General features: G+C 44.6%; 1 long non-coding RNA gene across 1 annotated transcript; it reads right to left on the bottom strand.

Annotated features, from left to right (window-relative positions):
- Positions 1-30,484: 30,484 nt before the first annotated feature.
- LOC117030681 (uncharacterized) lies at positions 30,485-46,227 on the bottom strand. The gene is made up of 3 exons (XR_004424440.1): positions 45,980-46,227; positions 37,526-37,602; positions 30,485-32,019 (listed from the first exon to the last, which is right to left on the bottom strand). It is a non-coding gene; the product is annotated as an uncharacterized LOC117030681 (long non-coding RNA).
- Between the last annotated feature and the right edge of the window lie 25,862 nt (positions 46,228-72,089).

Genomic DNA, 72,089 nt, shown 5'->3' with positions numbered 1-72,089 from the left:
TCTCAGGCCTTCAGACTCAGACTGAATTACACCACCCATTTTCCCGGGTCTCCAGCTTGCAAACGACAGATCGTGAGACTTCTCAGTCTCTATAACTACACGAGCCAATTCCTATAATAAATCTATTTTTATATATACATATATATATATATATATACCGTACTGCTTCGGTCTCTCTGGAGAACGCTGACTAATAACGTAGGTCCACATACTTACATGGCAGCCATCTGCCAGAGCTGGGTCACAGCAGCTGCCCACTCTGCCAGCTTCACTTGTTCACTCACACCATGGCCCCGTGGACACTGGGGTTTGAGATGCTGGTCAAGAGACTACAGTCCAAACTCTTTAGCCTCCTTTTCTTAATCCTGCCCTAAGATGTCCTTGTGGCCTCATTTCTCACTATAGATGGAGTGAGCACATGATGGACACGTTTGAAAGTAATTAATAGGTGTTCATTGATCCACAACTGGTATAAACTGGAACTTTTTCTGGCACCCCTGCATGTATGGTCACCCAAACTATTGGCCCCAACTTGGGCATCACACACCCCAATCTCCAACCAACCCACATCGCTCATGTTTCCTTAATATGGCTGCCATGTGCAGGTCAGTGCTTCTGTCCCTGTTGTCTCTGCTTGTGGGAATATCTTCCCTCTCATCTCAGCCTGTCAAGATTCAACTATCCCTTCAAAGCCCAGACCAAATGTAAGCACCTCCATGAAGCATTCCTCATGCTTCCTGGCCAGAACTCCTCTCCCCACTTTTGAATTTCCAGAGCACTTTGTAACTCCTTGGGTCTTGCATTAGAATCATGGCATTCATTCAGTCAACAAATATTTGTGAGGCACTGGGAATACAGCAGTGAACAAAATAGCCAAAGTTCTTCCCCTCATTGAGGTTCTGTTTTACTGCACATGTCAGTCTTACTCATTAGCTTATAAAATTCTCAAGGACAAGATTTGCAGATGGAAGGTGTAATACTCTGAGCACAACAGATGATGAAGAATATTGCTAAATTAAGCTGTAAAAACCTCTCTGTGCCTTACTCTACTCATCTGCTAAAGGGGAATAATACTCACCCTTCTTCCCTTATAGCATCACACTGAGGATTAGTGAGAAGCAAAATGATAGTATTTATAAAGTTAAAAATATGTTAGCCATGTAGACTTCTATAAATAGTAGCTACTAATCATGTACTGGTCAGCACATCCTTTATCACCTTCTTTAAAAATTTTTAGGGCCGGCCCGGTGGCTCAGGCGGTTAGAGCTCCGTGCTCCTAACTCCGAAGGCTGCCGGTTCGATTCCCACATGGGCCAGTGGGCTCTCAACTACAAGGTTGCCAGTTCAATTCGAGTCCCGCAGGGATGGTGGGAAGTGCTCCCTGCAACTAAGATTGAACATGGCACCTTGAGCTGAGCTGCCGCTGAGCTCCCGGATGGCTCAGTTGGTTGGAGCGCATCCTCTCAACCACAAAGTTGCCAGTTCGACTCCCGCTGCGCCCTCCACAACTAAGACTGAAAGGACAACAACTTGAAGCTGAACAGCACCCTCCACAACTAAGATTGAACACAGCACCTTGAGATGAGCTGCCTCCCGGATGGCTCAGTTGGTTGGAGCATGGGCTCTCAACCACAAGGTTGCTAGTTCGATTCCTCGACTCCCACAAGGGATGGTGGGCTCCACCCCCTGCAACTAAGATTGAACACGGCACCTTGAGCTGAGCTGCCGTTGAGCTCCCAGATGGCTCAGTTGGTTGGAGCGCGTCCTCTCAACCACAAGATTGCCAGTTCTACTCCCGCAAGGGATGGTGGGCTGCGCCCCCTGCAACTAGCAACGGCAACTGGACCTGGAACCAAGCTGCCCTCTACAACTAAGACTGAAAGGACAACAACTTGAAGCTGAACGGCACCCTCCACAACTAAGATTGAAAGGACAACAACTTGACTTGGAAAAAAGTCCTGGAAGTACACACTGAAGTCTTGTTTCCCTTCCCCAATAAATCTTTAAAAGAAAAAAAATTTAACACTTGGCAAGAGGTATGATTATTATTCCTTTTAACAGAGGAGAAAACTGAGGCTCAGAGAAGTTAAGTGATTGATTGGTGAGGCCAACAGGTTAATGGAGGGAAAGCCATGTTCAAGCCAGGTGTCCGGCTCTGAACTCTGTATGTTTTCCACCACACCACACTGAAAACTAACTGGATTCCAGTGTGACCCATTTTTTCCCTCTTAGAAACAAGACTAGGAGTGCCTGGAGAGGAATCTAACTTTAGCAACTCCTGGTTTGTTCCTTAGCACAGACTGACTTGGCCCTAAATGACAGTGGAAGAAGTAAATCAGCAACTGGCATGGAGGTCAGCCCTGGGCCTGAACCTGTCTCCTCCCATCCCCCACCCTGCCTTCAGCCTCCATGGACATTGTCCACTTGGCCTCTCTGGGCAGCAAACACCTTCAGAAGCTACAGCAGTACCGTCGATGGCTATGACAGGGGACTGATCTCCCTGGGGAGGAGGGCAACACCCGCTGAGGCCCCCTGATCCCCCACAGGCCTCCATTCCGCAAGGAGGGGGGCGGGAAGGAGGAGAGAGGTGGTGGGCTGCACGGTGCTCTTGATTCACCTGGTGAAGGTGTGAGTGTCTCTCACCTGGGGGTGCTTCCCAGGCCTGAGGTTAGTGCGCAGCTCTCTGTAGGCGTCCGTTCATTACCAGGCAGGGGCACAAATCGGGTTTAAAAGCCCCACTGCCATGATTCCCCACTGCCAGAACCCCCAGTCTATGATGCTGTGCTTCCCATGTCAGTAAACAGCCAACTCCCTCTAAATGTCTGCTGGCTTCTCTAATTACGTGAAGGAAATATCTTGTTTGCCACTGTGTATTAGAGTAGCACACAGGCTAGGCTACAAACAACTCCACACCAACATAAATGTTTTTAATGGCATCGTCCCAACTATTTGGTGCTGTGCTTCTGCTTGATCACAGAAGAAAGTCAAGGAGAGGGACACTCTGTTATGAAATGCAGTCACTAAAGAGACTGCATCTGAAGACAGACAGTCTGGTGTGAAATCGGTCTGATCGCTGCATTTGAAGCTACATTTATTCTCTCTTGCTTGAGACTCTGTCACTATCTGATTTGATTACAAAATGAAAAGCTGGATCTTTAAATAGTTTTCACAGAAACACTTAGCAAAGGTACCACAGGGCCTGGAAAAGGAAAGAAGCAGACTGACCTTGGGCAAGTCACTGAACTTCACTGGGTCTCGATTGCCCCGTCTATAAAATGGAGGTAACGCAATAATTATCCTAAGTGAGGTTGACTTTGTAACGCTGTCCTCAGGCTCTGAAATCCATGATAAATTGGGGCCTATGATTCCATGCCGAAGTAATATGCAAATCAATGCCAGATGCCTATGTTTCTGCTGACCCTATGAGATGTGATCAGACCTGCCCTGACATTTTCAGGACACAGAGCAAGTGGCTAGGGCAATATTACAAATAGAGGCCCACATAACATATGTTATAATACTTCAAAGTTATAAATCAAGCTAATAAACTTAAATAAAGTATGTTGTGTTCTCCTATCTTGAAAAATATGCCTTCAAAATGACCCAGAAGGCCATGTTGGACTTTAGAAATCGAACTCCTCAGAGTTCCAGGCCACAACGTGGCAGTAGGAGAGCTAACCCCAGCCTCCCCCCATTCTCTTCCCACCGCTGGCTCCATCTCATACTGCAGGGGCCTTGCACTCAGGCTCATGAGCAGCCCAGCCTGCATGGTAATGCTCTGTGTACACACACACACACACACACACACACACACACACGTGCGCGTGCACACACACGCGACCTGGAATTTAAGAAGAGCTCAATTGATGCTTGTTGAATGGATGAATGAATGAATGAATGAGTGAATGAATAAATGAATGATGGACCTGCCACATTCACAGTCATCTTGCACACACATCGTACTTCTAAGTCATGTGCATCCTGTTCCCAGATCCGGGGAGAGGTGGAGAAGAACAGGCCTCCTTATAAATAGCCATAGGCTTCCTTTCCCCACTGCTGTCTGGAGGGAAATATCATATAAAAAAGGAACTTGACCAGCTAAGGAAGCTGAAGAGTCAGGTCGTTTCACATAAGGAAGGATGTGTTTTAAGCAAAGGTGCTAGACTTTAGATAAGAGCCTGAGGGCCTATTCTGTCACGTCTGCATGAAGCATGGCTGGCTCCTCCAAGCTCGGAAATGTCAGCACTCTGGGTACACAATCCTTGGCCACACAGAGCCCATGGGCCCTTCTAACGGCAGGTCAGCTTGCACCCGGGTCCTCCTGCAGTCTGAGGGCAGAGCAGCAGTGAACCCCACAGGAGAGGTACTGTGTAAGAGAAGAAACAGAGGTTGCTGATACCCCTCCCCCAACATAACTGATATGTTTGTGCATCTATTTGTTTCCATACTGAAAACAAAGCCTACTTGGGGTTTCCATAAAGCCTACGACCCTCACACAGAATTCTGTCTCCTCATCTCGTATGATTTATATGGGGTTTAAATAATACATTACACGGGTGCTGTAGAATTTATAGTGCTCCAAGTAGGTCATTATATAAATCACTGTATAATTTATATAAATGAAACTAAATCATGCAGTAGGAGGATTTCATTAGAAAAATCAATCCTGTGAGTGGATAAACATGAAGCACCAGCAGGAGCATGGTTGTTTGGTACAGTCCCTGTGTCTGGGAGCGAATGGAAAGGTGCTCTGTGCTGAGGCACTTCATTCCTGACCTTCCGCTCAGCATGTGGGCTCCCAAAAAGCTGGGTTCTGGAGCTCATTTTCTCAGAATACCTGCCTCCACCTCTGAGTTCTCTGGCTCTTCTAGTGAAAAGTCAACACACCACAGGGCCTCGGGTCACCTCAAAGCCAGCTGGTCTTTTATTGCCTCCATAGCAGAGCCAGCATGAAAGAGAAGGCTGGGTGTGTTTTGAGTAAGGAAACCCACAGGGAGCTCCTGCCAGCCACAAGCCAGGTTTGGGCTTGAACACAGGCCAAAAGACAAGCCCTAGTGTGCAGTTGGCAGGAGCGTTCACCTTGCCACGGGCAGATGTCTGCCTGATGCTGAAGCCTGCGTGCTGGTGCTTCCCCGGCCTCCTGTGCAGAATCCATCCCAGCCTCCATCAGGAGCCTATTCTTGACCAGACAAAATGGGCAGATTGATCCAGGGGGCAAATCCAGCTGGGGCAGATTCAACCCCTCAGGATCTTCTCCAGGGCCCTTCCAGGAGAGGAGTGGGAAGGAGCAGCAGAGCCCTGGAACCTCCTTCCTGGCACAGACAGGAACATCATTAACAGCAGCCTGTGGCAGTGCTGCCAATTTGGGGTGGGAGGCCGGAGGCCAGCTCTGCTCATGGCAGAAATGTTTTCGGAGAAGCGAATTGTAAGCAAGAGGCGGTCCTGTGTATTTAAAACCACTGCTTAAGAAAGATCCAGCAAGATGAGGTTAAATAAGATGCAAGATGAAAACAGTGCTCTGATGAGCTCTCCAAGGAGACATTACAGGCTCTGGGAGGCTCCCCAGAACGCTCTGGGAAGCTAAAGGAGTCATGAGGTGACAGGGCATAGCACAGGGTAACCAGTACTGTTTAGTCATTCTAAGAGTGGGACTTTAAAGACTCTCATCGCTCAACACCCGAGCTCCCTAATTTCTTGGCTTGCGCACCTGAAGTAGGTAAGTCCAGGGGTCAAGGTGGCTCTTTGCTCTTGATTGGGATGGTGGCCAGGGACAGGGCCTCAGGAAGCATGCTCAATCTCCCAGTCTTAACGGTCTGAGGCCAACAGCTATAGAAGAAGAAAAAATTCCCTTACCTGAATAGCCCACCGCTCACCAAATTTCCCCACTAAACTATCACGATCACCAGGGAGCATGGCAGAGAGGACCAGCTAACTCTGTGCTTCCAAGACCTGCATTAGGATCACAACTGAGACCTTCCCATTCTTAAAGGTGAAAGGGCTGGAGGATGTCTTCGTCTATTTGGACTGCTATAAGAAAAATACCACAGATTGGGTAACTCAAACAACAGATACTTATTTCTTACAGCTCCGGAAGTCCAAGAGCATGGTACCAACAGATTCAGTGTCTGATGAGAGCCCTCTTCATGGTTCATGTATGGCCACCTTCTTGCTGTGTCCTCACATGGCAGAGGGGACGGGGAGCTCTTTGGGGTCTCTTTTATAAGGACACTAATCACCTTCCAAAGGCACCACCTCCAAATACCATCACATTGAGGGTTAGGATTTCAACGTAAGAATTTTGGAAGGACACAAACGTTCAGTCTAGAGCAGAGGGAGAGCAAGAAAGGGAAGGAGCTTTGAAAGGAGGAAGGGAGAGATATTTCTCTTGAGTCCACTGACTCCATTGGTCCCTCAAGCTATTATCCTCTTTTTATTTTCTTGCCTTCATTGCCCAATTCATTTTTTCAAACATAGGCTGTCTTTTCTGCCTCAGCGGCTACTTATTCCTAAACCCCTTGCCATTGGGCAGCCACGCCCACCACTCTCTGAGAAGTCGCCAGTGCTGGCCTCCTGTCGGCTCTTATTTCTCACACATTTGGGTAGCCCCACTTCATCTGGCACAGCTGACCCCCCTCCCACCCGCACATCTCAAGTGGCTCTTCCTCTCTCTTTAACTCCCAGTTATCTTTGACTTCTTCCCCTGCCCGCCTTTTTTCCCCCTCAACATCCATCAGCATCTCCTTTGGTTTCAAATACCATGCCTAAAAGAGTGACTCTCGAATCTACATATCTAAATCTGACCACAGGTTTTTGATAAGGGACGACTATCTCTGGGTATTACCAGGTCTCTCAAATTGGACGCCCCACCACCTAAAACTGGACTTGCCATTTTTCTCTCAGCAAATGGGTCTTCTTTCCTGGGGTCATTGTCACCATGAGGAAAATCACCATCCTCCAGCTTCTAAGTCCTTTTGAATCCTCTTTTTACTTTATGCTCCACAACCAGTCTTTCACCAGCTCCCGCCAATTGCTCCTGTGATATTTCTTTCATAGCCACTTCATTCCCACGGCCTTCACCCCAAACCAGGTCCTCATCATCTCATACACACATAAGAGAAAGATACTTGCAGAGTTGGGAAGAATTACTTAACCCAACCATTCATGTGACAGATGAGGAAACAAAGGCTCAGAGTGGAGGGACATGTGCCTAAGGTCACAGCTATTTAGAGTCAGGACTTGAACCCTGGCCTCCTGGTTCTCTGCCTCTTGCCTTTCTAGTATACCTCAGGCACACTCCACTACAGCAGCCTACTTCCCTTCATTTTCCCTTGCAATCACTTACTAAGATACTTCATAGGGTGTTTGCCCAGCTCACAGTGCCCGTCTTCCTGCCCATCTCATCCACAAGGATGGACCCGAAGTCATGCTGTACCTTGTGACCATGCTCCCCTGGTATAAATTTACTGAATTAGGGATAGCCATCTGACTTGTCAGGCCAATCAGATTTTTTCCTCCCAATATTTGGAATTAAGGATAAGAAAATTTCAATTTAGTCTGAATTAGTCTCTTTCAGGTGGCCTGCCATCTACCCTTAGTCTAAGGTGAAAAAGAAGGTAGGCTACAGATTAACACAAACATAAGGAAGGAGCAGAGATGACACAGGGAGAAAAAGAGGCCCAACGACTTTCTGTTACTGGTTCCAGGCCCTCCCTGAAGCCCCAGCCCTTGCTGGGGGCGGTCAAAGGGTAACTTTTTTTTTTTTTTTGAAGGGGGAGGGTAAGATGGCTTTATCTCTGCCATTATTCCCATCAATGTCCCTAATCCATGCCAAAGAAACATATAATCTGAGTAAAAACTGGGCTTGCAATGCAAACAGCTTTAAAAGTCTTCTAAATTTTGCTTTAAGCTACCTCAATTTGGTTTGTTGTCTGCAAAGAGTTCTAAATAATTCACTGCCCTCCCCAACCAAACCAAACACACACAGGCATACACACACACACACACACACACACACACACACACACACACACCACGAACCTACACAGGGGAGGAATACTTTCTCTTCAGGTCCTGTAGAGGTTTGCCTCCGCCAGAAGACGTACACGAAGGGACATCTGTCCACCTATCATTACACTTGCTCTCACAGCTCCCCTGCCCACCACTGTTCCCCAAGATAATTTCACAGACATCATCTCTTCTATTGCCTCAAAGATGCCCTGCACCGACCACACTGATAGGCTTACCTTTTGTCTATGTTTCCTGCTTTTACACCTTTGCAAATGTCATTGTCCCTTTTACAATGCCCTAGGCCCATCCTCCCCAGCATTCTGTGTCCCTGGCTCTAAACCCTGCTTGAATTAATTTTCCCTGGAAAGCCTTTTCTGAGAAGGCTCATCCAACTCTAAACCATAGTTCTAGCCTCAGCCCCAGTCAGGCTTCCCTTCTCTGTAGCTCATAAAAATACACCGAGTAACATGAATCCTCTTTTTTCCGGTGTGTGTCCTAACTTCCTGATGGTCTGAAAGCTCTTCTGCAAGGCAGACTGAACAGTTTCTATTTCCCGTCTCTCCCTACAGCATCTGGTGCAGTACTTTCCACACTATAGACACTTAATAAATGTAACTGCCTGACTGACTGAAACAGGAAAAGTAATAAAGCAATGTCCAAACTTGCTCCCTGCAGTCCTCTAACTGCCTCCCTGAAAGTGGCAGGAGTCAGGAGCGTGGGGGCCTTCCACTCACTTCCAACCCCAAATTAAAATGTGTATGAGTGACTATAAGTCCTTTGGAAATGTCTGAGCAGGGATCAGGTGGAAGGCAGAGCTGAAGGCTGCAGGGCCGGATCTTGGAAAGTGAGACCTGTCAAGGGACTCATGGGTGTGAATTCACACAACCAGATCCCAAACCAGGATGGGAGCTACCGCGGGATCAGTGCCGGGCATGCGGTGGGACTGAGGACCACCAGCCCACTCCAGAACCTCTCCCCACAGCTTTCCTCTTCCAAAGCCCACTGTTCGTATCAGTAATGGGTTAATCCAGGGCTTTTCCCCATTTCATACATTACATCCCATCCACCACTCTTTGCAGATAAGGAAACAAGAAAAACCTAAGTGACTTTTTAGTATAAACCCTTCCAAAAGTATCTTCACTGACTGAGCTCCTACTATATGCCAGGCACTTTATACCTCTTATCTCATTTAATTTTCATAACACAAGGTGTGATCAAAAACTACGGTGATTGTTTAAATAAAAATTTATTACAGTGAAAGACACGTTGCCATTAATCCCTCTCAAAATACTCCCCCTCACTTTGAGCACACTTATCCCATCATTCTTGCCACTTTCTGAAGCAGTTCTGGAAGTCCTCTTTCATGAGTGTCTTTACGTCATCCCCTCCATCATGACAACACTCCATGTCACACATCGCTTCTGGTATGGCAATTTTGAGACAGGTTAATTAGCATGTTGTTATGTAGACAGGAAAGTCCCTGGTGAAATAAACAGAAGACACACATATCCTAAAACTCAGGTTCTGAAGTAACTCCTTCACTCCAGGACAAACTGTAACAGTGCCTTGAGGCTAATAAATTATCCCATAAATCCCCTTTGGACAGACAAACGGAGCAGATCTGGTAGACAGGAATGGGTTATTTTGCTAATCCCTTCAGGATGGGCAAAGAGAACAAACCTGGTAGAAGAATTCCATTAGAAGGTGCCAGCTCCCCTTCCCCAAACAGGCAAGGGAAGGTGTAAAAGTAAGAGCTTTTGCCTCAGTCAGGGGGCATCCCATTTGGGAACCCCCTCCTGCTCAGGAGCTCTGATCCTTTGCTTTCAATGAACTATCCTCTTTTGCCACTCCTTGCCTCTCCCTGGTCCATGCTTCCATTCTTCTGCTTCACGAGACACGATCCTGGCACCCACTCACAGAAAAATCTCCTACATCAATTTCTGTCAAGTAAAAACATTACAGCGTGTCCTCATCCACCTTATTTACTGGATCTGGCACCGTGCAACATCTGGCTCTTCCCCAAAGTTAAAATGACCACGAAAGAAAAACGTTTCGAATCAATTCAGGCCATCGAGGCAGCCACAACAGCACAACTAAAGATGCTCATGAAAGGGGACTTCCAGAGCTGCTTCACAAAGTGGCATCAACAATGGGATAAGGGTGTTCGAAGCAAGGGGGAGTATTTTGAGGGGGATTAACAGCAATGTGTCTTTTAGTCTAATAATTCTTTTAAATTTAAACATTCACCATATTTTATAATCACACCTCGGAGCTCTATTAGGTATCACCACTATTATTCCTACTTTACAACAAGACCCTGTGCTAAGGAAAGTTTACCCAAACTTAGGTTTTTCCAGACCAACAGGAGGTCAGGGAGGTCAGCAGGGGAAAGCACGTCACACTGAACGTCAAATTGAACACTGAGGGAGTGTAAGATCTTAGTGACCATTATGAGACCCTGCGCCTACCCAGAGAAAGAGCGTTAATGGAGAGCAGTGGGTTAGACAACAAAGCTCCAGAAATGAGCTTTGAAAGTTATTTGTTTTCTGCAAGAAAGGGGAGAAAGATCCAGCAGATCTCGTCTTCTTTCCCACTATTACACAATGTATTTGGTTTACCATCCTCATCACCTAACATTCATTAAGTGCTTCTTTTATGCTACCTAGTTGATTACATTACCTCATTGAACCCTCCTAACAACCCAATGAGATGGGTGTTACCACCCCCTCTTCAACAGATGAGGAGAACCAAATCCATGAGTGTCCACCTCCAGAAACGGAACCATCAGCCCTGACCACAGCAGGGGCTTTGCTGGCCAACACTCTGAGAAGCATGGGATATGATGGGCTTTGAGGTCCAGGATGTTGGGGTGTGCGTATGCAGTGGAGGAGCGGGGTGGCATCCCCCGAGGGAGGCTAGAAGAGCAGGCGTATGTGAACAGGAGGAATGGCCAGCTATCAGCCTGGACAGCCTAAGAGAAGCAGCGCAGGAGGAAGAAAGCAGTCCCCAGGCCTCACCTGTAGCTTTGAGGCATCTGAAGAACCAGCACCTCCTGTGGACAGAACCCTAGGGTCCTTTTACCACATATCTGCAGCATCCTAGCTTCGTGAGGCTTAAAAGCTGTTCATCCCACTTTCTATCAGGAAACTCCCCTGGAGCAGTTGCTATCATGTGAAAGCTATGGCTCTCTCAGGACCAAAAAAAGCCTGTTTGGGATTCCATCCTGATGCGTATGAAATACTTCACCTCCACTGTTTTTTGTTTTGGGGGTTATTTGGTAGGGAATCTGAAAACATACAAAGGGAAAGGTGTAAGATTTACACTTTTTTCATTCCTTAAGAAGAATTGCTATTTGGGTAAAGAAGGCCTGCAGCAGTATTGATTGCAGCGCTGGGGGCCGCCGGTTTGATGGCTGCATTAATACAGTTCTTCTGCTTTAGGAGACAAGGCTGTTAACCAGAATAGGTGCTAGTGACTGCAGAGAAATCACAGAGTGAAATTTCCGTCTAGAACATTGAGATTGCAATTGATCTCCATTTTCATAATCCATTGGCTGTTGATATAACATAATTATCATAAAAAAGCCCGTGAATACATACGGGTAATTTGTGTATCAAATAATAGTGCTAGTGTCTTCAAAACAAATGAACCAGGTTTGTGATATTAAGTAAGTCACTGAGTCCATACAGAGAGGCAGCACGGTGCAAAGGACATGTGCAGACCTGGGACCTAGGAAACGGGGGTTCATGTCTCAGCTCAGCCAGTTCCTGGTGTGATACCTTGGAAATGTCTCAGTCTCTGCTCCACACTGCACCTCCCTCATAGATTATAACGAGCTAACTACCTGTACTGTGTATAAGAGGCTTATGAACAGGTTTCCTTCTTATCGGCCAGGATTGTTGTGACAGTCTTGAATTTCACCTGAGCTCTGCACTCCTGGAAAACAGTGAAGGTTAACCCACTACCACACCCCCAACCCTTTTGTGTTCTAGAAATGGCATGCCGCAGAGAACCTCCCTTCTCCATACAACTTAGATAAGACTTACAGCCAGCTTTGCTTATCTATGACAAGGCCAGAGGCAGCCCCTCCAAATTCCCATTCTTGGTCTCATAAATGATTAGCTGAACTGCTTTGTCCCTAACTGTTCCATTGGAACAAAATGCTTGTTAACAAAATCTGTTAAGTTTGTCTCTTGTTCCCCCAGGTGCCTGATCTTTGCTGCCTCCTTCCCCCCCACTCAGCCTGAGCCCGGCTGGCCTCAGGGTATATGATGGTCTAATCTACTGTCCTGATCACCTTATTCCACTTTCTCACGCAAGGTTCTTTCCAGCATTATTTTTTCCTCTTTATAAAAGAAAAACCCTTTTTGCCTAACCTTTGAGACACGTGTAGATATTATAGTCAGAGCTCCTTACTGCAATAGTCCCTACTCCCCTAACCCCTTGGAATAATCCTTTCAAATAAAATCTCTTCTTACTAAATCCACATTTGTTTGTTATTGGACAATTGCAAACAACAGTGACGGACGCTGGCCATGGGAAGACTCATAGGAGCTCTCAGACTCAACAGTTGTCCTCTAAAACTGATCTCGTCTTAGAAGTTGCCCAAGAACCCAGCAGTTAAGAACAGGTAATACATTCATGTTGCAGTAAAACCTTTTGTCAGGACCCCATTGTTCCTCCAGGTCACCACCGCTGCTGGGGACCCCTGCAGCCACGGCTAAATGGATGGATTCCGATTTTCCCTTCCCTCCCCTTTTCACTGTCACCTCTGTGGCCTTGGTGACAGACAGATTCCAAGTCCTGGGTGGGAGTGTCCGTTTGGCCCAAGTCGGGCGCTGGTGTCCTGTGGTCAGGAGACTCTCCCATGTAGGTTTCTGAGGAGAGAGGCAGGGCCCTGCACCCCACCAATATTACATAGAATGAAGAAGAGAACTCAATGTTCAGCAGTCAGGAAAAAATGATAAATGTCTACTACATCCTTCTTTCCAAACTCCAGACTTTTTTGTTTTAGTTGGGGGTGGGTGGCTTTGATGTTAAATGAGATTCTAAAACTTGTTCTATCAATTAATCCAGTTGGTATAAAACCCCAACTCAGGGCTTCACAAAGCAAGGTATGGATTCAAGGATGGTAGGTCTCACAATCTCCTTCCTTCACACTGTCCCCTGCCCACCCCTTTTGCTTTGAGTAATGGGCCCAGATGCTGAGGCAAGGACGGTACCTGCCAGCCGCCAGTGGCAGACCCACTCCTGACTCTGCTCCTAAGCCTGAGCCACTTATCACTGAAGAGGAACCTGGGCCCCACTGACTTGAGGAAGAGAAGGTGTCAGCATTAACCTGCTACCTGCTTCTGCTGGGACCTCTGCCAAATGCCAGTGGGAGCTGCAGTCAACTGTCATACAACATGCCAACATAACAGCTGGTGACCAGCCATTAGGGTAATCCACAAAGCATGGGAATTTCAAGACTCCCTCAGCACACACAGAAAATGAGAATTATTGCAAAACCAGGTGTTGTGGTCTAATTGCATGAACCAGTTTGAAATGTTAATCTGCTCCCTCAAACTGCATTTTGCATGAGGCACTGAAAGACAGACTCCCCAGCCAAGCTTAATAGGGGAGAGCAAATATTTTGTTCCCTCATTTATTTATTCCTTGAGGTTGTTTTCAAGTGTTTGAACAATAGAAGCATAAAGAAATGTGGCTAGAATTGACCTTGAGAGCATTGTTTCAGTGTCCTGCTGGAGCACAGCAGCAGTCACCCTGTTACCAAGAAAACGACATTAATAACCTCGGCTCCTGTCTTCTTGAAGGAAAGACTTCAATCAAGAGACAGAAATTTGTGCAGCATGAACAGCAGAAGTTTATTAGCGAAAGAAAGTACACTCTGAGACATGGAGCAGCCTGACCCAGGAGAGGGAAGCAGCCTGGCTTTACATGGCATGAAGGCTTTTATTTCTACGGGTAGAATTGCTGACCCCTCTCCCCTCTCTTATCTCTTTCTTCCCCTGAGGTGCCTAGTCCTCTGGCATTTAGCTATGCATTTCTTTGATTTAGGGGCATGTGTAAACACATCCCCTTGCTTTGGGGGGATGTGTAAACACATGCCTTTGGTGTATGTGAAAACCTGGGGTCCTGTTGGGCTAGTAAAGAATTGGTGACAAACAGGATGCGTTGGTAAGCTGGATGTCTTCTTCTCTTAACAATTCATTTCTTTGATTTAGGAGCATGTGTAAACACATCCCCTTGGGGTAAATGAAAACCTGGAGTCCTGTTGGGCTAATAAGGTATTGATGGTCCTGACAAACAGGATGTGTTCCCCCTCCCGCCTCACTGTCCCCCCGCCCCCCACTTCTAACAACACATCTCTTTGATTTAAAGGTATGTGTAAGCCTGGAGTCTTGCTGGGCAGCTGCCAGGGGTCTTGACCCAAATAGGAGCTGCAGCAAGTGGATTTCTAACCGGGCTACATTTCTCGTTCTCCTGCTCATTTCTATCTATCTGTCTATCTATGTACTCCATCAAAACTGTGCCAGCCTGGCCCTCTGCAAGGCGAGCGAGCCCACATTTCCCACAAGCCAACCCAGTTCTGCCTCTCAGATGACACAGCAGAGAGAGCTGCTTCCAGCTCACCCAGGGACTCCCACTGTTGCAGCGTGAGCCAACCGCACCTGTTCTGGGAGGCAGTAAAAGCTGGCCACTAACAGAAGCTCAGAGGCAGACATTCGTTGCTTCAAGCCCCTGCTCTCCCTGGCCAGCTTTGTGACCTGGGGCAAGCTTCTCACCTCTCTGAGTTTCTTGGAGCACGTCTTTCCTCCTCTCTAGAAGTAGAGATAATGGTATCTACTTCACAAACTGAGATGAGGATTAGCTCAGTTAATGGACATAAAGCACTTAGCGAAATCTATGGCTCACGGTGGAGACTCAATAAAATAACTATTATTATTACTTCATCAGATTAGATCGTTTTATTCATCTTCAGGAATCTCAGAAATGTTCCTCACAGCTCATATTTAAAGACAGCACAACTTTCCCATCAATCCATTTCTTTGTCCCTTTCCCTCCAGTCTCTGATGTTTAGGCCTTGCTATAATCTGGCTTTTGCTGCTTCTTCAAGTCGACCTGCCACACGTCTGCAACCCTGATTCTTTGCCCCCATGTTCACGATCCTCTCAATCCTGTCCCTCACGCCCCAGAAAGCTCCTCACCCTCCCAGACCTAACACTCCTTCAAACCCCATCTCAAATCTTGCCTTCTCCACAAAACTTCTTCTGGCTGCTCCAGCTCACTCATTCAGCTGCAAACACTGACTGAGCGCCAGCGCTGTGTCTCACTGAGGCTGGGATGGACCGTGGACAGGACAGACTCCCCACACTTCAGATAGCCCCTCCCTGAACCCAGTGGCACATTACAGTGTATTACCACCAGTGTTCATGGCTGAGCAGTGTGTCCTGCTTGCCCTTTATCTTGTTATTGCAAAGCTAGGTTACTATAACTCTGACGTCTGCAGGGGGAAGAATCTAGGAGAGAGGGAAATAGACTCTGGATGCCCTTTCAAACAAATTTTGCCAATTCTGCACAATATTATTTGACTATCCTCAGCCCAGAGAGAAAGTAACAGGGCCCAGCAAATCTCCTGGGCCACAGGTGTGTTCCCATGAGGTCTGCCATTTACCACTGGTAAATGCAAAAGAGCATTGTTTGTCATTGGCTCTTTATCTCATGTTCTCTGTCTCTTTGCAGCTTGGAGGATACTTTGGAGTGATGGCTATAAAGTATAGGATTGAATTGATTTGCCTTTGGTGATACAATTTTTGTTCTGACTACCTCAGTCCAAAGTCTAACTAACAAAAAAAAAATTTTTTGAGTCCATTAAAAGGTGGTAGAAAAAGCAGACCACTCCAAAATCCAACCAAAATGACAATTAAAAAAGTAAAAAGTCAATCAAATTATAAAAATACTCAGAAAGGAAAACCAGGTAGGAAAAGAACTAAAGAAGCCACAAGGTGAATTAAATCATACTCATTGCAAACAACATTGACAGAGGGCTACAATAAGACAAGAGCCATTCTTCAAGGCATCCCCCACTCAAAAATCTGCAGCTGGAGACCTCGTATGGGAGGAAAAGCTGCTGTGGAGATCACCGACTGAAGGGAGGTATTCAAGGGTCAGCATCTCAGCATTTTGCCCCCAGGATTAAACTGAAAAATCAGAAGAAATTGGGAGTTCTTCCTGGAAATGGGTAGGATTTCACAGTGGAAATGGCATCCCAAAGTAGGGCCGTCCCAATTTTGCCTACTGCTCCCCACTCGTACATCCTAAATTGAAGCCGGCCTATACAATGGCCCACCCACATGCATTCAGCCCTTTCCTTCAGGGGAAGGGTAATAGCAAGGAAATTTATAGGCTGTGGTAATCAACTGGGTCCTCCCCTCATAAATATACAGGAACAATCAAGGATCAGCAGACCCTTAAGAAGAGCACAAAGGAACAAACCGCTTGAGGTAACAAACAGGCCCCTGAAGAAACTGCATAGAGGAAATACTCAGGACTCAAATAATTCAATTTAGTAATCCCAAAAGTATGTGAGAAGAAACTGCATGCATATAGAATAGGGTGTCATGAAAACATAATTGTTGAAACAGAAATATAAAAAAAACTCCAACACGGAAAGCAAAGACAAAGACAAAGAGATAGATATAAGATGAGAGGAAAACGGAGAGACATAAAAGATTAATCAGGGCCAGTATCTATCTCATTGAAGTTCAGAGAGAGAATCAAGAAAAAGAAAAGGAGAAAAGAATGAAATAAGTATTTCTGATATCTTTATTACTGAAAGGACCACCAAGTACCGAGCAAGATGATTCTAAAAGACCAATTCCATGATATATCCTCATGTACTTTCAGAACATGGACTAAGAGAAGTTTCTAAAACCACTTGGGGAAAAAGTTTATCTACAAAGGACTGATAATCCTCTCAACAACTCTGCATGATAGAAGACAGTTGGGTAATTCCTCTCATTTTTGAGTAAAGTTATTTTGAACCCAGAAGCCAGCCAAGTGAGAGGACAAAATAAAGACATTTGCAGACCTGCAAAGAGCCATTTTACTTGGAAAAAAATTACCTGAGGATATTCTCCAGAAAAGCAAACAAACAGGAAGAAACCTGTGGAAATAAACAAAGACCAACCAAATGAGAACAAGCAAAGTTTATTTATTCAGAGCTTGCAAGGGAGTCAGCAACCATCGCTTGTGTTTGGCAGAGACTCAAAGACAAGCAGAAGCATGGGAAAGCTTTATGGTGGAAAAAAAAGGAAGGCTTCAGGTGTGCCCCGATCGGAGGCTGTTGACATGGGGACGCTGCAGGCAGGCTGACTGGAGGCAGGGCTTTCTACGTGATTGGTTGGGGGAGCATATTTTGCTTTCTCTGGTTGGTCCTCAGTTGCAAGCTGGGACAACATTAGAGAATCTGTCAGATATTAATCAAGTCTTGCCTGTGTGGGGACTATTGCTACAGAGGTTATTGTTTGGCTTCCTGGACTGGTTGCTAGAGCTAGTGGTCTGACTTCCTACGAGTCTGAATTTTAGATAGCAGGCTGGCTTTCTGGGCTGGTTACTGTCAATGATGGGTCAGTTGCTGCAGATTGTGGATCGGAGTTCAATTTTTTTAATATCAGATGATATAAATGGCCATTGTCCATTTATGTATTCAGGGTCTCAAACCTAAGAAAGACAGGAGATTCAGCAAACAGGGAAATTAAGGCAGGAGTGCACTGAAAAAGCTCAGGATGACACAGTTAGAAAGAAGTGTGTTCCAAATTGGCCATTCTACAAATAGAATAATTAAGAAGTTGGACATTCATAGTTAATATAGTGAAGAAGGTATGTGTTACTTCAGTCAACAGGAGACACATGCAATTAGAAATTCCAGGATGAGAGCCATGTTCCAAATATGAAATTAAAAAAATGAGTTATTATTGTGAAGAATTGATAGAGTACAGCAAGAATCCATTTGGCCTTGATGCTTGGAACACCCTCCTTTGAGCAACCATGATTTAGTCGCATAAGATTACATCTCCTTTATAGATCCATACACTCTACTGATTCTACGGTGAATAATATTTACAATATCACAATACCGTTAGAGTTATGTATTGATTTTCAATTGTTTATATATATAAAAAAGCATGACAGGACTAATTATGGCTACAGTATGAAGTATACATGCTCTAGCCTTTGACAAAGTAAAAGTAAAGTTAGCCCCGACCAATATTGGGAGGAGGAGCAGGGAGGAGGAAACGTGGGACTAATTTCGTCATGTTACACAGTGGAGAAACAAGCGGTACTGATGCATTAATACATCAAGGAATGAAGGTTTAAGCACCTTATTTTAAATCATAGAGGAAATAAATAGAAGAATAAAAATATAACAAAACTTGGCAGGAAGAAGTCATGGGAAGATACATGCCTCATCTATCATAGTGGGGAGTCAATAGCTGCTGCTTCAAGTTGATGAATCAAGAAATAAAAATGTAAGCATATTATCTGTGTTATGGACAAAACCACCACGACCCCCACCCAAAAAAAAGTCAAGTGAAGAACAGGACCGGCAATGGAGGTACAAAGGGTTTCACATCATGTCATACCCTTCTGTACTATTTTAATTGTTTTTTCCCTGGGCACATGTGGTTAATATTTCTTTCTTTCTTTTACATTTAAAAGAAGTCAAGATTCAGAAGCAATGCTCAATTACTGCTAAAGAGCTAACTTCTTTTTCTCTGTTCCCCAAAACAACCCTAGCCTATTATCTCACTCGGCCTCACCAAGGCTGTGATCTCAGCTGTTCTTTCTCAAACTTACCTCCTTGGAGACTCAGAAGAGACATTCACATATGTATTGCATAGATGAGAAAACAGTGATTCCTTCCTTCAATAAATATATACAGAGCGTCGACCATGTGTTAGACCCTGAAATTTAGGAGTGAACAAAACAGACCCAAGTCCCCCACCCTCAGGGAAAGTTTTTATATTCTTGTGGGCAAGAGAGACATGAAACAAGGAAAATCTGTCCCTTCTTCACCTGACAGGACAATAACAGGCTTCAGAGCTAAACAAGCCCTAGTCCACATCTCTGTTACTAGTTATGAGATCCTGAGCCAATGACTAAACCTCCCTGAGTCTCAGTGTCCCCATCTGTAAAATGGGGCTACCTTTCAAGGTTGTTGAAATAGTAAGGATGTATTCGGGCTCCCAAGGGAAGTTACACAGATGCAAAGTGGGGTTTTTTGTTTGTTTGTTTGTTTGTTTGATAAAATAGAAAGGAAATATAAAATCAATTAAAGTTTCAAAACCCTTTGAGAGGAGCTTACAACAATATAAATGTCAATTTACTTCCACTTTAATATGAGACGAATAGGTGTGTGGAAGGTGGAGGGAATCCAGATTAAAAGATACTTGAGAGATGTTTAGACTTTGAGCCTCTTGGTGTTGATGACTTTGAAAGTCAGCAGACTAATATTCATTCAAGAAAGACTCTATTTCCCAAAATGTGTTTGGGAAAAGACTTGCAACAAGAGGTCTATAAAGAAACAAATAGTGGGAAAACAGCCTATTATGGCTTTCTCTTGGAAAGTCACTTGGAAAGTAACAAATGCCCTGAGAAGTCCTGTGGCAAAAAGACCTGTTCAACCCCCATTTTCCCAACTTACTCTGGCAGGGAAATCTTCCATCCATTCTCAGCCCTGCCCCACCTGAACCTAATCCCCTTCCACCCTAATTCTACTGAGCTGGTGCTCAGCAGAACACACTTCAGAAAATGCTAGAGTAGAGGGCTTGCTCATTCTGTTTAGCTCAAGCCAGAGCTATTAGCCTTCATGAGTTCCCTCGCACTAAAAATAGTTCACCAGACTTGAGCAAGGCCATGTGGCCACCATGAAAAAACAAATTCTTTCCTAAAAGCCCTTAACATTCTGTGGGTGGCACATGAGTGGCAGCAGAATCCATTTGATCTGAGGGCTGATTTGTGCAGACTGTGAGCCCTCCGGAGGGAGCAGCAGAAACAGAAACAGGCCTTTCCGGGCCCTGCTGTCATGTCAGGTTCGGTAGTGAATCTGAACCTTCATTAATCCTTTGGTCTAACCAGTGCTGGGAAATCTACCTCCAAAACACCTGATCCTCAAAGAGCCAACCGATATGCCACAAACATTCAAGAGACTATCAGTCCAAAGGTGCCACTGGATGCGCCCTGCCCCACGTGTCCTCAGCTGCCTTCCCCTGCTCCCCACCCTCCCACATCACACACACTGCTCACCCAGAGAGCCACCCTTTGGGCTGGCTCTTGCACATGCAAAAAAAGCTGCCCTTGGGACCTACTGGCTTGCCAAGAAAGAGTTTTGGAGACAAAACTGCTGGTGGGAAAAACTAGCAAATTAAAGGGCGTGACTGGCATTTCCTTCTGTCTCCATGACATCTTCATTTTGAGCAGAGAGAGGAGTTTGGATAACACTGACAGCTGCTGATCCTCCCGCAGGAGGCCTGAAGCCCATCGTCCCTCCAAATGGCAAGTTCTGTTGCTCACTCCTTCCCCTCGGTGTACAGGCTGTCACCTGAAGCCTTGCCTGGCTTTGTTCGCCTTCACAGACACTCTTGCTGGCAGTTAAGGCTAGCATTCTGCCTGACATTCACAACCCACTCTGCTCAAACCACATCAGGGAGTTGGACGGTGATGCAAGGTGGAAGGTAGAGGAACAGGCAACTGCCTACTACGGTGTTTCCCCAAAAATAAGACCTAACCGGAAAATAAGCCCTAGCATGATTTTTCAGGATGACATCCCCTGAATATAAGCCCTAGTGCATTTTTTGGAGCAAACCTTAATATAAGATCCAGGCTTATTTTGGGGGAAACACAGTAGGGACGATCTGAGCATGAAAAGTCCTCTTCCCTCCAGAACATTCTCTCCCAACAGCTATAAGTGCCTCAAATATTAGAATAAGAGTTTTGAAGTGGGAATATTTTTCTGTGAATCCCCAAATGATGTTGGATCTGCTAGCAGTTGCTGGGGGTGGGCTGTGATCGTGTCTCATGAAACCGAAGAATGGACACATGGACCAGGGAGAGGCAAAGAGTTTTAAAAAGAGGATAGTTTATTAGAGGCAGAACAGGTTGCAGCTCCCAAATGGAGGTGCCCAGTGACTAAGGCAAAAGCTCTTACTTTTATACCTTCCCTTGCCTGTTTGGGTAAGGGGGCTGGAGCCTTCTAATGGAATTCATCTATTAGGTTTGTCCAGTTTGCTCATCCTGAAGGGATTAACAAACCAACCCATTCCTATCTATCAGATCTGCTCCTTTGTCGGGCCAGAAGGGATTTGAGTTTATCTATTAACCTCAAGGGGTATTCTCATATCTCTGTCCTGGAGTGAAGGAGACATTCCAGGGCCTGGAGTTTCAGGATATGGCTGCCTTTTTGTTTATTCCACCAGGGACACCTCCCCCCACTCTACCTAGCCACCATACTAACTAACCTGTCTCAATTTCATTCCTTTGGCTGAAAGCAGGGACAGCAAGAGGGAGGTGAATGGAATGCCCTACTTCTCCCCCTCTGCATTGGTGGTGCGCGTCCTGCATGGCCCAGGAGTTCACTCCTGCTGCATCCTGACTTTGCACCCTGTTTGTTCTCAGCCACCATCCTACTAAATTTCCCATGAGGTTTTAATCCCGTTAAATATACTTTCCTTTCTCAAATTTATGGGTTAAATGAAAAGATTTGAAATAATTTAGAGTATTCCAGAAAAATAAAATATGCTGGAAGAAGACAGATAATAGATGGAAGCAAAAATGTCAGGTGGACTTGTGTGGGTTCATTACACTTTTCTCTCTATTTTTTTTTTGTGTTTGAAAATTCTATAATAAGAATTTTGATGAAAATATACATGTGTGTGTGCACACACACAAACATACATTCCCAGTTACCCTCCCTACCTGATATCACTTTAAGCAGTTACTGGCAATTTCTATTGTAATGTGAACAACTTTTAGCTTTTGTATCACTTTTGAGAGCATATATTGATAGTAAAAGAATAGAAAAATAGCTGTACTCTCAATGGGAAGAAAGCCAATAGTTGGGGGGGGCAGGGCAGAGAAGAGAGGGAAACCTATTTGGGAGGCTGGGGTCCCTAAAAACATGGAAGCATGCTTACTTTACAACCTGTTGAGGCCGGTGCTGTTTAAGGACAATCACAATGGGTTTGGGAAGTTTGGTGAAGAAACTCAATGGCCATTTCTTTCTGGCCTCATTGATTTCTAAAGCGTTCATTTTTGGTATTGTTCCCCTTTGCTTTTTGTGTCAACCAGCTTGAGTGTTAGAGGCCAAGGTTTTGCTTTGAGCTATGAACTTTAAAAGTTTGTGGGCTAGCCTACCTGCTGTTTCAATAGACCCAGTCTTCAAGTTAATGACTATTCTTTTCTCTATTCCCAAGGATCTGATCTCAGCCTCCAGCAGATGAGAAGACTTCACTTCTTGTCTATAATTTATTGAACCCTTCTAGTCCAAGCTTCTCTTATGAGGCCACCTTTTAAAATATTGTGAGGTGGGAAAAGTTGGTCTTTCCAGCCCACGAACCCAACGGCTCCTCTTCCCATTACATCCCCTTCTAAACCTAGTCTGTTCTTCCTTTCAAAAAACAATCAATAAAACAGCAATTATGCTATAAGAACATCAATTCTTAAAGCTTTCAGCAATTAGTGTCTGATTAAATAAATTAGAGTCATCCACACAATGGAATATTCATGCAACTATCAAAAAGGATGCATTAGATCCATAGGGGCTGATATGAAAAGATCTCCAAGATAAACTATTTAGTTTGGTGAAAGTCCAGTTGCCCTATGGGCCTGAAGGGACAAATTTATCCCTGCCTAGACAGGAAGAGTCTTATCAGTTAAATCACCAGAAGTGATCACTGACAAAGCCTGCAGAAAGCCAAATGGTTAAGCACAGTATGATGGCAGTGTTTGAAAATGGTACCACGCCTTGTTCCAGGAAAAACTAAATCTATTCTCCTCTGCATGGAGACCTGACAGCAGCAAAAGGAAGAAAGTCAGGCATGATTTTTGCATATTTATGCCTTCCCTTTGGAGATGGATAGCAGTTACCTTAAGATTCAAACCTGTAAGTTGTAAGTTTATGGCATCAGGTATTCTCTTTGTTTATTTTCTTTTTTACACCTGAGTATTTAATAAATATCTTTGAAAATGCGGGAGATCTCATTCATGCTAGAGAGAAAGAAGGAAAGGAGATGCTTTGTTTCCTGAGTCTAAATATCTAAGGGGAATTCCATACCCTTGGGCAGGGTAAGTCAAATTAGTAAGACAACACCCAGTAGAAGGTGAACTTCCAGGCCTCAAGCTCTTTCTGTTAACACCCCCATCCTCTAGGGGAAGTTTTGAGGTCACTTTAGCAGGGTGTGGCAGGAACTGCCACATTCTCCCACGGTATCACACATATTCTCTGATCCTTGGCTGGGCTATGTGAAATAAAGACTACATTTCCCAACCTCCATCGCCAATTATGGCCAATTGCCTAAGTCTTGGCCAAAGGAAAGTAAAAGAATATTGTAAGTGCAATGGTAAGTGTGATTTCTGGACAGAGCCCTTAAAGAGAAAGGTTCTAACTCTTTCTCCTTCCTTTTTCTGGCTGGATGAAAGTGTAAGAGTTGGAGCTACAGCAGCCATTTTGGACTAGTAGGGCAACAAGAGCTGAGCCTGGGTTCCTGATGATTGTGGCACTTCTATACCAGTTCAAGACAACCTATATTTACATGAAAAATAAACTTCGTTTTAGTTTAAGCCACTGTTGTGTTGGATTTTCTATCACTCATAGCTAAGTTTAAATGGAGCTAATAGAGATAGGAAATCTTCCAAGTTCTTCTGCCTTAAAAGAGTCCAAGACCTTTATCAGATATGTATGTGCGAGAGTCTTCAGAATCTCAAAGAGCTCAGAGTCCTGAAAGAGCTCAGCAGTCATTTTCATGCTGCCTAGAACTGAGAAAAAAGTACCATAGAGGCTTCCAATGACGGGTCATGTGCCTCCACACCTATTTCCATAGAAAAATCTTATTCCTGGAGGTGTCCTAGAGACTCCATTCCCTTTTTCTCCAGCCCATCCCGGGAATCACTGGCCAGGCTGCAGAATCTGTGGGCAGAAGGTAAGAAGGATGCTTCTCTCAGAGTCTCCTGCTTTATTTCAGAACAGTTTCAATTAATTCCTTTAGCAGTCCAAGTGACTAGGTCAGGATGGTCTGACTGAGACGGGTTAGTTAGCATGTTGTTAGGCAGACAGGAAGGTCCCTGGTGGAATAAACAAAAGACAGCCATATCCTGAAACTCCAGGTTCTAAAGTAACTCATTCACTCCAGGACTAACTATAACAGTGCCTTGAGGTTAATAAATTATCCCATAAATCCCTTTTGGACAGACAAACGGAGCAGATCTGATAATAGGAATGGGTTATTTTGCTAATCCCTTCAGGATGAGCTAACAGAACCAACCTGATAGATGAATTCCATTAAAAGGCACCAGCTCCCCTTCCCCAAACAGGCAAAGGAAGGAATAAAAGTAAGAGCTTTTGCCTCAGTCAAGGGGCACCCCATTCCAGAACCTCCTCCCGCTCGGGAGCTGCATTTCTTTGCTTTAATAAATTATCCTCTTTTACAAATCCTCGCCTCTCCTGGGTCCATGCTTCCATTTTTTGGTTTCACGAGACACGATCCCAGCACTCACAGAAAAATTTCCTACATCATGATTATAGTGATCAGTGCTCCTCTGAGTCTTTAGGTAAGAACCTTAATTGTGATACTGGACTTCTTGTTCCTTTTCCTCCCCTAATCGAGATTTAACCCACCCTAATTTAAATTTGAGTAACATTTAATCAAAACTGACTCTTCCTTTCAGATTCAAATGAATCAGAGGCTCATCTTCCTGCAAGATACAGATTTTCATGAAAGACCTAACAGGAAAGACCATCATTCTCAAGGTTGAACCCATAGATACAATAAAAACTATGAAAGTCAAGACTCTTCCCAATCAACAGGGACTGATTTTGCTGGAAAACCAACGGGAAGGTGGATACACCAATGTCTGATTACAATATTCAAAAAGAGAGCACTTTGGTTGTTGAGGCTTTATTGTGGTGTTTAGAAAAAGAAATCATCTTATATACTCCCAAGAATAAGCAAAAGAGAAAGAAGGTGAAGCTGGACGCTCTGAGATACTGTAAGGTTGGTGAGATTGGCACAGTTGGTCGCCTTCTCCAGGAGTGTCTTTCTGATGGCATCTTCACGGCGAGCCACCTTGACATACATAAGTGTGCAAGTATTGTCTAATCCTTGCTTCAACAAACCAGAAAACAAGTAAATGTGTGTGTTAATACAAGACCGAAACAACTTAAATATTGAATTTTATTCCACTGTTTTAAACACAAAGATTTTGTTATCAAAAAGAAAAAACTACAGTGGTAAAGAACACATCAGTTGTCTACAGATTAAAGGGAGAAGAAGATTTCATGACTAAAGAGCAGCACAAGGCAGCTTTTTGGGGTGATGAAATAGTTCGGGGTCCTGATACGTGTTGCTGGTGATTCCACAAATTTACATAAGTGTTTTAAAAAATTAAAATTCACGCGTACTGAATGATAGCTTTTTAATTTAGTTAAATTAAAATTTAGAAGACCTTTTCTAAGCAGTCAAGAAATAAAGAGACCAATGCCTACCTCATGAAGAAACTAACAGTGAATGTGTCTGGACTGCCAGCATGTAGGTGCCAGTCTTGTGCTCTGCTTTTCACATAGAGGCCACTGTGTCGCTTGGAGATGGCTGCCGAGCCGAGCTCCTCAATCACAGGGCACCAAGCCACTGGTAGAAGGACAGTGGGACAGTAACTACTCACAAAAGCTATTACATATTATTACAGAGAGGCATTCTCTGTGCACTGTGGTTCACAAGAGACTTCCAAATTGTGCAAAATAAAGCAACTTGCAAAAGAGAAAGAGAAAATGACTAGTTAACCAGACAAGTTACCACCACAAAACACACACACACACACAAACCCTATACGTGATGCAAGCATCATAGTCTATTCTCTAATAGATACCTGCACAAGCGCAAAGCTTCCTGCCCAGAGTCTTCCACTGGCTCACGAAAACCTAGAACCAGCCTTGCAGCTGGGAAGGAGGTTGGCACACAGGGAGGAGAGCCCAAAACGAGATTAAATTTCCCACCAGCACAATACCATGGGAATGTAGAGTCAAAATTAGGTTAATTTATGGGAAGTACAGAATTCGAGATCTCTTACCTACCTGAGCTTGGGGACTGAGATTGGTGCCTGCCATGTTAACAAAATTCACACACTGGTCACTTTCGATGACTAAATAGTATTCTTCCTCCCCTGCCCACTCCCTTCCTCCAGCAGTGACAGGGATGCTGTCTGCCCCACACCACTTCCCTTCAGTCCACCTGGGATTGCAGCCGCAGCTGAGAGTTCTCATGCATAGTCCAGGGAGCTGACTTCAGCACCCTCCTTGTCTCTCTGCTGTCTGCCGCAGGACATTTTTTTCCTAGATCCCAGTTGTTAAGAGCAGTCTGAAGGTAAGGGATTAATGCCCCCAAGGGCAACCCTCAACCAACAAAGTTATAAGTCTGTGGATAAACACACCAACCTCCCTTCCAGAGGGACAGTTCTGACGGGTCCTCGTCAGGATTGAGCCCAGTTGCCCACTGTGGTAACCAGCTCACCACTGATTTTTCTTCCTTCCCTGTCTTCCTAGCTCCTTTTCTTTGAATCACTGCCAGATAAACTAACTGCCCCATTCTTTGTTTCAGGCTCCTATTTCAGGGAAACCCAAACTAAGACAAATGGCTAGGTTATTACTCTCTACCCCATCTCACTCATTCTGGGAGGTCCTAGAGGCAGCTCCTGGAACATAATTGCACATTTCCATCAAATGCCAACAACTGGAAAAACTTAAATCTCCTCATGTCAGGAAATGAGCTAAAATGTCCAGGCTGTTTCTCATGAGAAAGCTGCAGCTACCTCCCTTCAGCTCAGTAGCCTTTAACCATTTCAGGAAGCTGCTCGTGATTCTCAGCTCCAGCCCATGTTCCCCAAGATCCCCTGGCTGTGACCAGCAGATCCTAATTGTTTGGGTGTGTTGCCCCCTAAGCACTGTGGTGCCCACTGGAGACTGGAGAGCTTGCAATTTCTTCCCTAATTCGGGAGGTGAACGGGCCGTGGAGAGGAGACTCCGCTCCTGCATCTGACACCAGTGTTGCAGCAGGTGGCACAGGCTTCTCCCTCTCCCTCATCAGTCTGTTCAAGCCCATTGCTTTCCAGCCACAACTGCTCAGGTTAAGATGCATCAAGATGGAAAGTTGCCACTTGATTAAGATAAAAATAAAATAATCTAAATATGTACCACGTTCCTCCTTTGAACAGATGGCCAGGGAACTTGCCTCATAACACTGAGCATCAAAAATGAATCAGAAGTTCATCTTTCTGCATAATCAAGAATTTGCTCACTGTTTGTACTACTGTCAGGCAGGGAGCTGGAGATGCCATCGGCAAAGGTGAGAAATGACAGAGAAGCCATCAATTCCATCCTGAGCCTCTCCTCAGCTTTGTCCTCGGTCTGTTGGGTAACTAGTCCACATCAGACACCATGTCAGGGTGTGCATGGGGGTGGGGTCAGGCAGACAGGGGAGGTGAGAGGGTAGAACAAATGACAGAAGTGTCAGTTCACTCTTTCAGGAGGGCCTGCAGCTGCCCTTTATCAGACTGTACCTGTTGACATTTTTTTCCAAAGAGAAAGTATTCCAGCCACCTCATTTTTTTTGTTATTGTTGTTTTTTAAAATCTCAGGAGTTATCCCTGTCCAGACACTTGTCACTTCACTCTAATTGCAACATTTAGGCACCTTGCATTATGATTTATTTGTTTACTTGTGTTAGCTCCCTTGGGCTCTTTGAAGGCAAGGACCATTTCTTATGTGACTTGATATCACAGAACCCAGCAAAGACTTAAATAAATGTTTGATGAATGAATGAATAAAACTAATCAGAATTACCGAAAGAGCCACTCAATTGGTCCATCTTCCTCCATTCTTTTTGCTCTATTCTGCATGGTCACCAGTTTAAATCTTTCTAAAACCTTCAATGGGAGAGACTTACAGGTGCTATGAAATTATTTCCAAGATCTATGTTAAGGTGAAAAAAGGAAGATTCAGAACAATGCATGTATCATACATATATAATTGATTTAAAAGAAAAGGAGGAACATGTACATATGTGGTTTATATATTCCTAAATATTTCCGAGATATATAAGAAAATGAAAAAATGGTTAACTCTGGGGAGGGGGAGCTAGGAGCTGGGGATGGAAAAGAACCTTGCTTTTTTACATATCCCTCAGTACTCTGAACTTTTCCCTTCATACATGTATTTCTACTTTCTCAATTTAAATAACCAGTTAATAATAATTGTAAGACTTGCTGGTTAAGTTACTCTCCTGTTCAAAAATATCCACCACCTATTTCCTCTAAGTCAGCTATCTTATAAGCCCCAACCTAACATTCTAACCTTTCTGTGATTAAAGGCCTCCGCAGACCCTCTCACTAGTAAACTAGGCTCTATGCTACAGGATCATTTCTGTCAGTCATCAGGACTCATATCTCAGTCCTTCTCCCAGGCACATGGGAAGATTGCTTTTTCCCTGCCCACTCTGAAGTTAGGGGTGGTCACCCCTAGTGGGCGGGAATGGAAGGTGGAAGTGTTAGGAGCCTATGGCAGACAACTTCTAAAATGGTCCCTGATGATCCTCGCCCCCTGGCATTTTCACACTGTTGTCTCCTCCCCTTGAGGGTGGGCTGGACCTAGTGACTTGCTTCTAACGAACAGAATATGGCAAAAATAACAGGATGTCACTTCTAAGATTAGGTATTAAAAGACAATGGCTTCCGTCTTGCTGCCATTCTCTCTCTCTGACTCTTTTCATATGCTTGCCCTGATGAAGAAAGCTACCAACAAGACAGTAAAGGTGGCCTCTGGCCCTCAGTACAACGGTCCTCAAGGCAATAAATCCTATCCACAACCATGTGAGTGAGTCTGGAAACGGAACCCAGCCCAGTTCAACCTTGAGATGACTGCAGCCCCAGCTGACACCTTGACTGCAGTCTTACGAGAGACTCTGCGGTGGAGGATCAAGGTCAATTCTACAGAAATGGTGACATAATGAATGAATGTTGTTTTAAGCCGCTAAATTTGGGGGTAATTTGTTATGCAGCAATCGATAACTAACATAGAGCCACTGTACCATTCTCGTCCCCCTGCTGTGGTGATCTTAAAAGCACACATTGAGATGGATTTCATCCCTGAGTGGACACAATGAGCAGAGCCCCCCACCAACCCACACTAAACAAGTAAGGTGAAGAAGATCTAAACCTTTGTCTATTCAAGTTGTTTGTTACTGAAGCACAACTTAGTCCATCCTGACTAATGCATCATGTATGTGAGAGTACTGTGGACTTTTAAAGTACAAACTAAATGTAAAGTATTACCAGTATCACCTGAACATTGATTGTTCCTATATCCTGACCTTTGGACTCCATCTCTCCTCTACAGTTATTCACATCTACCATTCTTCAATTCAACCTCTCCCACAAACTGCTCTCTAACAACCCCAGCATATAGCAGTCTGTCCCACTCCTCTGAGAACTAATCACCCTATACTTCTTTTTCATATTACTTACTACAACTGATGTAAGATTGCCAGCAATTTTGGGGTGTAAGCTGGGATCGTGTCTCATGAAGCCAAAGAATGGACACATGGACCAGGGAGAGGCAGAGTTGTAAAGGAAGATAGTTTATTAAAAGCAGGAGAAAAGGTTACAGCTCCCGAACGGGAGGGGGTACCTGAAACGGGGAAGCCCACTAACCAAGGCAAAAAGCTTTTACTTTTATGTTTCTATTTCTCCCCGGGAGGGGAAGATTGGAATGCTGGTGCCTACCAGTATGATGTTTATCAGATCCGCTCTGCTGCTCCAGCCTAGGGGAGACTTTTGAAATGTTCCGGTTGCCCCAGAGCATGATTAAGGTTTTTGTCCTGTAGGAGCAGGTTATCTTGTGGCTTGGAAGATATGGTCAGTTCAGTTTCTATTCAGTCTACCAGGGAAGTCCGAACTGCCTGATGTCATACTAACTAACCTGTCTCAATCCCCACTCTGAAGAGGAAACCTAACTGCTGTTAGGGGATAGTGGCGACGACCGCTCTGGCTACTTCAGGCTGAGGAGGGACGTAGAAAGGGACCAGCAGCTGGGGCTTGTCCAGAGGTCTATCTAAGGGTCCCCAGTAGATGAGCAGATCCAGACGGGGGTATTGTTGTCTTGGAGGCCGTCGCAGCCAGCTAGTGAGTGGTACTCAAGCAGAGATTACACCGTAGGCAGCAGCAAGACAAAATTCCTACAATAATGAATAAGAGAAATATAAGAAAGGCTTCTTTAAGTCCTGTTAAGCTATGAAGCCAGGAAGTAAGGAAGGATAAATCTAAGCCAAAGAATCCTGTCTGTTGTTTAATATTGGAAACTATGTTATGGATTTGTTGTACCTTATCTTCTATTAAATGAGAATTATCGGAAAGATTGAAGCAGCATAATCCTTTAAAATGTTCACATCCTTGATTATATTTGAGGAGTAGGTAGTCTATGGCAGCTTGGTTCTCGAGAACTACTTCTCTGACTTGTCCTAACTCTTGGCCTATGGCGTGTATAGACTGTGAAATAGCATTTAGGGCCTTTGCCATTGAACAAGCAATGTGACTAATCTCTACATTTAAGGCTATACTCATGGCAGGTACTATAAAGAGAGACAAAGAAACATATTCAGCTGGACTAAATAAATGTACATCACTGTTGCAGCTGGGATCTAGAGCAAGTTCTCTGCGATGTCTAACCTGACGAGGCTTTTGGGGTTAAAAAAAAGTTAATCTTCCGAGAGAGCAGGGTCCCCCGGTGCTATAAGCTGAAACATAGGAGTAGGTAACCCTCCCACAGAGAAGAAACCATCCAGCAGGTAATTTAACATGTGCATTGGCATAAATCATAGAAGTGGTAGAGCTGCAGTTAAGGCCATCATCGGTCAAAAGATCAAAACATTAGTTGGGGCAGCCGGTGAAAATAACACAGTGATCAGCTGGAGTTACAGTTCTAACCTGTAGAGAGAACAGGTTTTTGGGGTGGTAGTGGGACTCCAATTATAGATATTGGAGTAAGATATGGGCTTATCAATGTATCAGAGGGTGGTATAATTCTTTATATAACTTAAGAGGGTGCAGACGCCAACTAGACAGAAGGTAAAAGTTTGTTCAACATAAGTTCCTCCTTTAAGGCTAAAGTCTCATACACTCATTATATGTTTGGCTAAGTAAACCCATAAGTTTTTGTTTCTTTGGAATGGTATGAGGCCCTCTGGAACCCCATTTGGAAGCATTATTAAAAAGAGTAAAACTTGACAAAACATTATGTAGTAATTGTTAATGGTATGTTAGATGTCAGAAAATCTCCAAAGGCCAATTAAAATATAGCCTGTGAAAATAACACAAACTATTCCTAGGCTCAGCCCAGCCCAAGGTAAGTAATGGCAGGAAGGAGGGGCTGAATCTAGGACAACACACATAACAGATGCAGCAAAAAGGAGAATGAAAGCAGCAGTCAGAAGAATGAAGCCCCCTAATACGGTCTTTTTGAAACTAGACGGTGTCATCTGAGTACTTATCTGTATGGCGTAGAGGAAGTTTTAGGTCGGTCCTCTGGAGGTTGACTGGAATACTTAGGACTTTTGTCTTTTTTTTCTGTTTGTGTGGGTGCACTCGTGCAGGGCTTGACTCAAGAGTAGTGAATCCAGGAGTCAAATTCTGGGACTTTTACTGCTGTGGGAGTAGAAAGAATCACGGTATAGGATCCTTTCCACACTGGATCTAGCGTTGGAGATAGAGAAGGAAGAGATTTAATAAGAACTTCATCTCCTGGGCTAAATAGGAGGTTGAGCTTCTGACAATTGTTGGATGGCTTGTTGAAACTGTGCAAAAGAAGTTATATGTTGGGTTAGTTCTGTAGTCTCATGATCAATCAAGAGATCATTGGTTAGGAAAGGCCTACCATACAACATGTCAAAAGGCTTAGGTCACACTTAATTGGAGTATTTCGAATACGAAGGAGAGCTATCAGGAGTAAATCTGTCCAATTTTGGCTAGTTTCTTGTGATAATTTTCTAAGATGTCTTTTGATGATGTCATTGGTCTTTTCTACCTTGTCTGAGGATCGTGGCCTCCAAGCACAATGGAGGTGATAGTCTATTCCTAGGGTTTTGGATACACCCTCAGTGACTGAAGATTTGAAAGAAGGCCCATTGTCACTTTGAAGAGACTTGGGGAGGCCAAATCTAGGTATAATTCTCATAATTAGGGCCGTAACTACTTCTATTGCCTTTTCTGTTCTACAAGAAAAGGTTTCAACCCAGTGGGTGAAGGTGTCCACCCATACTATGAGAGACTTGTATCCTTTGGCCTTGGGCATATGGGTGAAGTCTAATTGCCAATCCACTCCTGGGCATTTGCCTTGTCTTTGCACCCCTATAGATGTCTGAGGATGTGTTAGAGGGTTATTCTTATGGCAGACTTCACAGGATGTGAGAATGTGTTGTATATTCTTTTGTAGGTATTTTCCTGTGAATATTTTTTGAGCCATTTATAAAGTTTTGTCCCTTCCTAAGTGGAAGGTTTGGTGGAGAGTTTTTCGAATTTTCCATTACTTGGCAGCTGGGAGGTGTAAATGACCACCCTCCCCTTGTAACCAACCCATGGATTGGGCAGTGTAGCCCCTTGTCTTAGTCCATTCTTGTTCCTTTTGAGTATATTGGGGCTTAACGTGGCTTATGGACCCATCCCAAATTAGAGGAGTTAGGGTAGGGTTAAGACCCAGTTTGGCAGCATTTTTAGCTGTTTAGTCTGCTAATCAGTTGTCTTCAGAAGTCTCATCACTTCCCTTTGGGTGTCCCTTGCAGTGTATAACTGCTATTTCTTTAGGAAAAAGTACTGCCTGTGGCAGTCAGTTGATCTCCTGGTGATATTTGATAGGAGACCTGTTGGCAGTTGGCAAACTTCTTCCTTTCCAATTGCGTCCATGGGCATATAACACCAAGAAGGCATATTTTGAATCAATATATATATTAGCTCTTTTTCCTTTATTCAGCTCTAGTGTTCGAGTAAGAGCTATTAGCTCAGCCAGTTGTGCGCTGACTCCAGAAGGAAGCCTTGCATTCTCTAAGGTATTATGTAAAGTAACAACAGCACATCCAGGCTTTCGTATGCCGTTTTCTACAAAAGAGCTCCCATCAGTAAAAAGCGTCCAACCTGGATTGTCTAGGGGTGTGCCTTGTAAGTCTCCCTTAACAGCATAGGTTTGTAGTAAAACTTATTGGCAGTCATGTATTAGCTCTTCTCCCACCTCGGGGAGGAATGTAGCTGGATTGAGAGAGGAACAGGTCTGTATTTGAGCCACAGGAACTTCTAGTAAAAGAGCTTGATACCGCAAGAGGCAGCTATCTGTGAGCCAGTGACTATTGTCAGTATTCAAAAGTCCTTGAACGTGACGGGGGGCAGAGACGGTTAAGTCTTGTCCCATCATGAGCTTGGTATCTTCAGGAACCAGGAGGGCAGCTACAGCTATGGCCCGGAGGCAAGCCGGCCAGCCACATGCTACGAGGTCTAGTTCTTTACTTAAATAGCCTACTGGTTGTTGTGAGGGTCCTTTGGGTTGCATTAGGACTCCTAAAGCCATTCCCTTTCTTTCTGTTATCCTATATAAATGAAAGGATTTTCTTGTAGGAAGGCTTAAGGCTGGGGCACTTAACAGGGCATGTTTTAAAAGGCTGAAAGCTTGCTCTGTCTCCAAGCTCCAAAGTAGCAGATGAGTATTTGTAGTTTAAGTATCTTTAATTAATTGGTAGAGGGGACGGGCCATTTCTCTGTATCCCAGGATCCATAGGCTGCGGGGGTAGCCGTAATGCCCAGGAAGCCCCTTAATTGTTTTACGGTCTTAGGTAGGGGATAAGTGGAGATGGGACAAATTCTGTTCTACCCTAGAGCCGTAGTCCCTTCAGAGATAGTTAGCCCAAGGCATTTGACAGAAGTCTGACACATTTGGGCTTTGGCTTTGGAAACCTTGTAACCCTTAGAGGCTAGAAAATTTAAAAGGGCAGTAGTGCCTTGGCTGATGAGGTCTTCAGATGGAGCACACAGTAAATGATCATCAACATATTGTAAAAGAGTACAGCTGTTATAGGAAAAATCTTTTATGTGCTTAGAGAGGGCCTGTGTAAAGAGGTGTAGGCTATCTCTAAACACCTGAGGGAGGACCGTCCAGGTGAACTGTGAAAGCTGGCTTTCAGGGTCCTCAAAAGCAAAGAGATATTGTGGGTCAGGGAGCACAGGTATACACAAAAAGGCATCCTTTAAGTCTCACACCGTGAACCATTTGGACTAGGAGTGTGTAAGGATTTGAAACTATAGGGTGTGAAGGAATAACCGTCTCGTTGATGGCCTGGAGGTCTTGAACCAATCTCCGTTCTCCATTGGGTTTGGGAACACCTAAGATGGGGGTGTTGCAAGGGCTACTGCATTATCTAAGGAGCCCTTGTCCTTAGAGACCCTTGTTTGAGACTCTTAATGATAGGGATTAGTCCTTTCCGTGCCTCGGGTTTTAGAGGGTATTGTTTCCAGCAAGAAAATAGAATGGGGTCCTTCAGATGAACGTGGACTGGAGCAGCTGTTAAGTCTCAGCCAATTGTCCCTCGCGATGCCCAAACATTAGGTTTGACGTTGGTTTCTACTCCTGGGAGGCAGCTAAGAATACTTCCAGGGGCTAGGAGAACAATAGTTCCCATCGCCGTCATAATGTCTCTTCCTACTAGAGGAGTAGGACTTCCTGGCATGATTAAGAATGAGTGGGAGAACATTAGGTCACCCCATACGCAGCCTAAAGGCTGGGAAAAATGTTTAATAATTGGCTTGCCAATGACTCCGTGGACAGTAACATATCGATTGGGAAGGTCCCTGGACTGGAGAGGAGGACAGAGAATGTGGCTCCTGTGTCTAGAAGGAAATCAATAGATTTTCCTTCCACTTCTAGGGTTACCTGGGGCTCGGGGGTCCTGATGGTTAGATGGGACAAGGGAGCCACTGGTAAAAGTCCGGGGCCTCTTCAGTTCTGAGTGGGAGTCTGATGGGACGAGGCTGGCCTTGGCGGTAGAGGCCTCCGGGGACAGTCTCACGTCCACTGATCCCCTTCACAGATGGACAAGTCTCTGAGTTGGCTCTGGTTACCATGGGCATTTCCTTTGCCAGTGACATTGGTGGCAGTCGGACCTTCCCCAGGCACCCTGAAAGGCAGCTACTGGTATTTCTGTCTTTTTTCTTATTTTCCTTTCCTTGTCCTGGGCTTCCTGTTGATCCCAAGTGTAAAAGACAGTGTTGGCCACCTTGAGTAACGGGTCCAAGGTGCCTTCAGGACCAACAGCCAATTTTTGTAATTTCCCGCGGATATCTGGGCAGGCTGAGTTATAAATTTGTCTTTTAAAAGAATTTCCCCTTCAGGGGAGTCTGGCCCTATAGGAGTATATTTAATTAAGGCCTCCCTGAGCCTTTCTAAAAAGGCTGAGGGATTTTCTTCTGAATTCTGGCTAATAGTATGTAGTTTGAATAATTGATGGGTTTGGCCCTTGTTCTCCTCAGTCCCTCTAAAATGCATGTCAGAAAGTGTTTTCTCTGCCAACTTCCCATGGCTGTATCAGGATCCCATGGTGGATCTATAGTAGGTACGGTTTGTTTCCCTGTAGGGAAGGGTTCCTGAATGGAATCCCATCTTGCCTGTTCCTCATGATACACTAGGAACTGATTGTCCCCAAACCTTTTGACAGCTTGCAGGGCTGCTTGTCTTTCAGAACTGGTGAGAGTCTAACTTAGGATTAACATAACATCTCTCCAAGAGCGCTCAAAGACCTGAGTTAAATTTTGGAAAGCTTCTGTGTATTTACCAGGGTCATCTGAAAACTTCCCTAGATCTTTTATTTGTCAGAGATCTTGTAAGGAAAAAGGGACTTGACCCCTAACAGGCCCAAATTTTCCTGGCATTTCCTGTAAGGGAAGGAGATTTACTCCAAACTGGGGGCACTTTTGTACAGGAGGTCCTGGATATGGAGGACAATTGAAAGGAGCTGGGGCAGGAACTGGCTCCAGGGGAAGAGCAGGATATAAAGTTTTGGGATGAGCTCTTGACTAGGTATTTATTGAAGGGACCTCCTCAGGAGAGGAGGAGCCCATTGGAGGTTCCTTAGGAGGAGTCCCCTTAAGAGGAGTCCCCTTAAAAAGGGACTCATTGGGGGAAGGGAGGCAAGAGATCACAGCCAAAAGAGCCGGGTCAACTTTACACTTCTTGCAGAGATTTGGGTTGTCCCTCAGGGCAAAAAAAGCCTGAACATATGGAACTTCTGACCGTGTGCCCTCCTTTCTGCAAAACGGGTCTTGTTGCATGATAGTATTATAATTACTACTTCCCTCAGAAGGCCAAGTCTCCCCATCTTCCAATGAATATTTAGGCCAAACCTCTGAACAAAAGAAAATCAGGCGCTGTTTCTTCAAAGTCTGAGGGTCAAATTTGTCCCTGTGTTTCAAGATGCAGTCCAGGGGGGTGGAGGCGCGTGAGGGCTGATTGCCCATCGGAAAGGAAGGAAGAAGAGAAAGGCGTCCCTTCGCAATTCATCTCCCACAACTTGGTCTAGGGCATCCCCTAGAAAATGTGGGCCACAGAGACCATACAACCAGTTCCAGGGAGAGTGGAGAGACAGAGCGCGCCAGGGTTAGTCATGCTTACCTGGGCTGCTTGGCTAGTGCCTCCAGTGGGCACCTACCCAAATCTGTGGGTGACCCTGCCTGGTTGTTTGGCACCAGCCCACAGGCCAATAAAGGCTGATGATGAGGCGTTTTAGAGTGGAGGTGTGTATGGCCCAACTTTGGGCATCACAAAAATTGATGGCACGATTAATACAATAGTGGCTTTCTAAATAAAGATGTTTAAGGAAGGAGCATATTCTCGCGATAAAGGGAGTCTGGAATGTACCACTTTTCTCCAAAAATTTTGCCAGATGGTTGGCAAGGGCAGAGGTGAAAAAGGAGAGCAGCAAGGCACCCCATGAGAGGTGCCCTAAGTGAACCTGGGATGCCAGACAGTTACGGAAAAATCAACAATGGGTGTGGAGATTACAAAAACAACAGAAAGGCTCAGGGTGTGTGGCAGGACGCTTCCATTTGTACTTTAAAGCTTGGAGGAGATCCCAAGAGGATGATATGAAAGGAAATGTTAAATGCCAGTAAATCTTATCCTGCGTGACAAGAGATGTCCTATAGAGGCAGAGGTCCATGTTCTTACCTTAAGATGTCTTGAGGTCGGCAGGGAGTGTTGAGAAGGTCCCGCAGGGAAGAGACCCTAGACCAGCGTCTCAAGAGCTGAGGAGAGACGGTGACAGGATGAAAGAACAGCAGAGACAAAGGAGTCATCCTACTAGCACCCTGACGGGCAGTTGGGCTGGGAAGGGACCAGAGGGACCTTTGGGACCCACCGCATAGCCACCTCAGTGTCCCTCAGTTGTCCACAGAGAATCCTGGCCATGTGCCAGTATTCAGTCTCCTCTTGAAAAGGAAAAAAAGCAGCAGAAGGATAAGACAAAATAGCAAAGAGGGGGAGGGAAAGCCTCCAAATGGGACCCCTTGGGCAGTCAGGCTAGGGGTGACCCAGGGAGCCTTTGGGAGCCACCACAGAGTAGCTACGAACAGAGTCCCTCAATTGCTGCCAAGGGCCATTCAGCCCAACCATGCTCCATTTTGGGGCTTCACTCCACCCAAGAGAGAAAGCAAGAGAAAAGGTAGTTGGACTGTGGTCGACATTCCTCCAGTTAAATGCCGGAGGGGATCGATCAGAGCCCTTCTGCAAGACCTGCCCTCTGAGTCTTGAGAATGGCAGCCATGCTATTTGCATTTAAACGGCTAACGGAGGCCCACTGTTTGTGTGATAGGAAAAAGAGACAAAAATGATGAAGGCCCATAAGTGGGCAAGTAGAAAGGCACAGATAATATTTACCTCTCCTTCTAATCCCGGACGAGCCCCCAAATGATGTAGGATTGCAGGCAATTTTGGGGTGTAAACTAGGATCGTGTCCCGTGAAGCCAAAGAATGGACACATGGACCAGGGAGAGGCAAAGAGTTGTAAAGGAAGATAGTTTATTAACAGCAGGAGAAAAGGTTACAGCTCCCGAACGGGAGGGGGTACCCGAAACTGGGAAGCCCACTAACTAAGGCAAAAAGCTTTTACTTTTATGTTTCCATTTCTCCCCGGGAGGGGAAGATTGGAATGCTGGTGCCTACCAGTATGATGTTTATCAGATCCGCTCTGCTGCTCCAGCCTAGGGGAGACTTTTGAAATGTTCCGGTTGCCCCAGAGCATGATTAAGGGTTTTGTCCTGTAGGAGCAGGTTATCTTGTGGCTTGGAAGATATGGTCAGTTCAGTTTCTATTCAGTCTACCAGGGAAGTCCGAACTGCCTGATGTCATACTAACTAACCTGTCTACCAACTGTAATTAACTATGTGTGTATCTATTTATTCAGTGTCTATCATCCCCATTAGAATACAAACTCCATGAAGGCAGGTATCCTATTGGTTTTATTCATCATTATATTCCCACCACCTAGCACAGTACCTAAAACTAACATTTAAATGTGTATTTAACTGAATTGATGAATGAATTCACACATTCTTATCCTCCTATCTTTACTCATTTTGACAAAATCATAGCATATTTTATTAGTTATTTTCATATCTCACGTTTATGGATTGCATCTCCCAAGTAGATTCTGAGCTCCTTGAAGCATGAGCCTTCACTTGCCAGTATGCCCTGCACTATAACATAGTATGCCTTAAACATAGCATAAGGCCTAGCACAATGCCTTGCTCATGGTTGGAACACAGTAACTGCTAAATTAACATATACTGTGGGCTCAAAAAATTACTGATGAATAAATTAATGTAAAACAAGCATACATCAATATAACGGTGTGAATATAATTCTTAAGGAAATAATAGAGCAAATGAGTGAGGAGTATGAGTTGAAAGCAGACAAGAAAGGCTTTCTGTCGGAGAGCCTGGGTATGAATTTGTAAGGGGCAGAGTAATGGTCTCACATTTAATGGGTGCTGTACCAGGCACCAGCCTAAATGTTCTGTATGTATTATTTGGTTTAACCTTCAAATCAGCCCTACATGGCAGGTTCTTTTATCCCCATTTTACAAATGAGAAAACTGGGGCTCAGAGAGTTTCAGCAATTTGCCCAAGTTCATGGAGCTAACAAATGGCAGAAGCAACAACAAACCCAGGTCTGTCTCTCTCCAAAACTCATCTCTTTCTACCATGCTGGAACATAAATTTAGATTTACGCCTGGCTCTGCCATTTATCGACTATATGGCCTTGGGCAATTTGCTGAACCTTCTTGCTTCGGTTTCCAAGTTGGGCTTAATCATGTACTTATCTCAGAGGATTATTGTATTAAATGATAACATACGTAAAGTGCTTTGAACAGTTCCTGGGTCATGGTGGGTACTCAATAAATGCTAGCCATTGTGGTAATTTTTTAAAAATGGATTTCAGAAAAAAAATGTTCCCCTCCCCCAAATCAAATTTCTGTTCATGCTCCCTTTCACTGACATCTACTTATGTTTGGCGTTCCTACACCCTGAGCTTTAGGACTGCAAAAACAAGGGAGCTTCAGCAACATAAAAAGCTCTGTGGGAAACCCAAGGAGAGAGTACCTCTCACTGCCCCCCAGCCCCCACTCACGTCTTGCCCACTCCACACATTGCCCTCCTTAGCTTGGAGTCCACAGCACTAACTCAAGGAGTGGCCCGTTCTGACAGATCCTTAAACAGAGCCAGCTATACAATTTGCAGGGCCCAGTGCAAAATGCAAATGTGAGGTCCCTTTTTCAAAAGGTATGAAGACTTTCAAGACAGTGAGACTAGAGCATTAAACCAAACACAGGGCCCTGATGAGCACAGGGCCTGTGCAACCACACAGGTCACAACCCCGTGAAGCTGTCCCTGTCCTCAAAACTCTCCAGAGGGGCCAAAACGGCTGGGAGAGTCGGAGAGAAGTGAGGCAGCCATCTCCCATCTGGGCTCCTCCATCCAGACAAACCCTCATGTCCAAAACTCCTGCCTGCAAATTAACTCAGTACTTTGATTAAAAACCATGATAAACTTAGGGGCGCAACAAAAAAGAAATTGATGTTTTAATACAACTCATTAGAGCACCTTTATTAACTCCAGAAATAGAAAGAGCATATACAATAGAAAGATTCATTTTAAATCAACACTGCACTGGTAAGGGCAGCCACAATTTCAGGAACATTAATTGCTGGGTCGTCTCATTACTGATTAAATAAGAAATCTCAAATATCATTAGACAATTGTGATTACATGTATATCATTCTAATTGAATGTGTGGTTTACTGCCTTCCACTGGATCAGCAGTTCACCTTCCTGTTTTGTGTATTTGGAAAGGGTACATCTATGCAGTGACAGCACGCAGCCATCATTTCTCAGACAGCCCTGAAACCCTCAGAGTTGAGCCTAAAATATGGCTGTATTTGCAGGGCGGGGAGGAACTGCCATACAATAAGGAACCTGAGATGATGACAATAAATTCCACTTAATGTCACAGCTGGGCACTTTTCCCTCTCATCTCATTACCTGGCTCTGGCTTTCTGACGCTGGAGTCTGGCTTTCCCTCTGGCTTTGGAGTCATTTGAGGCCCAGGCGGAGCTGAGTGTCTTCTTAGCTAAGAGAGGAAGCTCCAAGTCCTTGAAACTGGATCTGGCTGGGATCACGGGGAAATGAAAAGCCTTTGGTCTAATCTCCTCCTCACTTCTGCTAAGGAATCTGGGCAGAAGAGTCTTCTAAGGATCATTCTTTTTGATTTCCAAGGACAAGGATACAAAATTAACTTGGTCACCACTCTGACTGGTCTTTTGCTACCCACCTATCTTGTGGGACATGAGCTATAACCTCCCACCCTGCTCTTTACATTGTTTGGATTAGAGTCAAGGTGAAGCAGGACAAGCATCTGGCCATGTGCCTATGAGCTCTATTGTCCCACACTGCAAGGGACAGGACAGCACCAGTCCCCGGCCCACAGTGGGGAGGTTATGTAATAGGTTAAGGTGTTTTTAGTAGCCTTTTGTTACACACACACACACAGTTACCTTGATCTTTGCGAACTCCAGATCTGGTCACATGACTACTCTCTCTCAGGTGAAAGCTAGATTTGTCCTGTTAGCGAGGCCTTCGAGGCCATACCACCTGGCGCACCTCCCTCTCCAGCCTGCTCTCCCACTGACATCCCACAACACAGTGCAGCTTCTCCACAGACCCCAACGTAGTGGCTCCTCTGTGCCTTTGCTTAGCCACCTGCTCTGCTGGAATGCTCTTGCTACTGTTAACTGGGAAATTACTTGATAGCTATTCTTCTTCTGAGTCATTGGAAAGGAGATAATTTCTCTCCCTCATGATGGTAAGCCATTGTTCCTAAATTCTAGGCTGCCCTACCAGCAGGGGGCAGTCAATATGGTTTTATATTTCCGCTCAAGGGAGGAGAAAGGAGGAGTTGGCTCAAATGCAGCCTGTTGGTGAGGGTGAGATTTTGCAGTCTGGTGGCAGTGTGGTGCCAGGGAAAATGCAGACCTCACACCCTGGGCTTGGGAGCTACAGCGTGGTATGGTGAGACTGGTGCCACTCACAAAGCTGCTTATCATCTGGGGGGACAGGCTGACCTGGACAGGAAGCTGGGGCAAGATTGGTTCAGGAGACACCACAGTGCCAGATGGTGGTGGCAGATCAGCCTGTGAGAGCAGCCTTAGCTCCCTGCAGAACTGCAACCACAGACTGAAACCCACATCACTTCTGGGGCTCCTGGGAGACCATTGGGGGGGCAGGGTTGCCCCAAATAATGGCTGCTTTTGTAGACTTCCCGCCTACTTTGGCTACCAGGGACTCAGAGATAGAGTTGGTTTGATTAGCTCCTTGCATTTAAATGTCATGGAGCAGCTCATACCAGATACACCCTTCCCCTCCACGCCCACAGGAAGGCTCCTCTCTCTGTGAAGTCTCCCGCCACTATTCTGGAAGTAGCCCTGTGTCCATACTGACCATGCTGTGTGCCAGTGGGGGTGTACTGGCCTCTCCCAGGCTAAACTAAGGCCACACTTTCATCCCCAGTGCCGACCAGCATGCCTAGCACACAATACATGCTCAGTAAATATTGAAGACAGAAAAAAAGGAGGGAGGAAGGAACCTCATGCTGTCCAGATTACCACCAAGCTATCTCCTACACATCACCAAACCAAGCCCTCTCCCAACCCCCTACCACCTGCACCAGGCCCTGCCACGTGTGCCTCTAACAACACTCAGGGTGCCCACTACCACACGTGACTCACTGAGAGGCAGTAAAATATACTGGTTATAAGCTCTACCTCTGGTTATAAGCTCCTCCGGATTCAAATCCTAGTCCTGCATTTACTAGCTGTGTGACCTTAGGTAAATTATTTAACCTTTCTGTGCTTCATCTGTGATAATGGACGTATAATAGCACCTACTTCATCAAGCTGCTGGGCAGGTTAAATGAGTAAAGCATGTAAAGTATTTAGAAGGATATGTGGCATGTAGTAAATGTTATCTTATTACTGCATTGTGATTATCTACTTAAAAACTTGTCTCCCCACTAAACCAGGAGCTCCCTGCAGGTAAGAACTGCAAATTTAATTTATTTTAATATATTCAGTACTCAGCGCAACCTCTTGCCTGGCTTAGAGTGGGCATCAATAAATGATTGATAGATGGATGAATGAACAATCGATGTACATTTTAGTCAGAATATAGTGCAAGATTAGGTCAGAGTCTGTCGCAAGCCCGTGGAAGAGAGAGCCCCGAGGGCTATACATGGCGTCAGCTTTAAGACTGCTTGGTAAGGGGCAAACAAGTTTGCAAAGGCCTAAGAGGGGTGGGGCCAAATCTGTAGAGGTACTGGTGCCCCTGTGGAGGAGTTATAGGCCTGAAAATCTCAGGATAAAGATGGTAGGATATTGGGAAGGGACAGAGACAGAAAGAGCTGCCTTTCCCTTCCCTTTTCCTCCTGTTCTGCATTCATGTCCCTCTCCTCTCGTTCCCCTTTCTCCAGCGAGTTACCTCTTCTTCCCCTCCCATGCTCAGGAAGAGCAAGATCTAACAAGGCTAACAAGATAAGCGCACTGGGTCACTACTGCTGTGTAGCTCAGTCACAGACAGAGAGGAATGTGCTAAAATCATCTTGCTGCCTCATTCAGCCATCCCTCCCATCCAGCCGGCCTTTCCGTGGGCAGAGAAGGCATCAGCACTTCTGTGCAGCCTGAAATAAATGATGAGGGAAGTCCAATCACCTGACTGCCAACCTGCCTGCTAGATGCTCCTACAGGAAGGCCTTCTTTTCTATTTCATCAATTCTTCTTTGATACAAAACAAAAATCAATAAGAGCTCACTTCAAATTTACACCTTTCCCTGTTCAGCTTTTAAGCCGCCTTTAAATATGCTGTCCTAACTCAGGCCTCGAGCACAGATTCCATATGTAGTCTACAAACAGCCAGGAGCGGGTCTATAGGAAGCCAAAGCTCCAGCCACCTCTCTGAAGAGTTTCTCTACATTAGAATTTGTAGTCAAGACTCAAACCTGCTCTTGTTCTGGAGTCTCATTTCATTTCTGCTGTGCTTTTTGCAGGCTGATAGGTGTGGCAAATTGTCTTATCTTTGTTTAACCTTTGTTGGACCCATGCTTGCTTCCGGGCTTAACTTTAACATATGGCTTCAGTTTCATAGCAAAGTGATTCTCCTAAAATGTCAGATTGTAAAATGCTGAGTCATTCACCAAAGACAAAACAGGCTGGTCCTGAGTAGAAATGAGAATCACTGGGGCACCCAGACTAACACCACATGCCTTCAGTCTAAATAGAGGGAGATGAAACTTAAGTTCAGATCAAATTTAGAAGGGAGTTCTGAGCTCCAGAGGGACCGTCTGCTCTAAAAGACAAGGATGAATCAGCTAGGATGAAGCTTCAGTTGAAATATTGGTACTCCTAATGGTAAACATAGTGGTGCAGATGTGACATTCAACGTTTTACGTACTTAGCAACTGACTAAGCTATACGAAATGAGACAAAACTGTGAAGACAACCAAGCCAACACAGTTAGAGGTGTAAGAAGTGATATTATTTTTGCTTTATAATTGCATTGTCTTTACATTTGTAAGTGAATTTTAAACTCCCCAGTAATAACTGTTTCAGGCAGAATCATTAATGAATCGTAAAATCAGTGGGCAAACAGGATACTTATAAAGTATCTCCTCACAAAATACTTATCAATTACAAAAGTAGAAATAGTAACTTGACAGTAGAGAAATCTGGCAGTCCCCACCTTAAACAAGAGATCAAACTTATTGTCACTGGTCTGAAGAGAAAAAGAGATCATGTACTCCTGATATGATCCTTTGAGAAGGACACAACATCACTCTGTGGTGTCATTGCCAAAAATGCATAATCTGGATTTAAATCGCAAGGAAACATCACATAAACCCAAATTAAGACCATTCGAGAAGATAACTGGCCAGCACTTTTGAAAAGTGCAAAGGTCACGAGAGACAAATTACAACTGAACTGTTCCAGATGAAAGGAGAGTAAGGAGACAGGACAATCAAATGCCACGTGTTACCCTGGACTGGATCCTGGACCTGAAAAGGGGCATTGGTGGAAAACTGGCAAAATTTGAATTGAGCCACACATTAGATAATAGTATTGTATCCACGCTAACTTCCTGGTTTTGATCATTTTACTCTAAGTTATATAACATGTTAAGGGCACATGGGAATTCTTTGTATTATTTTTGCACCTTTTTCTTATGTCTGAAATTAATTCAAAATGAAAATTAAAAATAAATAAAACTTTAAGTGAATGAAAATATCTCAATTAACAATCACAAGAACGAAAGAAGGGGGCCCTTTATCTGCAAAGCCCCTACTCCCCAGTCTCAGAGAGAGAATTTTAGTATCTGTTGAAAATATAAAAGTAGTATCAAAAATATATGAAACCAGCTATATAAATGATGAAGCATATATCATGGGTTTCTTTTTTCCCTGTAATTGTATAAAAGCTGCAGATTTTTCATCAAGACGGACAATGAGAGCTTTGAAGCTAGAAGTGCTGGCGTGAAGTAAGACAGAGTACCTCTCTGTTTTCCCATAGAGCAAAATAAAGTCGGCCTACACCACTGTTACTGACTTCAGGTTCAGAGCCGCTCGCCACTCGAAGACTCCAAAACACTAGAGTGACAAGTGTTGGTGAGGAGAAAAAGCGTCCTCTACTCTAGATGCCAGCAGCTAGGGAAGACGGCAGACCTGTGTCTAAAACACCACCTTCCCCGAGCCATGATTAAGGGGTTTTATAGGCAGGTAAAAGAGAAAGAAGAAAGGAAAGCAGCTTCAGGGCTGATAGATGAGAAGTCATCCCCTGGCGTCTTCCAAGGCCTTAGGACTGTCACAACGAGCAGCGAGGGAGTTGAGATCACGAGTCCCAATACCTGGGTGCCTGAAGATTAAAGAAGCTGCTTTTTCTCCGGTTAGGATGTTAATTAGTAAGGTATGTGTAGCCTTGAGAAAGGAAACAAATGGAGTTAGTTAATTAGTGAGGGGAGAAACAGAGAGAAAACAGCTGAATATCAGGATAAATCAAACTGTAAACTGGCTAAGTTTAATTACCTTGATCTACCAAGTTTCACCCTTACATCACCCCTTGGAAGCCAGAGGACGTTGGCTGAGTTTCTCTTAGCTCCGTGTTCTCCTCCATAAAACGGATCCCTCTTAGTGCATGCGCTGAGCTATGAAAGGGCAGAGCAGGGCCCGGCAATGCTGCCACTGCCTGCACAGGTTGCATCCTGAGCCACCGCGCTGCAGCTTGTCTCTGGCACAGCCATTGTTAGTCGGTGGCCTCGGTCCCTTTGTCTCCCTCTAGCGTTGCTTCACACCGCTGAGCAAGGCCTGGGAGGAGCGGGGATTCTCTGCAACGGACAAGCAAGCCCTACACTCACCACCACAGTCATGTCATTTGGGATTTCGAGCTGCTGCTCCCTGCAGCCTCCCCAGTCCACTTCCACTCTCATCAGCATATTTCCTGCTGCCAGGCTGCTGTACTTTACAGTGATTTACATTTTACATCAACAACCTGGTGCCACATGTGGCACAGGCAGAGATTCATGACAGGCTGGCGCCTGGGTCTGGCAGGAGACAAGGAGACTGGTGGTCTTGGGCCCTACTGAGCTCTTTTTCATGGAGACTGGGGTGGGAGCCTGCCAGGGTGCCCCCGTTCCACCAAGAGAGATCTCATTCATTACCCATCCACTGCACTCACACCTGCTGTGGCCAGCTCATTCTCAAGTACCTAAAGTGCACCAAATAATTGCTTTTCACTCTTGAAGAGGGCATAGAGGCCTACAGTTCCTCTGGGCCCCACATTGCCTGGTTCACAGGCCCAGGCAGGCAGTGTTTGTTCGCATTTGACCATCAAAGTCACTTTCCTGGCCGTTCTACCTCTTAGCCCCTGCTCCTATCCACCAGCCTGGGCTCTGAGGGCGAATGGAGAGCGATGCGGCTGCTTCCCAGAGCTCTGGGGCTGCTCTCCCTCTCCCCAAAGAGCTAAGTCAACGAGTACAGGGTATGGCACATACTGGGCAGTCAGTAAACGTTTAGCTCCAACCTCCTTAATAATATAGTTATTGTTAATTGAAAGTACCAGTCTCAGATGTGGGCACTTTACCTACATCATCTCGTGTAATCTCATTGTAAACCCATCAGGTAGCAATCTTCATTCCCTTACGGAGGTCAAGTAGCTTGCTCAAGGTCACACAGGCAGGAAGTGACAGAATCAGGATTCAGTCCTTCTAATCCCAAACACAGGTCTTCCTGGTCTTCACAGCATGGGCTCCCTTCTGCTTTGTCACACATCAGGAATGGGCTGGCATCAACAAATGGGGCACATGGGAAGCACCAGATCCTGGAACCAGAAGCAGGGGCAGGAAGGAAGCTTAGTCCAAGATCCACAGCGACAGGCCCCCAGGTGGGAGGGAAGGAGCAGCACAGCTCAAAGGGTAATCCCATAAACTGACAGTTTCTACTAGCTTGGTTGGGTGGGGGGTGCTGAGTCCATCTGGCCGACAGCACAGCTGGGGACCAGGTCGGGTGACACTCTGAGTGAGCCCTGCATGGTTGGTATCAGGGAGGTATGCTGGTCAGCGTACCTTGCTATTCAGTGTGTGGTTCTGGGACAGTAGCATCACCTGGGAGCTTGTTAGAAATGCAGAGCCTCAGGCCCTCCCAGACCTCCTGAATCAGAATCTGATGCTTAACAGAATTCACAGGTGTTTCCTAAATTTGAGAAGCACTGGGTCAGAAGTAGCTGGTCCTCAGCCACTAAATTGAGGGAAGCATAGAGCAGTGGTTGTCCACCATGGCTGGATATTGAATTACCTGGAGAGCTTTTAAAAATCCCAATGTCAGGCTGACCCCAGATCACTTAAATCAGAACCTGTGGAGACAGGATGCAGGACTCAGTGTTTTAAAACTCCCCAGGTGGGTATGAGAGTGTAGTTGTTAACAGGAAGAAATCTCGAGTCCTGTTCAAATTCTGACACCATTTACTGACCATGTCACCTTGGGCACATCATCTCATGTCTGAGTTCCAGAGTCCTCAACTGGAGAGTAGTGACAATAACAATATCCAGTCTACAGGGTTGTTTGTAAGGATCTGTGACTCAGGAACCATGAATGCGCTCCCAAACTGTGAAGTACTATAATGGCGGTACCTACTAATTTTGCTTTTCATGTCACATTTTCTCTGCAGCTCAAAACCAAAGGAAGTGAGGCCTCGTTTCTTTTGGTTTTGTCATTTAACTTAACCCTAATTCACCCTCACAAAGTCACTAGAAGGCACAGAAGGAGAAAACCGTCCATGGGATTTGCCGCCCTTAGTGCTTACTGAGTCCCCTACCTACCCCTACATGACCCATCGAAGGAAAAGGAGAAAGAGCAATCAGGTCTGACCCCCCGCCTTACAGTCTGACCAAACAGTCAGCATTTTGAGCTCCAAGTCTTGTCCAGGATGTGCACAGACATCCTTGTCATATGGGCTGGGGTCAAGAGCGCTGCTTCGATCTCAGCAGGAAGTCTCTTCCTTGTGGCCAGATCAGGCTAAGTGAACTGCAAACTAAGACAGAAAGTTCTGCTGGAAAGAATAGGGATGTAGAGAAGATCTGTGTTCAAGTGTGAGCCTGCAGGTGGGTAAGGATCAGGTTCAGAATTTTATGTTTAACCTCTAACTTACCTATGCTATTAGATGAGTTATTTAACACTCCTTCTAAGTTCCTAGTTCTCCCCCTGATGTCATGCTACAAATCTATACTAACCATTGGATCATTGTTGGAAAATTATGACTAGTCCATCCAATGTCAATTAATAAAGAATGCCTTATATTTAGAGGTATTTGATCATATTTAAGCACTTGATAGATGGTAAACAAAGTACTACTATCCCCATTTTATAAATTTTAAAACTGAAATGTGGGCCCATTGAGAAAATTACCCAAAGTCTTGAAGTTTTATGTAAAAAGCAGTGTCAAGAATAAAATCCAGGATTTCTGACTTGTAGGCCAGTACTCTCCTCCCACACTGCTACCTTCAGCTAAATTCCATTGAATATACTCATGAGAAACATATTTCTGTTTCTACTTCCAAAAAAAGGATGGTGGCAAGTGTGCCATGTCCAGTTGTGACTGGGCCTGCTTTAGAATCAAAGGGAGAGTTCAGTTTCCAAATAAAGTCATTACTAAAAAGAAAGTTTGCAAAATGTGGATTTCATATTAAAGAGTCTTTCTGATTAGAAGGGAGTGGAAACAAAGCCAAGGAAAATATAATGGGAGACAGCTGGAGATGCAGGTGTGCAGACTTATAAATTACACAGCAACTCCTCACAAGAGCCCCCCAAGACCCACAGCCTAATGGAAAGACTGGTTCTCCATCCCACCCAAGTAACTCATGGGCCTGAGAGGAGGATCATGGCCAGGCACCCCAGCTCCCCTCAGAACAGGACCTAATGGGCTTTATTCCAAAGGCGGAGAGTGGTAGGCACCTGTAGGGAGCCTGCCCAGGTCACAGTGTGGCTTTTTTGTACTTTCACATACATATACACACCCAACCACAGTTGATTTAAACCAGTGTGGTCACCTGACCCAATCCAGCCAATCAAATTCTCTCATTCCCTAAAGTCCAAAATTAGGACAGACTCTGGGGAGAGGCATCCATCCATCTGAGCTGGGTTACTTGAAGGGAGAAGAAGAAAACTCAAGAGTTATAAGGCATCCGTTTTACCCCAAACATGGAGAAGCAGACAAAGTTATGTGCACATCCTGACCAGGCCTTTGTTTACAATTAATGTTTCTTTCAGAGGGGGGCAGAGGAAGAGAGTGAAGGAAGGGTCTGGGTTCTTCCTAATAGCTTCAGCTTCTAGTCCCAACTCTTAAAAGGCCCAACTGTCCTTGGATTCTGTAAGATACTCCAACATTCCAATATACCTTTTTCTTTCTCTTTTCTTTCTTTCTCTTCCACCCCCTTCCCCACCCCCACTACCACTGGCTGTAATCGGTTTCTGTTATTAACAACCCAAAAGAACCTTGAATAAGACCCCAGATAAGAGAAATTACCCACGATCTGATGTCTGTTTGACATGGCTGTGTGCTACCAAAAGAAGTCTCACCTGTCTCCTCTAAAGGCCCATGCAATGAAATTTAGAAAACTATCTGAAGAAACCTTTGGACCCAGTAGATGTGTCATAAAGTGATTTAAGGCAAACAAAACATGATGAATAAGTAAACTGAACTAATTCCTAGACATGATTTAAAAAAAAATAAAATAAAATCAGGTCCACTTAGAGTTTAAAATGGTATCTGGCTAGATGCTTCTGAGGAAGTGTCTCTAAACTTCTCCCTAAATTACTTATGACACAGAAGAAAGACAAAAAATTCACAACAACATCAGAAAAGAATTCTAACCAACAATTAGTTACCAGGTTCTAGAAGGAATTTCTATTACCTAAATAAAGCTAATGAGGCTGAGCTGCATTGAGACAGACAATCCATGCTTCACCTTGTAAAACCATATAGCCCCACCCACCTGAAAAAATGATAGAAGATTTTGCCTTTTTCCCATTTTCTAATCCCAGCTCAGAGATATAGGACCAAACCAAACAAAAACCTTACTCTTTACTGTGGGTGCTACTTTTTGGATGAGCCAGAGAACTGTTCTGTCTCCCCAATCTATCTACATCCATTCACAGAATGTAATTCCTGGAAAACCAAGGGGCAGGAAGTAGAAGAGAATTAACAAGGGCACATAACATTTTGGAAGATATTTTTCCAAACATGATGCTTCATAGGCAGGACAAAGGCAACTTGTGCTGGAGAGTGAGATTTCACATATTCCATCAGTTCTGAATGACAGAGAACAGGCAGAAGAAGTAGGAGAAGATCCCATATTAATTCAATGGGGTTACACAAGATGAATCCCACCAACTCTGGGAACTGCTGAGGAGTTGTGTGCCTCAACCGGCCCTCCGGCTGCAGACCTAAAGAATAGGAGAATGAGCAAAGCCAAGGACAATCCACATTTCCTCTCTGTTAGCACACACCAAGTCTCTATAGAGCTCTACTTGCTTAAAGGTAAATAAAGTGAGGGGATTGGCAGGGGGTGGGGTGAGAGACCCTCATGAGGTCCACAGAAAAACAGGAAAGAGAGCATCACCCAGAAGACAAAAAAAAAAAAAAAAAAATCTCTGAAGATGATTTGCTATAGAAACCAGAAGAATATTTTTGGAAATTGGCATCTATAATATGAAAAGCATAACGTGACCCTATGAGGCTAAAACTGAAAACCATATGGAAAACAAGCTGAGATAAACTGATAGCAGGATAAGCTTCAAAGAGGTATGAGGTATGAGGTAAGCCACATCATACCGCAAAAAACTGAAAATGGAACTACCTTATGACCCAGCAATTCCACTCCTGGGTATCTATCCAAAGAAATCCAAAACACTAATTCAAAAATATATATGCACCCCTGTGTTTATTGCAGCACTATTCCCAATAGCCAAGATATGGAAACAACTGAAATGCCCAGCAATAGACAACTGAATATAGGAACTGTGGTACATTTATACAACGGAGTATTACTCAGTCATAAAAAAGAATGAAATCTTACCATTTGTAAAACCATGGATGACCTAGAGAATATTATGCTAAGTGAAATGAGTCAGACTGAGAAAGACAAATACCATGTGATCTCATATGTGGAATCTAAAGAATGGAATAGGGGTGGACGGGTGGCTCAGTTGGTTAGAGCGCGAGCTCTGGGCAACGGGGCTGCCGGTTCAATTCCCACATGGGACAGTGGGCTCTCACAAGGTTGCAGTTCGATTCCTCGACTCCCGCAAGGGATGGTGAGCAGCACCCCCTGCAACTAAAATTGAACACGGCACCTTGAGCTGAGCTGCTGCTGAGCTCCCGGATGGCTCAGTGGTTGGAGCGTGGGCTCTCAACCACAAGATTGCTGGTTCGATTCCCACAAGGGATGGTGGGCTGTGCCCTGTACAACTAGCAACGGCAACTGGACCTGGAGCTGAGCTGCGCCCTCCACATCTAAGATTGAAAGGACCAGAACTTGACTTGGAAAAGTTTAGTGAGTACACACTGTTCCCCAATAAAGTCCTGTTCCCCTTCTCCAATAAAAATCTTTAAAAAATAAAAATAACAAAGAATGGAATAAAGGAGCAAACAAAACAGAAATAGACTCAAAGATATAGAGGGAAAAAAAACTGATGGTTGCTAGATGGGAGAGGGTTGGGGATGGGGGAGAAGGTGAAGATATTAGAAAGTGCAAATTAGTAGTCACAATATAGTCACGGGGATATGAAATACAGTGTGGGGAATATAATCAATAATGTTGTAAAGACTATGTAGCGTGCCACATGGGCACTGGACTTATCAGGGGAATCACTTCATAGACTGTGTAAATACCTGACCAATGCACTATATACCCGAAACTGAAGTAGAATAATACTGAATGTCAACTACAATTAAATATATATGTGTGTGTGTGTGTGTGTGTGTGTGTGTGTGTGTGTGTGTGTGTGATGGGATGTGGAGTACAGCATAGGGAAGATAGTCAATGGTATTGTAACAGCTATATACAATGTCAGAGAGATGATAGCTGGGAGGGAGGTTATCACTTTGTGAGGGGTGTAAATGTCTGACTATTACATTGCTTTGTACATTTGAAACTAATAAAATAAATAAATAAATAAGACTGCCACCTTAGCTGACATTTTAAGTTCTTACAAAAATGTGATGGGGGAGGGCTCCTTTGTTTATGCTAAGTCTAATTGTGATTCATTTAAAATAAACAATGAGACAGACCTTTTAGGACACAAGTGACAGCAGTTAGTTAAAAGAGTGGAGTTCTTAAAAACAGTTCATCCAAAACAACATTAAACAATACTCAGTTATTATCCACCCAGGTGTCAACCCCTAGCTAATGAGACTTCTTCTTTTATCAAATGTCTGAGCAAAAGGATACCACATACACACTGGGGAAAATGGTATTCTGAAACTTTTTTTTTGGCAGAAATTATAGGAATGTTAAAACCCAATAATGACTTCATTATGTCATTTGAGATAGTTTCATTGTCCAAGTTACTCTCTTTTTTGCACCAATAGTAAATATTAGGTTGGTGCGAAAATAATTGTGGTTTTTGCAATTATTTTTAAACTCTTAAACCGCAAATAGTTTTACACTGACCTAATAACTAAGAAAGCAAAATTCAAGGCAGTTCTCATAGAAATTTTGTAAGAACTTTATGAAAATCTTTTAGAAAAGATACACGATGACTTCAGAATATTATTACAGTAACTTCAGTTGCTGTGTAAATACACCCAACATTTGTATATTGGAAGAAACATAACAAAAGTTGATATGTCACTTACAAAACAGCCCAAGGCAAATGTTTCCAGTGACCAAGAACAGCTCTCCACCATTGGGCACCCAGGCTAACCAAAGTTCTGCCATCTTCATCATGTGGCCTCCAAGATTGTTGGCATCATTTCCTGGCACTCAGCTAGAAAGGGGAAGAAAGAGCATGGAGGAGAGCTAATTGAATGATTATGGGAAGTCCTGTCAGTCACACACATCACTTGAAATCACATTCTATTGACTAGAACTCAATCGAATGGTAAATATCAAGAGGCTTCCAGCCCATAAAGAAGATTTTGGTCTCCAAGAAAACATGGAAAGGAAGCTGGTTTGGATAAGAACAAAATTTCCGAGAAAATAAAATTATTAAATAATTAAAAGCCATATATAGGAAGCAAAAAAGAGTGGAATTGACATGGCAGAAAATTAAATAGTATTATGGATGGCAAACATGAGAAACACTTTCAAAATGTAGAGAAAGAGAACAAAGAACTGAAACTATCATATTTCACTGAATTTAGGACATCCATTTTTCCACATGTTCAGACTTCAGAAATCAAGTTAAGTCTTACAATCAGTAGTGACATCTTAGAATCATTGTGGACCAGGAAGCTATCACCAGGAGGTTGTCAAGTCCTAAGCGTGAGGGAACCTGGTCTCAGCTGTTCATGTTAAAAGCACTTAATTGAGTTATGTACATTGTTGGGCTTACATGTGAGTTTAATTGCCATTTAAAATGTCTTTTAAAAGATTACACTGTGATTTGGCATTGAAACAAGAAGTTATTGTGTATGCAAAAAGGCATGGAATTAGAGCAGCAGGATGTAATTTGGTTTTACTGAAGCAAGTATCTGTTATTGGAGCCATGACTATAATTCCTTTTTTTTTTTTTTTTTTTAGAAAAACCAAGTGCTTTACAGGACCCAAGAAAGGAAAAGAAAGTTATCCTAAAGTAGAAGCTGTGTTATGTTTTGTAACTGAGGTACATGCAAAATGGATTGCTTGTCACATGCCAAACAATGCGATTGAAGGCAGGAAGAAATTGCCAAATCTCTCAAAAACAGATGAAATATTTCACAACAAGAAAGAAGCTAGTGTGATCAACTTACTAATTTCACAGGACTGTAATTATGTCATAGTTTCATTGGCAGCATTTTTTCTTCCTTGGTTATACATAATAGTGCTTCTTATAATCAATACTATGTTACAGTCAATAAAATATGGTAATTATAAAAGAGATGATAGCTATGGAAGACCAGGAACAGAGATGCAGCCTAAGAATTATGTTTCTGAAGAACAACCCAGAATGATCAAAAGAGAAGCAATCACTGAAGATATAATTAAAGAAAACTTTCTGAAAAGGGATGGAAAGGAAGAGAGGAATCTGAGATGAATGAAATGGGTTCATTAAGTTCCAGGTAAAACTAACTAAGAGAGACTCATGCCCAGAAATATCCTGACAGATGTTTAAATTATAAATAAAAAACATGTTTTATATATACATCCAGACCAAAAAAAAATGTAAAAAAGAAGAATGGAATATCTATAAAGGAATAAAAAGCATGCTGACCTTGGTCTTCTCTTCTACAATGAAAGAGCAATGTCTATAGAGTTCTGATATGGAAAAGATTTAGGCTCAAATATTTTACTCATAGATAAGTTCTAGTTTTTGAGAGTAGACAACAAAAAGACATTCATAAGAGTTCCAAATGTCTGCCACTCATATGTTAGTCTTTAAATCATTTAAAAATATATTCCAAAAAAAAAAAAAAAAAAAAAAAAATATTCCAGCAACCTAAGTGCCCATCAATAGAGGACTGGATAAAGATGTGGTACATATACAGAACGGAATATTACTGAGCCATAAAAATATGAAATCTTACAATTTGCAACAAGATTGATGGATCTAGAGTATTATGCTAAATGAAATGTCAGACAGAGACAGACAAATACTGTACAATCTCACTTATATTTGGAATCTAAAGAACAAAATAAACAAACACAAAATAAAACAGAACCAGATTTATAGACACAGAGTACAAACTGATAGTTACCAGTTGGGAAGGGTGTTGGGGGGGGGGGGGCTGGGTGAAAAAGGTGAAGGAATTAAGTTAACTATTAAGTTAATTAATTAACTACCGGGGGTGCCAAAAAATGTATACAAGTGGACACCTTTGTCAATGTTGCTCAAGCAGTAGTTCACTGTAATAAAGTGACTAGACGCTGATGGTAACCACTTTGAACACCTCTTGTAATTGCAGAAGTCAAACGTGACTTGTATTCATCTTTTGTTATCAGTGTATATTGAGTATTACAATTTTGATAGTTTTTTTCCTTTCTTAAAATGTGTATACATTTTTTTTGGCACCCTCTGTATATACAATGCCAGGTGGGTACAAGACTTATCAGGGGGATCACTTCATAAATTATATAAATGTCTAACCATTATGCTATATATTTGAAACTAATATAAAATAATATTGAATGTCAACTACCGCTGAAAAATAAAACAAAAATTATATATATACATATATATATATATATATATATATATATATATATTCCAACAGCCCAAGTGTGATGACTTAAAATTATGAGCTCAAGAAGGGGAAAATCCAAATATAAAAGGACTGGCAGTGAGCACTGAAGCCAATTAAACATAGAGATAGGTCTAAAATACTTATTTAAATACAGTTACAAGACAGAATATGTGGCAAAAATACTCCAGAACCAGGAGACGTACATCAAAAAAATTAATAATAACCCAGATACCAAACCCATATTTAACTAATAAACTTCCAGGGAAGAAGCGGAAGAGAGGGAAACAAAAGTATACAAAAGTCTTCATCCTACACAGTTGTGAGCCTAAAAGTACCATTTTATTCTTGACTTTACCAAAAATATTGATCAATGTTCATATACATTTTTTAGAAATACATTACACATGAGAGTAGGGCACTGACCTTAAAAAGATAAAACTATACCCCTGCCTCAAGGTATGAGGTGTGATCAAAAACTACAGTGAAGGGGTGGCCGGTTAACTCAGTTGGTTAGAGCCTGGTACTTGTAGCACCAAGATTGCCAGTTTGATCCCCGCATGGGCCACTGTGAGCTGCACCCTCCTTAAAAAAACAACAACTCCACTACAGTGAATGTTTACGTAAAAAAAAAAAAATTGTTACAGTAAAAGACACACACCCCCAAAATATTCCCTCTCACTTCGAACACACTTATCCCATCGTTCTTGCCACTTTCTGAAGCAGTTCTGGAAGTCCTCTTTTGTGTCTTTAGTTGCGCTGTCATGGCTGCCTCGATGTCCTGAATCATTTGACTTTGGGGAAGAGCCAGAAGTTGCACGGTGCCAGAGCCGCTGAATAAGGTGAATGAGAACACACCGTAATATTTTTATTTGACAGAAATGGCTGTATACCAGAAGCGATGTGTGACACAGAGCGTTGTCATTATGGAGGATGATTTACAGCACACTTTAAAACACACCTTCTCTCAACCGTAGCTCACACCCAACTGACTGCATCAAACAAGTTGAAACGTGTCACACACTGTTACTAATACAAACCTAATACTAAGGTTTGACACGACACTTCTGTATTGAAAATCCCTGCCTTTCCGTTGGACGGCAGCAGCATTCACCATATGTTTTGATCACATCCACATATTCAGTCTGAAGACCTCTAGTCAACATATAGAGTAGATTTTAATTGTTATAAAAATAAACAAATGTTAAATTCCTTGAATATTCCTGTGGAGAACCAGTCTTCAAATGATGTTTATACCTTACTGTCTACCAGAATTTTCGATTCCTTCTTGTAAAAGATTCCTAAAATCTCATAGGAAAGGATGCAGAGTTCTTGTTTACAGACAGGCCTGTTCAATAGCATCGTTGGTATTACCAAGAAAGACACAAAAATCCAGACAACAGGGAAGCTCTCCATGGTTAACTATTGTTACACACACACAGCACTTAGGACTGAAGTCTACATATGAGGTTGGACAATGAAGTTCGTGAACTCATCCTAGAAAAAGTGCTACATACCTCATTGCTGAATATCACTATGGTCAGCTTCAAAGTACTCCCCTTGGGAAGCTATGCACCGATGCCAGGGCCTAGTCCCCCCTTCAAAGCAGTTCTGGAACTCTTTTTTCTGGAATGGCCATCAGAACTGTCATCAGATCACCTTTGATGTCCTGAATGTCATCAAAATGTCTTCCTTTCAATATTTCCTTTATCTTCTGGTAAAGAAAGAAGTCATTGGCGGTCAGATCAGGTGAGTAGGGAGGGTGTTCCAATACAGTTATTTGTTCACTGGCTAAAAACTCCCTCACAGACAGTGCCATTTGAGCTGGTGCATTGTCGTGATGCAAGAGCCATGAACTGTTGGCAAAAAGTTCAGATCATCTAACTTTTTTCAGTCTTTTCAGCACTTCCAAATAGTAAACTTGGTTTACTGTTTGTCTAATTGGTACAAATTCATAATGAATAATCCCTCTGATATCAAAAAAGATTAGCAACATTGTTGTAACAAGCTCTCGAACTTAATGGTCACACCTCGTATACCAAGTGTTTTCCATCCACTATTGAATTTAATGCTCATGGCACCCATCCAAGTAGGTACCAGTTTGCCACTCTTACAGTTGAGAAAACAGGCTCAGAAAGATTGTTTTCCAGAATCACACAGCCAGTAACTGGGTGGCAGAGAGGGATCTCCCAGCCAGGAATTTCTGATTCAAAAGTTCATTGCACCATTTCTCTAATTCAAAGAGAGAAGGTATAAGGAAAGGGAGTGAAGAGATTAATTTTATAATTTATTAAAGTATTAGTACAGGTGCTTCCTCTTTTGCAAACTAATAATGCTGCAGTACCCTGAACTAATCACACTGTGCGAATACCTCATTAGTTCTCTCTAAAACATTCACAAAGTGGACATGGGCTGCTTTTCCTCCAACATAAATGAATCTGAGACATTCTTAGGGAGTACCCTGGTCTCTGAGGCTTGATTAGCAAGTACCAATTAATGCACGTCTAGTCTTGTTTCTTGAGTATTCTGAGCTAACCTTTCTCTTGCCAGGAAGGAAGATTAGATTAAGTCATTGATTTACCTTAAAGAGTTCAAGTTCTAATGCATTGCTCCTTCCCAGGGCCTTGAGGAGGGAACAATACTTAAGACTAAAGAATGCATCTTCAATTGTGGAATTTTAAACGCCAGCGACAGAGTTATTTTTAATCCCCCCCGACTACTACCACCCCCCAAAAAATCTTCACATCACACCATATTGAGACGCAGGTTTCTCAAGTGTGTACCGAGGGCCGTGGCTCACCTTGGTTACACAACTCAGTATTTTACTCCCCCACAAATCATGTGTAGAGAAGAAACCTGGGCGTATCACGCCAGGGAGACTGGTCTAATCCCAGCTCGCAGGCCAGCGGTTCATGGGAGGCCGTGGCTCCCAGCACCCCGCGTCTACCTCCGCGCCCAGCGTTTCCTCCTCTCCAGGATCCGCCCGGCCAGGCTCGGCGGCCCCGCGATCCCCGCCCCGCTGGGACGCTCCGCGGCAGCCGGCGGGCCGCTGCTGCCACCTCTCGGCCGCGTGTCTCCAGCCGCACTCAGCGGTCTCCCACTCCCACCTCCCACCCCGCCCCAAAACCCTCCCGAGGCGTCTCCCGGGCTGTGGGCACTCGGCCGAGGAGGTGCGTGATCACTGGGCCTGAGAGGGTGGTGACCCTCCCTGCGGAGGCTTCCTACAGATGGAAGCTTCTTCCTTTCTGTCGACTGCCGCTGCGCACGCAGAATGGATGTGGGCATGAGTGCGCCCAGCGCAGACCTCCCCCAGGGTTCTGCCAGGCAGGTGCCCGCGCCCCCCACCAGCCTGGGAACCCGGAAACGCCACAGTTCCCCCGGACACAGCCTGGCCCCCCAGATACACCGGATAACTACCAGGACCCCCAAATCTGGGCCACCCTAGCTGCCGAAAGGAATGGGGGTTAGAGCAGAGGTTTTTAAACTGATTCTTCTGTCAGACCCACTGAATTTGAATCTCCAGGACAGAGACAGGAAACTATTTTTGCAAAGTTCCCCAGGTCATCCTAAAAGTCAGGTAGGCTGGGGACCCACTTAGAAAATCCACGCGCACACACAAAGACACACTCCTGAGTCTGTGAAAAACAAATACCCAATATCTGGCCCAGCACTTGGAATGAAAAAGATGTCAGTGGAGAACTCATCATCCAGCCCCGGATGGGTTTCCAGCCTTCTCTGTTCAGAGTGTCCTTAGCAGTGGCTCCATAGCTTTTTCACAGTCGCCTAGGCCAAAAGAAATACCTAAGGGTTCTGTTCATTACGTAGTTAGACCCAAACAATGTGCTAAGCATTTATGTCCTAATAACTGAGTAGCTATTAGAAAAAAATATTACATATAAATTGGGAAAAAATATTTTTATTTCATTCTTAAATAAGCACAACTACTTACTAATAGGATGTATGCCTGCTGGGCACTTGCACAGCATCTCAAACTTTGGAATAAAATTAGACACCACCACCCTTATTTCCTATTCTATATTGATTTTCCCAAGGTACTTGATTTTTCTCACAGTGACCATCAAAAGGCAGATTCCCAAAGGTATGATGTCATCAAGAAGCATGTAAGGCACCCGAAAACTAATATAAAATAATACTGAATGTCAACTAAACTTTTAAAAAAACAGTCACAGGATATAAAGTACATCATAGAAAATATGGTCAATAATATTTTAATAACTATGTACAGTGTCAGATGGTGTCAGACTTATTGGGGTTATCACTTTATGAGGCATATAAATGTCCAATCACTATGTTGTTTTGTACACCTGAAACTAATTTTTAAAAAACATGTGAGGCAATCTAATGGTAAAACTGCACACTATCCTGAGCGAGTTAGTAGTTTGCATGGAGTCCGACAGATGTCGAGGGTCACCTTAAACATTTAAAATGTCCCGTGGAGCCCCTGTGAATTCACTGCAGGACCCTGGGGCACCTGGGCACAGAGTTTGAGAACATGTGTGGACTTAGCTCCCATTTACCACCTCATCTCAAACCACACTACCCAGGGCCCAGGGTGCTGCTGCTGTAACAACCTTCCTGCTTCCCTCACGTGTGCCAGGCACTTTCCTCCTCAGCACATTTGGTCCTTGCTGTTTGCTCTGCCTTAAATGTTCTTCCTTCCCCAGGCCCTGGCAAGGCGGACTCCTTCGCAGCCTTCAGATCTCCGTTCAAATATTACTACATTTCCTGAAGCCTTCTGGGGCCTCCAACCAAATCACTGTTCATATCAGCCTGTTTCCTTGTCTTTGCAGCTCTTCTCACTCTCTGAAGTTATTCTGTTTACTTATTTATTGGTTTCCTTACCTATATTCTAGCTATGCTCTCAGAATGTGAGCTTTATGAGAACAGGGAATTTTGTTCATTAGTTTCCCCAGAACCCAGAACAATGCTTAGCAATAAGTAGACAGTCAATAATTGTTGGATAAATGAATGTAGCCGCTACCCTCAGCCCAGAGAGAAAAGTATGAAGAATGCGCTTTACATGTGTTAATCCCTTGGATTTTCACAACAGCTGTTTAAAAAGACAGATATGATTAACCCCATTTTATGGATGAGGAAATCAGGATTCAGACAAATTAAGCATTCAAGGCTGCACAGCTAAAGTCGCAGAGCTGAGATTCAAATTCAGGTCTAGCAGACTCCAAGGATGATTTTCGTAAAACCACATTGCATTCCCTGGACTTTCATTCTCTGCTCAAAAAGCTGAGGCTGGCCAGCGGCAAAGGCAGGAAAAGGCTAGGGACTAATCCCCAGAGTCTTAAAAGAGAAACTGGCCCAAGTTGGAATTCACCCTCTAAAGGCCTCAGCCACCCCTCTCCAGCAGAGACCCGCAGAGGTTTCCCTCCCTGGGAAGATCTTGCCTCTGAGTCCTCCAGCTGAGCACAAAGAGGCCTCTTTAAGCCATATCTCTGGCCAGGCCTGTGTTCAGCTATAAACTTAACACGTGTGACTGGTGGCTGCCTCTAACTGCCAAGTCCCTCTTGAGCATCCTGACACACACAGCTGCAATCAAGGACTTGATGAGGACACACTCACCCACACTCCATGCTCTCTGCACTGCACTGGGTACTAAGGGGGCCCACATTTTAGACGGTCCCTGAATGAAGCACGGATTATCAGGGCACACTCATTGCAGTCCCCAGGGGATTTTAGGTTGTCATGACCCGCTGGGAGGAACTGTGAAGGGGACACAGAGGTCAGACATTGGGTGGCTGAACACTGATTTTTAGACCGTTGTGTGAACGAGGGGGCTCTTCTCCTGCGTATAAATTTGGGCTGTAAAGTCAAAGGGCCTGTGCTTTGTCATTTTCCCTTCTTCATGTGGCTTTCTTTTACCAAGTTACTATTAAACCGATGGGTCAGGCAGGCAAACAATTCATCTTTCCTCTCCTCACCTTTGCACTCCACTCCCTTTGCCTGGCACAGCTACCCCCTGCATGTTCTCTGAGACTCAGTTACCTTGGTTTCTGTTCCAGGGAGTCTGCCCCAGCTCCCAAGACTTAACTAGGTACCTCTCCTTGGTGCTCGAAATACCGCACATATAACTGGATCCTGCTACTCACCACACGGCAGTGTACTTGTGGTCTGTCTTCCCGACCAAACTGTGAGCTGTTCTGAGGTGGGAGCTGTGACTTATTCACCGTTGTGTCTCCAGCCCTTAGCACCATGCCTGGCATACAGTAAAAGTTTAGTAAATATTTGTGATGAACGAGTTACTGAATTACCAGGCCACATATTGTGACATGTGGTTGGGAAGGTACAATGATCATAATTCTAGTCTCTGTGCTGTCGCCATTCGTAGGATCTCAGAAAAGACCTTAGATCTAGCCCAACACACAGGTGCCTGCACTGGAAGGGCGGCCTGCTAAAATCACAAACGGCAAGAGAACGACAACCTGGAGAAGGCTTGGCCACAGGCTACCATCACTTCTTAAGGCTCTGAGCCTGCATCACTGACTGATTAGAACAAACCGTCCACAACTGAACTTCATTATCTTCTGTGCTGTTTGGAGCCCCGGGCATTCCTGGGCTCTGCGTCAGGTCACTGTGCGTGCTCCCTCTTGGGCTTGTGGTATCACCTCCACAAGCAGCAGCCACCCCCGCCTCCCCGACAGCAAAACTACAAAAATTGTCCGAAAAACAATCAACATGAAAGTGGGTAACAAGGAAGTGGCAACATGTGAGAACAGAACCAGATGGCTCTTGACAGCAAGGTTTGCCGCTGCCTGCCCTGCGAAGCCAGCAGCCAGAGACCTGAGGATTTGGGCTTTAGTCACCAGGCTCTGCCCCCGATGCTTTATCTCAGAAGAGCACAGCACCCCCTTTCATCATGAGGCTGAAGTTTGGCTGGTATGGGAGCTGCGGGGACCACCGGAAGCCAGGGATTAGGCAGTTCAGAAGAGAGGCAGTCTTCCCACAGCCAGGGGAGGAACGGCGCCCTCTCCGCAGTAGAACTCGAGAGGCTAGAGAGAAAACAAACAATTAGGAAATATGAGGTGACTAACTGCTGACAGGGAAGGTCATGGGGAGACAGGGAAAACAAGGAGGGAAGAAGAGACAGAGACACGAGCTGAAAGAAAGAAGGTAAGAGTTTTGTAAAACAATGAGTGTTCACAATCAATATGGATCGTGAGAGCATGAGGGACCCCCTTGAGAAGTTGATGAGGGGAGGGTTATGCAGTTATACACAGAATGTTCTAGACCTCATCACAGGTAACTACAAGGCCAGATCACATGTACTTTCAACTCCCAAATTGTGAGCACCTGAGGCTCAGGTTCTGGGCCCCAATCCACCTGTCAGCACGTCCTGCAGCTATGTCTGACAGAAGCCTGGCTGCCTCCCAGGAACTCACGAACCAGCCCCTGAAGTGGAAGTCCTTCCACTCTGGCTTCCCCATCAGGCCACCACCATGGTGCCCACTGCTCTGGGAGGCTCAGTGGGCCTCCACCATGGGCCACCACTACGACTGCCACTCTGGCCACGACCCTGCTCGGACCCCTCCTTCCCAGTCCTTACAATGGGTTTTACCCTTCTCCAAGCACAGCATGCTTGAGACCCACTGCAGTTACCATGAATTTCCTGGAGGATTGGAGATACAGAAGGCACCTACACAGGCCCCAGTACAGCCTAAGGCCGCTTACCCACCTGCCTCCCACCTCACACAGGACCAGGTGTCGTTCATTTCCTACCACCAGAAATATGCCAGGCACCTCCACGCTCCAGACTCTGAGCCTGAGAGATTTTGCCAGGCCCTAGTCTAAAGCCTACCTCTAAAAACCAACATACACCCTGGATTGCCCTCTTCTACACTTCCCCTTTCAGGGGATACCATTGCCACCCACCCTGTAGTCCAGATGGGCTCGAGCAAGATCATGTCACAATGTCATGCAGTCGTACATTTCCCAAAGCCTGGCTGATACAGTTCCTAAATAACCTCATGTGGGAGATGTGGAAAGCTCAGCCCAGGAGAACTGAAAAAGCTCAGTCCAGGTTCCTTTTAGTTTCTTTTCAATTAAGGTTAAAACTTGGGGGGCCCAATTCCATCAAAGTTCCCTTTCACATGTAGATGTCAGTGGATTCTCTCCTCAAAACTATCAGTTGAAAGTCTGTGTCCTTTAGCGTCATAATGAGAGTGCGTGGTATGGCCCTGCCGTTCTCTCTAGCCCACGTCCAGCCACTTGGCCACATTCAATCCTTCCCTAGTTCCATCCACCTCTGAGCCTTTGCACAGCTGTGTCTTCTGCCTGGAGTAGCCTTCTTTGTCATGCCTATTCATCTTCAGAACTCAGTCCAAACACTGCAGCCTCGGGAATGCCCCCTACCTTAAAACATAACCTAGAGGCCCCTGCTCTGTGTCCCCACTCCCATGCTTGCCTGATTCAAAGGAAGTGCTCAATGCTCTTGACCGGAAGAGTGATTGAAAGAGGGCACTAGGAATAAATTCCTTTGAGGGCCCCCCAAATTTGTCTTCTCCTTTTATAGGAATAGAATTATGGCTGGGCACTGCCTACCAAGGTGGGACTACATTTCCCAATGCCCCTTGCTTCTGTGGGACTAAGGTCTCATCCTTGGAAAATGAGCAAAAGTGACGTGTGTCACTGAAAATACCTCCATGTTCTTTCTGGATCCCAGCTTTCGTCAGCAGTTCCAATGCCGCAGGGGATGATGGTGGGTTCCTGAACGCCCTTGTGGAAAAAAAGGAGTTCATCTACTCCCCATAGACTGTTAAATGAGAGAAATAAACCTCTATGTTCTTTAAGCCACTGTATTCTTGGGTGTTTTTCTTACTATGGCTTTGCCTTTCATCCTAACTAACAACAGTAGCAGGCAATTTCCTGGCGTGAGTCATACCTGGTTTCAGCAAACAATAGTGATATCCTCTAAGGATCCACTTAATATACTGTGGTGGTCAAGCGCACACTGAGCACTCCCAGTGAATAATTAAGTGTCTCCCGAGCACCTCCCCCACACGACCTGTGCTAAGACACAAGTATGGCCGCTCTCTTTCTTCCAACACTCATCCACCTCTTTTCCTTTGTCCTCTTGCCTCCCCTTTTCCTTGCCCCTTTGAGGCACAACAGAGGATGCAATGGGAACCAACGCACACTCACTAGCAACACTAACCAGCTCAGGAATCTTGAGCAAATCACCTGCCTTCTCAGGGCACCTTCGTCTCCTTCTCTATGATGAAAGGCTGAACTTGATCAGAGCTTCTCAACCCTGGCTGCTCCTTAGAATTACCCGGGAAGCTTTCAAAAATTGAGATGCCCAGTCCCATGCCAGACCAATTGAAACTAAACTTCCATGGGGTCGGGAAACTCTAACTTGGGCATTAATCCAGTCTTCAGATTGACTTCCTCACCCCGAAAGCCACATGTTCCGGTCACAGTCCAGCCCAGCAGCCTTCAGTGGACCTTGTGTCTTATTCATAGCCCAACGCCTAGAACACTAGTAGGTGTCACACACAGGAAATGCTCACTTCTCCTTCTGAGAGGTTGCTGTCGTTTTGGATAAAATTCCATGTTTCCAGCTCTTGATATCAGAATACATGAATGGAACTTTCTCTAAGGAGAGAAGAAAGAAACTAAAATCACTTGCTTTTTACTCATATGGGTTTCCAACAGACTGATACAGCAGAAAGAACATGGGCTTTGAATCCCAGCTCTGCCCCTCCCTCGCTGTGTGGCTTGGGCAAGTGACCGCTAACCAATGTGGCCACTTTAACTACAGAGTAAAGAATCTCCTGGAGTACTGCAAATATACAACTTACAAGTAGCCCTGGCTGAACCTCTGAGCTCAGTTTCCTCAGCTATGAAATGGGAATAATGACAGTTACGACACAGATTTGATGCAAAAATATGAGCAGTATATGTGAAACAGCACAGCACCTAGCATGTAGAAAGTGCTCAATAAATGTTCATTTTCCCCCAAAAGTTTTCTATACCCCGAAATGTATGCATTTATGTCCCCTGAATGGGAGGAGCCCCTGTTTCATAGCCACATGAGATTCTTGTGAGGACATCTCTAGACGCAAAGCAGGTTGAGAGGCAGGTGATGCTAGGTGCCGTCCCGGCAAGGCAGCCACTAACAGCAGAGCAAGTTTTGATTTGCACAATTCCCAAGGGCTTCTTTCACCTCGAAGTCATCATAGCTTTGTCTGGTCGTTACAACAGTTTTTTAGAAGATGTCAGTGAAGTATCTTGAGGAAGTGGTGTCTTTTTCCAAATTCAAACAAATTTGCTCTATCAAACAGCAGCAGGGTGCCATCCCCACTCCCTACCTCCTCTACCCCAATGTGACATTGTCCCTCATCAACCAGCCAATCAACCTTCCCACAAGGTAGGTCCTGATGGTGCCCAGCCCAGGAGCACCATTCTTTGTGCCCCTCCTCACACTGACCATACAATGAGAATGGGAAACACAGCAGGACATATGGAGAAGATGAATCCCACCGAGAGATGTCCTGAAGCTTTCATTCAGTGGGAGCTCCCAGCCCTCGGCAAAGCAAACCAAATCACCCAGCTTCCTACAAGGGCTCCCACTCACAACAGCTACTCGTGAGCTTCCGGATGGGACAGCCCAATGGTGTGCCACACCCACATGCCTTCTAAAGGAAACTGTCCGCCCTTGGCCCCTGCTGCAAAGGCACCCCAGGCAGCTCTGTTTTATATCATATTCTCCCCTGCCCAGCTGATTGCCACAGGGAGCAGACCCCCAAATGGCCAATTCGCTGGCTGGCCAGAGACTCTTGATGTGGTCTAACATCAAAACGGGGTGGGGCATCAATTAGATTTCTGTCTCAGGAAACAGAACTGGGAAATGCGAAAAAAATAAGTCCATTGGTGACAAGCACCAAGGCTGAAATGTCTTGAGGTGGGGAAAATACAGAGATGCCAGAAGGACCACGTGAGGTAGGGTAAATCAAAGTTACGAATAAGCAGAAGCTATGATGTGGAGCAAACGCAAGAGTGGGTTGGTCTGGGCTGGCCAGCAGCAAGCAGAGAGTGGAGGACACCTGCAGAGAGAAGGCAGGTCACCTTATTGGGGACATCTAGAACAAAGATCCGGGGCTCCTGCTCCAGTGTGACCTCTGTGGACATTCTTTCTCTCCTGTTGTGCACTGTCCTTTTAACTTCCTCCCCAACTTCCCTCCAAGCGGTGGGGAGAAAGTCTATTTACTGCAACTAAAAGAACTCAACTAACACTGTTAGCAAGTAGAGCTGGACAAAGAAAATCATGAAAGGAACCAATTAATAAGTAAAGCACCCAAAAGAACAGCTATTCTAGAGTTTCTGGGAATAAGACTAATTTACATAGGTATAATCATTTACAAATTTGGGCTTGGGAAAATTGAGAAACATGGAAATTGAAGCCGAGCCCTAGTCCCCACTGCAACATCCGTTCATTTGAGTCAGAAAGCCAAATGGGGGGCTTTGCAATCTACAGCTGTCCCAGCCACATCTCAGAAGATCTTGATCTGTAAAGAAATCCTGGAGCAAGGAGCTGGGGAAGGGAGGGAAGCATCTTGAAATACACCTTTCTGGCCACTAGAGGGAGATGCTTCCTTGTGAAATGTGTCACAGCCAGTTACCTACCAGGGAGGAATCTTAGCTGAGACCAGATGTGAGGGGACCTCTTCCCCTTCTACCCTTTGAGATGTGAGGAGCCAGCAGTAATCCTGTCAGGAACCGAATGTGGTCTTTCTCTGCCTTGGTCAAAACAATGTCGTATTTTACGAAGTCCATATGATAACCCAGAGTTCATGTAGAGCAAGGCAGCAGGAGTGGAGTGGGGGGAGGTTGATAGAGGGAGCCGGGAAAAGAGAAGTCTCATGTGGCCCTCAGACAGCTGAGAGGAAATGGGGAGGGGGAACTCCTATTCAAGTGCTGCTTCCAATGGTAGACTAAGATCCATGGGCGGGAGCTACAGAGAGAAACTTAGGTGCTCAATACACGAAGGGCTCCTTGAAAACAGGCAGAGCTGTCCAATTGTGAAGTGGGTTGCTGGACAGAGAACTCATCAAGCTGACTTTGACCATCTTCTGGGTGTGATATAAATGGGATACCTGAACTACGTGGGAGGTTGGTCTAATGGTCTCTAAGATTGATTCGCACTCTGAGTCCACAGGAAGGAGAGAAGTGAGAGAAGTGGCCTGTGGGCCCTCTGGGTAGCTCTTTGCCAGCCATACTATTACATGCCACTAGGGGGCGCGGCGGCTCTGCAAGAACCCATTTCTTGGAGATTTTTCAGAACCACAGCCTGAGACCTAAGTGCCCGCCTTGGACTAAAAGACCACCTATTAGGTCAGGATAGCACACTAGGTCCCGCTTTGCTGCATTCAAGCTGCTCCAAACACATTGCAAGGGCAGGTAAAATATAAAAAAAGGAACCCAAAAAAATATAGTATCTCCAATCACCAGCCACTAGCATAAGGCCTGTTTCCAGACCAGAGGTTCAGGGGGCTAAGAGTAGCAACTCTAGACAAGTAGAGTTGAACATATAGGAAGAAAAATAAAATAAAATAAAATATAAATCCAAAATCTTCCCATTCCAAATGAGACCGCAAATCCAACATTACAAAACACATGAAGAAATCAAATGCTAAGCGTAACAGCCCAAAATATTAGCAATCTGAATATGAAGCAATCCAGAAGAAATCAGTTTTAGGATCAGCATAAAAGACATAGAGAAGTACATTGAGGATGTTCCATAGAGAAATGAAGGTGTAATGTCTGCCGTGCCAATAAGGGCGCAAGCAGCACAGGCAGCTGACCCGCTTCAGCAGCACCCACAGAGCGGAGCAGGAGGTCATGTCAGGTCCCCTCGTCTCCTAGGGCAGCACCAGACATCAGGCATCAGAGGGACCCTGACTTTCAGACTGAGGGGTTTTGAAGCTGTTGATTAGAGAAGATCGGTTTCTTCCTGGAGCAATCAGAGGCTGGGATGTGACAGCAGTATAAAGTGGCAGAGCCTCAGTGTTCTTGGTGGGAGGTAGTACCAGCATTCCCGGATGTGATCGAGACTGAGATCTAAGCCTGGTGGTTGCAGGTACATGACTTTGCAACCTAGTGGCAGGGACTCATGGTTGGGGAGGCACCAGCCCCCTGTCCTGGCGTGATGGGGTACAGGGCTGGTACCCAGTCCTTGCTGTTGATCAAGAGTGATTGTCTTAAGCACCGGGCCAGTTCCTGTGAATCCCAGCAGGAAGCCAACTCCTTTTCTGGGAGGAACACCTGTAGGGGATCAGTCCTAGAGAAGTCAACACTTACCTGTCAATATCCATTTCAAAAGAAACAAAACAAAACAGATGGACACGAACATTTATTTTTTAATCTTGGAAATGAAAAGTATAGTAATTAAATTTAAAAACTCAATAGTCACAAAAATCTCGATGCTGGTCACCGTCAGAGAATTAGTAATTGAAAGAAGGCACTATACAATTCCCCCAGAATACAGCCAGAGCACAAAGAGATCAGAGGTATGAAAGATTAGCTAAGATGGCAGGTGGACTAAGAGGATCTAATACACCTCAATAGGAGTATCAGAAGAAGAGAATGAAGGGAATGGTGAAGTCTTACTTTATTCCTCTCTTTCTCGCACACACACATTTAATCCATCAGCAGATTCTTGTGACTCAACCTTCAAAATAGACTCTGAATCCGACAACTTCTACCTTCCCTGTCCCTCCCAAAGCGGCCATCATCTCTCACCTTCTAAATGATCTCTGGCCCCCATGCAGGGGGGCTTTAATCTCCAGGCAGGAGCCAACTTGATCACTATGAAACATAAATTGCTCATGGCATTCCCTGTTCAAAGCCCTCCAATGGCTGTATTCACATTTAGAGCAAAGTCCAAAGCCCTTACTTACTATGTCCTGAAAGTTCCTTCATGACCTGGCCTGCAAAATTAGACCCGAGAAAATTAGAAGGAGCCTGTGATGCTGTGACACAAGCATGCCCGTGGCCATGTTGCCTCTGATCCCAGCCTGCTCGCTCCTCTCCACTGCACTGACCTCCGGGCTGTTCCTCCAGCACTGAGGCGCTCTACCTCAGGGCAGTAACACTCATTTTGTCCTCTGTCTGGTGGAAGCATCACCCAGATAACTGCACAGTTCTCTCAGTCCCTCACAGTATTCCGTTCTCTGCTCAAATGTCCCCTCCTCAAGAGGCCTTCTCTATCCTTCTCATTACTTCACCCCACCCCTCATCACCAGCCTTACAGATCCAGGGAGAGAATGGCCTCTTCAGTGAATGGTGTTGATGTAATTGGTTACCCAATGGGAGGGAAAAAAAGGGGGTTCTTTTCTCCCACAATCACAAAATTCATTCCTGGTAAATTCAAGACCTAAATGTGACAAGCAAAACATCCAAAGTTTAAAAAAGAAGATAGGGGGTTACCTTTTTAAAACTTCATGGAAGGAAAGAATTTCTTAAATAATACACACACACACACACACACACACACACAAAAAAAAAAAACACTGATCATAAAACATAAGGTTATAAATGTGACTATGTTAAAGTTAAACATGTGTGTTCAGCAAAACACACCACAAAGAAAGGTAAAAGACAAGCCATGTTTTGAGGAAAAAATATAACACATACAACCAACAGACATTCAGTACCCAGCATTATAAAGAACCTCTACAAATCAATAAGAAAATGGCAAACAACTAAATAGAGAAATGAGCAAAGGATATGAAGAGGTACTTCATGGCACAGGAAGTCAAAATGGCTACACAATAAATATGAGAGACAACACGTTAAAAGTTTATATTCACCAATACTAGGGAAATATGCCTTGAAAAAATGACATACTGATTCACACCAGATTGGCAAAAAGTAAAGCCTGGCAATTCCAAGTATTAGCAAGACTATGGAGCACTTCCAGTCGCTACTGAGGGGAGGGCCATTTAACCTGAGACCTGAAAATATTAGGAGCCTGCGATGCAAGATGTTGAGGGAAGAACTTCCAGGCGAAAGTAAGTGAGGGGCCTTGAGCTGGGAAAAATTGAGAAACCGAGAGGCAGGCGGTGTGGCAGATGTTCAGCCACAAGAGGAAGAGAGAGCGTCCCTGTGCCACATTCTTCAGGAGTGCAGGGTAAGAGGTGACAAGGTCAGAGTTTGTGGGGAAAGGATGCAGGCCTGGGTGTGCTGAGCAGCCTTTGGGAGAGATTCTTGGTGCCATGTCCAAGAATCCTTGGACTTCCTCCCTGCCTCCTTATTCTCTGTCTCATAGCTCCAAACCCATTCACGTTTTATGGGGCCTGAAGCTTATACAATGGAAAGAAAGGCTGTCTTTCAGAACAAAATTACAAAATCACAAATTTAAAACATTTGGGCCCCGTGCAAGTGAGGGGCCTTGAAGGTCAGGTACTGTTAGCTTCACGATGTCCACTTCTGCCTGCCCAAAATATGGTTTGCAAGTCTTTGTTTACTTTTTAATTGCCTGTCTGCACCACTAAACTGTCCATGGGGGCAGGGCCATCTTGCTCACAGCCTAGCTCAGGGCTTATCACAGAGTAGTGCTCAATGAGTCTCATGGAATGAATCAAATATATAGTGCCACCAGCCCCAAAGAGTGAAAACGATGTCTTTGGAATCTCCTCTGCCCTGTTGCTTAGAATTTTGACCCGTCTGGCCCTGGGCTCTGCAGTTCGGAAGCCTGTATAAAAAGGTCAAGGCCTCCCGCAGGCCCACACCAGCCTTCCTTTCCTCTCAGGCTTCCCACCATCACCCTCCTTCCCTTTCCTGCGAGACACAACTCACTCCTCCCTCAACAAGCCCTGGGTTTTCCTCCACTGTGCCTTTTCTTCTTTTTTTTGTTTTTTAGTTTCAGGAGTACCAAACAGGATAATGACTAGATATTTACACCCCCCACAAAGTGAAACTCCCCCCCAAGTCTACTACCCCTCTGACATCGTATATAGCTATCATAATACCATTGACTATATTCCCTATGCTGTACTTTATTTATATCCTGTGAATACACACACACACACACACACACACACACACACACAGAGGGTGCCAAAAAAAATGTATACACATTTTAAGAAATGTACACCGATAACAAAAGATGAATATAAGATATAAGTCATGTGTATACATTTTTTTGCACCCCTGGTATACATTATAGTTGACATTCAATATTATTTAAAACCTCCTGGAAGGAGAGAGCCTGTTAGCTTCAGGTGTACAGCA

The sequence above is a fragment of the Rhinolophus ferrumequinum genome, chromosome 11, assembly GCF_004115265.2.
Source record: "Rhinolophus ferrumequinum isolate MPI-CBG mRhiFer1 chromosome 11, mRhiFer1_v1.p, whole genome shotgun sequence".
In the NCBI taxonomy this organism is placed as follows: domain Eukaryota; kingdom Metazoa; phylum Chordata; class Mammalia; order Chiroptera; family Rhinolophidae; genus Rhinolophus; species Rhinolophus ferrumequinum.
Note: the sequence above shows the minus strand (reverse complement) of the source record. Positions and strands in the feature narration are given on the sequence as shown.